This window comes from Dermacentor silvarum, chromosome 4, assembly GCF_013339745.2.
Source record: "Dermacentor silvarum isolate Dsil-2018 chromosome 4, BIME_Dsil_1.4, whole genome shotgun sequence".
NCBI lineage: Eukaryota > Metazoa > Arthropoda > Arachnida > Ixodida > Ixodidae > Dermacentor > Dermacentor silvarum.
This window is the reverse complement of record NC_051157.2, coordinates 185,382,098-185,454,186: the sequence shown is the minus strand read 5'-3', so window position 1 is coordinate 185,454,186 and position 72,089 is coordinate 185,382,098. Positions and strand designations below refer to the sequence as shown.

Below are 72,089 nucleotides of genomic sequence, written 5' to 3'. Positions count from 1 at the left end.
GTCCCAGCGTGAATCGAATTTTGTGCCCGGTTGCTTCAACCGTCCGCCGCCACTGAACCGCCAGCATGCGGTGCGGCTTGCGGCGATGAGCGGCTCGAGCGTGTACAGGCCTTTAGGGTGCCTCGATGCCAGCGCCGCCATTCAGGGTGGTGCCATCCTTTGACCACACCCGCGCCGCCGCTTTCTCGCTGCGACGCCATCTTGAGTCACAGCGAGCGATTGCGAGTGCTTGGTGCCGGTGCTTAGTTCGAGACACAGTGCGCGCGGATGCTTCGCTGACGCTTCTACTTGCTGGACAGTGTTCAGCCGCATGAATGACAAGCTTGTCAAGTGCATCGAGTCGACATGACGGGCTGTTGTGTTCCCAAGTGCACCGGATCGACGTGTAAAGGGCTTCGTTGTTTACGCTTCCCCCGGGACCCAGAGCGAAGGAAGAGATGGCAAGCCCAAGTAAAGCGGTATCACTGGAAGGCAACGGATAGCTCCTACATTTGCGAGGTAAGTGTCAAGAAAGTTTAGACCATCGCATCGTGTTTTTCATAAATAAGAAAGTATTCTCTGATCCTCGCTCACGTACCTACGTTCGCTCACGAACTAAGCACTGCACCGATGCTGAGTAGCCTATGGTTTGCGAGCGCGCGTCGCATAGGCTTTTGCCGTTTTGATCGGCGCAGTCTATGCGAGTAGTACCCTTATTTTAAGAACTGACGAAAATGCTTCGCCACGAAATAGCCTTACATTAGCTACAAATCGTCATGTAAACCACCTATTTTACTTTTTCACGGGAAGCACACATCGTGTGTCTCTTGTTTCTTTTTCCCCCCTCAGTTTCTTTTATCGCTACTGGTTATTTGGGACTAAGGAACGCAGTGCTTCTTTTGGGGAGAGCGGCTGTTGTGTACGTGGCAAGCGAAGCATTGTGATTTTCTCTATTCTCAGCAGATATCTTGCGGATCTCAGGTTGTTACGTTATATAGCTGATTTTTTAGACGAATATATTTGTAGCGTGGTGCTCGTAAGCCGATGGTCATTCGTGCTCATTCCCGATCGTAGTGGGTACTGTGACGGTCTTTAAATGCCTGTGCACGGTATGCCCAGGTGTAGTAGAGTTAAGGGGCATCATGGGACCAAAATGTTTCGGCGCTTTCTGGCATGGTGTCTGTTGTAGCCTGTGCATTTCTTCGAAACGTGTGAAGCGAGGTAATACAGCATTACTTCTGCGAAATTTTATTTTTAAGCACTGTAATGGGTTCTCTAGCTGTATTTACAAGGCAACTTTTCATGTCAATAATCACTTTTGTTGTTTTACTTGTACTTAGAAACACTTTGAAGAGGACCAGTACGAGGGAAATCGACAAGATGGGCGCCGTCCGTTAAAGTCAACAGCCTTACATCATCATGGACTATATTTCCGAAGTGAAAAACATTGCTAATCTGTATTTGACTGTCTTAGTTTCATTTACGGTTTTTGTACGCGATATGTATGCAGTGTTGTTTGTTTTTTCAATGTAGTTATCAGTGTTCTAATGGTTATTTATAAAGTGTTCTGTACTCGCCATCGATGTGTTTGGCTGATGCGACGTATTCGATGGTAGCTGATGTATTCTGGCTGGATATCTTGATTAATATTACCCGCGGTTGCGTTTTCTTGTTTGCATTCTTGTTTTCGATTTATATTGTGTGTAATAAGGTTGATGTACTCACTTGAACCCCCCCCCCCCCATGTAATGAATAAATTTTAAAAAACTCTCACTATCCCGAATTGTGTGTCGAGCCTACCTTGCGAATTTTTTTTTATCGCGTCTTTCAACATAACCTTCAGACACCACACAGTAATATAATTTTTCATGTACATATCTCTTTCATGATTGATTGGACTAGACATAATAAGTAAATGTATTTTGTGCATCGTTTGGTTTCTTGTGTGTACTACGCAAGATTGACACAGACAAGTTACGTTACATGTTTCTCTACAGCACTAACTAAACCTTATTTTCACATCGCAGTTATTTTTCCACCAGCTTAATCCTGTCAGCACACAGTTTTGTGGGGGAAAAAAGCTAAATTGCGCGTAGATATCGTCAAATAATTGCAACGAACGCGAAGAGCACGCGCAACGCAAGGGAAACTAACCGCCGTGCGCGAGTGGCTGGCTACGGTAAAGGAGGCGTGACGTGTAAACCAAAATACAACAGCGAAAAAGAAAAACTTCCACACACAGGGGGTCGCAAACCTTATATACTAAGGATCGAAGCGCAAAAAAAATAGTGCGTATTTCAAACATACACACGGCATGTTAAATGTAAATTGAATTAGGCAACTTGGGGCATGTTCCCGGCGCCATACATTTACGTCTTGGACCTTCGACGAGTTAACGGCTATTGGTTATAAAGATGTGCAGATGTGATACCGATAAAAAAAATCCTCATGAAGGCAAAGCACTTGGAAGTGCGTCGCGAGTAACACTATTTATAAACGCAAGCATAGCTGAGTCCCAGCTCGTGTGACTCAATATGGCGGCGCCTGCGGGGTTGTCTCCACCCTGTATGGCGGCGCTGGGCATCGAGGCACCCTACGCCGAGTGCGCTACGCGCGCAAGCGGCGGCGAGCGCCCGCGGGAGAAGGTGGCAGCGTGTGCTCCCAACAATGTTGCTCGTAGGCGACATTCGTCAATAAAGGGTTAACTTCGGCAGTAAAGGCTGTTTCACATGGTGCGATTTTGCACTGCAATTTTCGCTGCTGCAATTTTCGCAGATGCGAAATTCGCAAAGGCTATTTCACATGGTGCGATGTCAACAATGCGATTATGCGACGCCCAGGGTTGCTTGCTGCCAGATTTTGTCGCACACGCCGCGTAAATTCGTTTAATGTAATTAAAAAGACGTGCGCGTTATAATATAATTGACCTCTCTTTATTAGGACCAAATAATACGTGCGTTTTGTATTTTAAAAACGCTTCAAAGTTTAGTTTGTTTTGGAGTGCACAACAGCGGTTTGTGAAGTTCAATACGAGGAGAAATTACGGACGTAAACAGCTGTTCGCAGGTGGTCGTTCAGCGTTGTGTGCTGTCTCGTGTGTGTTTTATGCCTGTGTCGTTCTACCTGCGGTTAAACAAATTACAAGAGGACCTATCAACAAGCCCCTATAGCTGTTGTCATCGCATATGCAGTATTCGGGATTCGGCGGAGTCGTCATGTCAACGCGGAGACCCTCGCGCTACCCGTGATTAACGTCAGCTTCTGAAAAACGGATGTGTGTGTATTGCTCGTGATTGCGCATTAGTGGTTCCTGCTCCTAGCAATATTCTTGCACCAAACTTAGCAGCAAGCACCAACCCAAAAGCTCACGTGTGCCCCTGAACAAAGCCGCAAATGATCTGTGTGTAATTACTGAACGTGCAATGGAATTTGTGTTGTGAACGTTTATCTTAGCGCCAGCCTGGCTCGTCCGTCTCGGCGCCTGTGCTGTAATTATTCATACAAGTTCTCTCTGAATATTTCGAAAGGCGTAAAAGCCGACACCACATTTTTTTAGGAGCTGCAGTCACTTGTGTACGTAGTATCGTATCATTCTGGCAGACATGGGCGTCGTCTATTTTCTCGTCCTGTTTCTTGCGCTGTTAGTGTGCTGTGAATCTGTATCAAGAAGCTTAAGTTAACATGCTGCAGTACGTAGCGCAGCCGCGTAGCCACACGGCTAACATTAAAATACCTTGTTAGGAGTACGTTTGTTTGTTTATTGAGAAAATTGAACGCTACAACTTTCTATACAGAGTGGCAAGTGTAAAGTAAGAAGCTATCGAAACTATCCGCTAATGGCATGCGTGTGCCTGCTTCAGCACGTTATCCTTAAAGTGAGGCTGAATACCCCTGATAACCAAAAACATATGCAACTGGAGCAGGTGCTATGATTCCTTTCTTGGAAATGAAAGCCAGCATCCCAGTCTGTTAAGCTAGTCATGTACTTAACCTATATTAGACCAATGTTAGAGCATGCTAACTGGAGCCATTTCAAACTGGGTTATTTGACCAAAATAAGAAAGCGTCAAGGTACAGTCTAATCTGGTATTCCCGAACCTATTGTATTAGCAAAACTTTATGCCTCCCTGAATTGCCTGCATTAACCCAATGCTGAAAACAGGGGAAGCTGATTCCCTTGCTTGCTGCTGAAAAGCTGCTGGAATCTCAATAACAGACCACTTATGTTCTGAGAGAAAGTGAGGGGCACTGACAATATCTCTAATCTTTTGTATGAGCCTTCACCTTGAACGAAAATGGAATAAAAATATTTACCTTTGCAAGCCTCAGAATCCAAACATTCTCAAAATTTAGAGGAGCCACATTAAATTTTTGAGATACAGACAATAAAAAGTGTGCCTAAATACAACTGCACACTGAACACACTTGAGTGGTTGAGTGGCCAGCTGCGAATGCAAAAGCGTCCATAGCTGCTACCTCGAGGTAACTGCTAGGTTGCACGTGTGTTTCTCCTATAGGAGAAAGGTCCGCCCATGTCCTGGCAAGGGGAATGGAAGGTCCGCCCATAGGTCCGCCCATGTACCTGGCAAGGGGAATGGTTATACGTAGTCCTGTGCTTTTTTTTCAATAGGTGGTGGCTAGCTGATTGCATCTGTTTATGTATTTATCATTTGTGTGCATCTTATGTGCATGTGTTTGTGTCATGTGGTTGTTATACGTGCAGTGATGCAAGCATCTTTTTTTTAATATATTGCACTACAGTCATTTATTAAACTTTGTGTTGAAATGTACAAAATGTGGCCACCCAGCAGTAATGGTTAGGACAGACAGCAAGATTGGCAAAAAATATGATGCAGGTCCAATGCACTTGCTTGAATCGACATGAGGCGAAGCTTTCACGCAACGGTCAGTTGCGTGAAAACTAACTGCAGTGTTTACAGTTGTCCTTATTTCACCCGATGCAACACGTACTCATAGACAATGTTTGCTTATTCACCGCACAGGTCACATAATATAACGTATACATAGCACGGTGAACTCACTCTAACGTCGGCTCACTAAGACTTCGAACTAACCGTGAGTCTGAGTTCGTTTCAGCCTGACTGAGTAGAATTTTGGTGAATACGAGTAAGAGCAAGCTCAGTTGAGTAAACTTTTAGTGAATATTGTCATGTGGTAGTCGTGGAAAGCTGATCCAAGTATAATTTTAGTGAATATGAGTCAAAGCAAGCTCGGCAAGTAGATTTTTGGTGAATATGACTCACTGCAAGCTCACCTGAGTAGAATTTTGATGAATGTAAGTCGGAGCCAGCTTGGCTAAGTAGATATTTGGTGAATATGACTCGGTGCACGCTTGCCTGAGTAGGATCTTTGTGAATATTAGTCAGATCAAGCTCGGCCAAGTACAATTTTGGTGAATATGAGTCAGAGCAAGCTCGGATAAGTAGAATTTTGGTGAATATGACTCAGCAAGCTCGATTGAGTAATGATGGGATATGGTCATACGAGTTTATGCAGTAATACATGTAAGGGCAGACTCATTAGCAACATTGCCTCCATCTTGATGGGCTATACCTACGCCTCGTGATGAGTCTGCACACTTTATCAGCTGTGGACATGCAAGACCCACCAACACTTGAAAAAATGCTATCATTCATACGAAGGAATGCAACCGGCTGACTTCACTGCACAATTTTGATCTGCTTTTGTTTAATGAGTTATCTACTGCTTATAAAAACAAGGTGTTCGCCTGCTTTTCGCATTATTGCATGTGTTTTACAGGAAGTAGAGACAGAGAAGCAAGAAAAGGCAAGGATGTTTATGGCTAAGTAGTTTCTTTGAGTACTGCGACATGTTACAACCAGCATAAACAAAAGTAATTCGATGCACTGAAGTAAGCGAAATGTGCAATTACCTTTTAATGTGAGGGTTAATACAGATGCAGTAAGGATACGAAGTCTGCAACACACTGAAGGTTTATTGGTTTTTTTATTCAGGAGAAAAATGATGCATCAGAAAAATGAGAAAAAAACTGTTTAAATATTGCTTCGAAAATAAATTGGCAATACTGCTTATTCCGAGTCAAAGCGTGAAATATGCTATTGTAGAACATTCATTACGATATCCAGTTTGCACGTTCGCTTTGCGTCTCGCAGCGGAAGTAACAGAACCTTGAAATGAGATAATTCATTGGGGGAAATGCGCATGAAAGCCCTAACCAACCGACTGCAACTAAATGGTCGCGCGTATAGCGTGACGAAGCATTTGGTCACGCTGTACGCGCGACCACAGCATTTGTCCGTAGTTGCATATTCATTAAATTGTTCCGTCCGTAAAAGCATACGGCGATAAAACTGGCGTTTTCGTATATCGCGAGTTGTCTCCAGAACCAGAAAATTGGGACGACATCCGAAGGCCATGCCTTCCCGTGAGGGACACCTCGTAGTATTTACCAACTCGCAGCGCGTGTGAACAACGGAAAATCAAGCAAAAGTACGTACTGTCAGCACCCGAAGCCAACCTAAAAAACAGCGTCGCCAGATTAGCAACGTAGCGTGTCAACAAACTCGTAGAAATCACAGAACCGAATCTGACCTACGAGTTTTTATCTGCACTGTTCGCGTGTCGGTGCTGATGTTACGTACCGATTGCGCAATCCAAGGCTCCACTCAATTAGTTGCACTGTTCGAGGCTCGTTGATCCAATATTTATAAACAAAAAAGTATCTGTAAACGTTGCGTTGAGCGACCGCCGCCATTTTCCAAAACAGACCGCGAAATACCTCTCGGCGCAATTTCGACGGAAAAATCGCAGCGATTGCTGCGAAGTTGCGGCGCTGCGACCAACCGGTTGGTCGCAGCCGAAAATCGCAAAATCGGCCCTGCGACTGCGATTTTCGTCGCATGCGACGGAAATCGCACTTCCGGTGCGATAATCGCAGTGCAAAATCGCACCATGTGAAACGGCCTTAATCCTGAGATGTTTTGTAGCTAGCCCATTTAACAGGACCCCTGATGTACATTTACTTTTGTAGGGAGCTTCGATTAACCCCACTACTCAGAAACTGTTAATGCAATTTCCTCCTCGTTCTTGATTAGTTTGCCCCCAGACAATCATGCAATCTTTTGATTTTCCAGATTTACGAGCGCAAGTCAACAGACATCACTGGATCTACTGACGCCATCTGCGTACGCTTACACGAGATGGACTCTGATTCGCACAGCCATTATTAAACAAAAGCGACGAAGACAGTGAACCCAAAAACGTGTTTCTTTTGGTGTTCTAATATATATGGAGGAATAGATGGCCCGGAAGCTTATCGCTTTCGAATGTGTTGCCTAAATCATGCGCAGAATTACCCAAAACATGACACTGTTTGTCCAATGAATTGATTTAACCATACATTCATTCAGACATTTCCTGTTGAAAGAATATTTCAAAAAGGTATTTGTGAGATATCAATGTTCGAAGAAATGACAGCACTGTAAAGAAGAGAAACGCGTGGGTCGTCCAGTTATTTTATATGACGGTCACAATTCCCATATCCACGAATTGCAGACATCTAAACGAAGGGTGCCGGCTTTTTCACCACATGGCAAACCATGACCGCTAATTTCCCACGACGATGCGAGCAGCGAACTAGATCATCGAGGGTGACCAACCAGTAAACTAAGCATGCTAGCCGAGAAATAGCAATTTTCCGCGCACTGTGAGCAATACAGCAAAATCATGGCCGCCTGGTGAGAGAGTTGGATTTGCAGTCGACTTCGTCAGCCACGGTACAATAGAGCCCGAGTGTACATGAAACAAGAAAAAAAGCCCTAAAAGAAAGAGAAATTTGCACAGAAATGTACATGTGCTTCGTTGTTTTGTGGCGTTTAATAACTACCATAACAGTGGATTGGAGAAACTGGCTGACAATGTATAGATATGATGCAAACAAAAGGAAGGTGGAGTCTACGAAATGGAGCAGAATGTCCAGATGAATCAGTGCAAACAAACAGAAAGCGACTTGCAATCAAGCCTGGCTTGCTTAAAATGGTTCCTAAACAACGAGACACCTTTTCCCCGAACAGTGTGCTTAAAAATGCTGTCCATTTATGTTACAATTTATTTTGCAGGCAATTTGTCGTACTGGCTTTCTGAAGATTTCTCACATGCATTTTTCCGATCTCGTCGGTGCCTGGAAAGTTGTACGCTGGTCATTGATATTAATATACTTTTAGGTGTCTCTCATTTTTTTCCAAGACAACCACGTATGCGAAAGTATTATCAAAAGTTCGGAGCCAATTAAAAATGACTATCATTCCAATATAGTCCACGCAATGACAATTCACATGCAATTGTTACCTTCTTTTAAGAACACATCATAAAAGCCAACAAGCTCGCAACAGCTGACTTGGAATTTCTGACAGTTGAGCAATACGGCTAGTCCTGATGAGCATATAATAGGCGGTACTGATCAGTCTGCTCACTTTATGCTAGAGGCGCAGACATTACACTTCATGTGGGTCGGAGAAGTTTGCATACAGTAGCTTGTATCCATTAAAAAAACTGTCACTCAGGTAAATCTAATTCACTTGAGCATAAATCACCGCCACTGTAACGCTACGCGCTTGCGCATTTATATTGGTACTAAAATCCACGCAGCTCCGTTTTCCCTATGAGCTACGGTACCCCCAGAACAACATTTTAGGCCTGCCTAAGGAATTTCATGTTGAAATTACCACACGGACATCGCACATGTACGAGAGGGTGACCACAGGACACGAGCCCAAGCAACAAATCGGACGACATGTGTGATCAAGCCTTGCTTATTACTGCATGACCAAATGTATGACCTGTCTAGACGATAACGAGTAGTAGCTGTCATGCCATTCTTATTTATTGAAAGTTTGTTCCCGCATAAACTGCTCATAATGATTTTAATCCTTTGTGATTCATCTTATGCCCTGCCACTGTAAAACTCGTGCACAATGTGCGAGTTTTTGAGTGTTTTTTTTTAATTAAACAAATTCTTCCAAATTAAACGTTGAATTGTTAGTCAGCTCTCCTACCACAAATATTCTTTTTGGCCTTGTATAACTTGGCAATACCTAACAACTCGCTCTGTTTTCCCTGCTTCTACACCTAAGGAAGTTCGCTTGCAAATATTGAAGTTTCGCACGTACAGGTACGGAAATAAAGAGGTAATGTGTTGCATATTGATAACACATTACATATTAGTGAGTTACAAAAGTCTCTTACGTTAAAGTTAAGCTTGCCGCAGTAGCTCAGTCACGATGTCATTGCGCTGCTCAACACGAGGTCACGTATTGGATTCCGGTGGCGTCAGCCGCATACCAATAGCGGCCGAGTTTTAAAACGCTCGGGTGCAGTACGTACGTTGGGTGAGCGTTAAACAAAAACATGCGGTCATAATTATTCTGGAGCACCCAACTACGGCGTGCCTCATAATTATTAGATCGTGATGCTGACGCGCAAAGCTACAGGATTGAATTTAAATTTCAATTTCCGCTAAGTTGAGCATACCCGAGTGCTAGGCGCGTTCACTTGCCTTAAACGCATGGAGTGCGCAAGCGCAGGCAGGATGGGACGTTTATGCTCTGTGTAACTAAAGTGTACTAGAAGGGAGTAGTGTGTTCACGGGAGGCACGCGCCATGCATTGCCGTGGAGCGACAAGTGTGAAAAGGTGCGGTACTTGGATGCCAGCCAATGCAACAGCAGCGCCGCCGCCAACATCCGTCGATCTGTCGCTCATTCCAGCTGTTGTCAGTTGTGCTGATTGTACGGCGCTAGCGTGTGCGTGAAAGCTCGTGTTCTTTGTGATTTTCTTTGTACTTTATGTAGTTGAAATGACGGATTGTTTAAAATAAATAAATAATTGCTTGATTTCCTCTGAGGTATTCCAGTTTGAATTATAGACAGCGGTTGTCACCGCAATAGAAAGCGCTGAATGTGTTTAAATAATTCTTAATTATTGAATATTATCCAACCTTGAAATAATCCAAGTAATTAAAGCTTATGAACATTGAATAGCTAATTAATTATCTAATTAAAACAATTTTATTGTTGGCTTGCATTACTTATATACCAATATATTGTTGATCATGTGACTGTCAGAAATATAGAAGCCAGTGTCTTCAGATAGTATTAACGTTGTGTTTGAGTGATATCTGCATACGAAGGAGTACGTTTTATTTGATACTTTTTTTCATTTGTGACACGCAATTGTAAGAATTGTATGTGCATTCACAGCTGTTCGCTGTCCATTTCCAAGAAGCTCTCTAACGAATCCTGACTCAGCCAGGATGCCGTGGAAGCAGGGACGTGTTAGCATTGACGTGTCGCGATTAAAAAGCAGATTCTTAAGCGCGATGCATGCAAACCACGGTAGCGCATCGGAAGCGGTGCATGATTTAACAACCCATGCTCTGGGGGCACCATCTCGTGGCTTTCGACATCAAGTGCGTCAGCCGTAAGTCCTCCCTGAACACACCACCACATATTCTAGTTCACCATAGTGTAAGCGAAGATGGCGACGCATTGGTCTGGGGGACCTCAAAGAAAAGCCCATAATAACTGGATAACAAGAAATTCAAGATAGATTCAATTGTCTTGTGGTTTTGATATTCAAATGTAGTGGTCTGCAGCATGGTGGTAGAATAGGAGAGGTGGCCAAAAGAGTGCCGCAGGCGCGTTGCCGAACCTCTCGAGTTTCTACAGCGGTCGCCAGGGGGCGACAGGGGTTTTATGGGCTCAAAGATGTGCATCGCAAGCTTTCGCTGTCCTGTAAAAGGTCTGTTATTGTCGCAAATGTTGTGGCTTTCAAACGTTGTTTATGTTTTAATACCTTGCAGAGGCTGTCTGCCGGCCTTTCCCACAAAAATGTGGGCATCAGGTTCTATGGAGCTTAAATATTTCTAATAGGCGCGGGTAATCTCGACAAGACTGACACATAGTGCCGATCGCAAGGGACTAGCGTGTATTTTTCTAGAAACATGAAAAATGTTGCCGCGGCTAGTGTACAACGTAAAAAAATGCTTTTCACGTCATTGTGGGTAGCATTGGGTTTATGGGCGTACCGTAACAACCGGAATATAGGTCGAACTTTTTTTCAAAAAACCATTGCGATAAGTCGACCCTCGTCTTATATACCGGACATTGGCGGAAAAACTACGGAAGTCTTGCAACAGTGGGCAGATGAAGTAAACAGCCGCCTTCGCCATCGCATTCAGGCTGCTTTTTCACATTTTGTTTCAAAATGAGCGGAAGCTGACGGCAATTCACCGTCGCCTTCAAGATAAAGGCGATTAAGTACGCGGAAGCCCACGGCAACCTGGCGGGTTGCCAGTTTCCGTGGGCTTCGTATCGTGCGACCATCGACCGCCATGTTTGTCAGCACCTTATCATCACGGCACGGAGCGGCATTTAAATAAATACTGTCACCATTGTGCAACCGGCTGAGTCACATTTGTTTAAAGGTAAGGGTGTCTTTCGGTACTTTTGCCATTGAAAAATATATATATTTTTTTCATTTTTAGAATTGGTTAGTTGGGGGGTTGACCTATATTCCGGTTCGACCTATAGTCCGGTTTTTACGGTAGTTGATTTATGATCGCCTGGCTGTAACTTTTCAATTTCACTGTTGCGCGGTGACCAATTGTTTAATTATTGTTCTGGTACCTTCAGGCGCCGTTCAGGCGCCTGCACCAGATGGCGAGTGCAAACGTGCACGCGCCTACGAAATGCTGTAGACTGCAAACCGTTCTATCTAGACAGAGCGCCGCCGCCGCGCCTTCGTGTTCGCTGCCGACCTGGGCCGGCTACTCTGAGCTAACAGAAACGGCGTGAAAGACGCCCGTGTAGACGCGGCGCAGTGGACTTCACTTGGGATACACACTGCAGACAGATCGCGCACGCTGAAGCTTCTACAAGGAATGTCCCGGTGTTGCAGAAAGCGTTGACAAAATTTGCTAGAAATCAGCCGGTCTCCCAGTGATTTAATGTTTCAGTGACGTGCGTGGAAACTGACGATATCTCGACCCAACGCTTTTCATTTATAATATATATATATATATATATATATATATATATATATATATATATGTTAACACGCGTACAGTAGTTTTGTAAAGACAGTAGGTACTGTTTCTGCATAGTCGTATATGCTAATAAAGGAGTGTTTACTAATATTGTAGTGAGGAAGCAGCAACAAATGTACTCGATCGTGGCCATATAGAAAAGATATACGTTTCCACCGTGCTTAATTTGGCAATGACGCATTAGTCACCGTATAGGTCTCAAAACCAATCTGTATCCGGCAAAATAAAGAAATAAAACAATCGAATAAACAAGGAATAAACGACGCATCCGTAGTCACGCTGCATGCGTAAATCCACGCGATAAGTCCGTTTTAAGCGGCGGTATCTATTCAGTGGCATTGAAGCCCTCCCTGGTGTACGGCACTACGACGCGAAACTCTCTCTCAAAAGCCGGAGACGTAAAAATACAGTTTAAATGCTCGCGACGCCCGCCGGCTACGTACTTTCAAGTACGGCGGGGCGGCGAAGTCAGCCCAGACTACCCCTGCTGCCACGTTAGGCAAAGCGGCAGCAACTCGAGAGCCGTCGCTTCGTGCGCGGCGCATTGGCGGAGCGGTGCCGTTGGGCCACCTCTGCTATTCTACCACCGTGGTCTGCGGTTCGAGGGGAGTTTTTCGATCAGATGAAATCAGCTGGTTTCCCACTTGAGTGCATCATGGCTGAAATATAAAATTGCAACATTATTTACAATCACCAGGGCTTAATATAAATAACTCGCCTTCGAACATCATAATTCCGAGGATGTCGAAGAGGTTATCGACGATGATTTCATTGAAGCGAGCCCGACACCGCACCTTTTCAATGATGGAGATAAAGACGCTCACCAAGGGCCAACAGACCAGCAGGCCCAACCACACCTGCGGATAAACAGATTGCTTAAAACTGGCTTGGTTGACAGATTTGAGAGTTCATCTAACCTACATAACTACTGATGTTCTCACCTCTAGTTCAAAGCTCATCAAGTATCCAAAGACGCTGGTCATGTACGCATTTGGCGTGCCGGCAAAGAAGCGTGGATTGGAGAAGGCATAGGCTGGTAGTGGGGTGCCCACCGTAAGACGGTCGGCTGTCGGTATCACCGGGTGGACCGATATGTCTGACTCCTGCAAGAGGTGGCACAGGAAAGAGCAACAACCATCCTAGAGCACCGGCAAAAGACGTACTTGAAACTTAATGGGTTTATGGTGTAGAGAATCAGGAGAGCGTGAAATAAAGTTCACGTTCACGCTCTTGCCAGAAGCTCTTCAGACAGGAAAAACTGATGGTGAATATATGCCTCACGGTTCTATACTTGGCAATGATTTGTGTCTCTAAACGTACCTGAGAGCTGGAAGAGCGTCAACGCAATAATAATTCATAACAAACATCTAATAGGAAATTGATGTACTATGCTTCTTAAGCTTGAGTTCAAAATTCAACAATGAGGCGATTTCGGATTTAAGCAGGGGTACACTTCTCTTCATGCAACCAGCTAAAATAATACACCAGCTTTACTAAGTGATATTCAGCAATGCAGCGCATTTATGTCGTAAAATCAGATAATTGAGATGTCTGAAGAATACAACCAGTCCTCTTATGTACTCTTCAAGCGCCCCTAATCTACCCAGAGGTCCAAATTTAGTTCTGGTGTTGCAGTTGTGCACGAGTCTACAACGAACACGTAGCCGCGAGAATTTTTTGAAATGGTGCCGTAATAGCGGAGTACACGTGTTTGATGATCGAAACACGGCCTTCGCTCGTTTCGCTCTTTCCTTCGCTACTCTCCTCGTCAGCTGGTCTCCCCTCCTAGCCGAGTGCTTCTCAAAATATCACGTGACATACGTCCTCGCCGACGCGCTTCTCAAAACACTGCCTACTTCCGGTTAAGGCACGCCCACGCTAGCGGCACATATACCGGCGGTATCGTCGTTCGACGGCAACCGACAGTGTAGCTGGCAACACTGCAAACTCTGGGACAGCGAAAGACTACAAAAGCCCGCACACCATACAGTCACTTCGGGATCTGGCGCCGCCATGGCTGCCGGAAACTTACGGTATGTATTTCATCAGGTTAGTTATTTTTATCTCCCTGTACAAGGTAGACCATTTAAAAAATCGGCGTCAGATCCCATTGCTGTACTGTGCATAATGTTTTGCTATACATGTCTGCTCTGTGCACAAATGCTGCTGCGTGCACTCATATGCTCAAAACGCTTTTGTTATCTGGAGATGTAGAGCAAAATCCGGGCGCTCTAACACCCCAACAAGAAAAGCAGATGTTTGACGTCATCATGACTATACCGTCACTGCAGCAATCTCAGTCTGCAATTCTTGATGAATCAAGCTCTATTCGAGCAAATCACGAAGCTTTATAACAAAAAATAGCAGAGGAAATCCACTCAGTACGAACAGAGCAACATGCTCTTGAGCGGCAATTGGCAGAAGTAAACGAGAGAATAACACGCGTAGAAAATAACGCATCGCAAGATGTTGAAGGCAAGAAGTAATATGAGCAGCTGACCGCCCAAACCGAAATACCAAACCGGTTTATATATTCCAAGTATCGTGCAACTGACTCTCCTACTCGTCTGATGAAAAAACACGGTATTTCAACGCTGCAAATCCGAAGGAAAATGCTCAGGCTAAAATTCCTCTTTTTACTCAAAAACAACAAGCTATCCCTTAAACCTGACTCCTACCTCAAGCCTTCCACAGCACGGCTGTCAAGAAATAGGCACCACGAATCACTTACACCCTACTACGCGAGAACTAACATCTTCAAGTACTCTTTCTTTCCTCGAACCATAACAGACTGGAACCAGTTACCTTCATCACACATTGCAAGCCTTGATGCCATTCAACAAACTGTTTGCTGATATGTATTTCTGTGTACATCTCTATGTTATGCCCCTCCTGCCTGGGCCCTTCAATGGGCCTGCAGTATGTTATAAATAAAAAAAAATAAATAAAATAAAAAATACTTGTGGGCGTATGCAGGGCAATACAGGATAGCCAGGATGAAAAGTAGGTCTCGCAGAAATAATCTGATATTTTATGACCTTCCAGACACTGAGAATGAAACGTGGGCGCAATCAGAGCAAAAACTAATTTTTTCTGTTCTAGTAACTTAAAGCTTGATTTTGGCCCTGAGGCTATTGAACGTGCTCACAGATTAGGCCGTTATGCAGCGATGAAAAAAAGGCCCGTAATAGTGAAGTTTCTATCATTTAAGGACAAGGAACGTGCGTTGAAAACCTCTCGAAAGCTAAAGGGAATCGAGTTCGGAATAAGCGAAGACTATTCGCCCAAAATGAGGCTAGAGAGGCAAAAATTGATAAAGTACGCCAAAGAGAAGGGCGGCGACTTTAGGCTTCGTTTCAACAAATTATTCATGAATGGCCAAACCTTCTTGTACAACAGCGCCACAGATAACGTTGTGCCTATCCTTAGATAGCCACGATCGCGGAATGTCGTACCGCCTAAAAAAGAAGCTCGGAAATGTGAACTAACATCCATTGCAGTTAACTGTCGCAGTTTGAAAAACAAGAAAACAGAGTTCGTCTCGTTATTGGAAATGACTAAACCACATATAGTTTTCGGCACTGAATCATAGCTCGATAACACCATCGCAGATCATGAATTTTTTCCGTTGACCTATACAGTGTATCGAAAGGACCGCACGACTCATGGCGGTGGTGTTTTCGTACTGATTCACGACAGTCTTAGTAGTATCCACATCGATACTGATAGTGACTTGTGTGAAACTGTTTGGTGCAAGTTAATTCTGAGTAATGGCTCCACTGTGGCTGTTGGTTCGTTTTATAGGCCTCCTGGCAATGTAACACCACAACCATTGTTTACCTTAAGCAATATTTTGTCATCTCTCGACACAACTTATGTAATGCTTGCTGGCGATTTTAACCTGCCAGATGTGGTGTGGAACTCATTCAAACCAGTAGTCCACAGTGAGTCTTTGCTGCATAGAGCTATCAAGGAAATCACGAATGTTCACCAGCTATATCAGATCGTGACAGCCCCTACGAGGGTCTGCAGTACTAGAGCAAATGTGTTAGACTTATTCTTTTGCAATGATCGAAGCCTTGCATCTTCTGTTGTTACAGTGCCGGGAATTAGTGATCATGACGTTGTAGTTGTTAAAATGTGTTGTGCTGTAGCACAACGACAAACTTCAGCGCCACGCAAAGTGTTTTTTATGAAAGAGGGGACTATGCCTCCATTTCAAGGAATCTTGACGCTCAGTTTTCCGAGTTTCAAGAATTTTGTTTGTGTTCTGACGTGAACACTATGTGGAATGTACTGAAGAGAAAACTGTTATCGCTAACACAAACTTTCGTCCCATTGCGAATCCTATCTGCCAAACGCCGAGATGTGTGATAATCTGTGTGTGATAGCCTTGGCTGAACAAGGAAATTCGAACCCTCATAAATAAAAGAGATAGTCTATACCGTAAATATTGCCAGATGACAGACGCTGAAGCGTACATGCAGATGAAAAAACTTGGAAAGAAGATAGCCAAATATTTGCGCGAGGCAGAGGGTGCATATTTAAGTAACTGAAGTAATAAAGTGAAAACCAACTCTAAGCTTGTCTGGCAATACGTTAAAAGAAAGACTAAATCTCACAGCGCTATACCAGATATAATTGATGGTAATAAATACATTTCCGCTAATGCGAGCAAAGCTGATTGTTTTAACCGGTATTTTCAAACGGTGTTTTCAGTGTCGTCAGCTGTTCAAACTGCAACATACAACATAGGAGCGTTATCAGAAATGGCAGAGTTAGAGGTTTCTGAACAGGGTGTTGCATTCCTTCTAAAGAACCTTACAGCAACTTCAGCATCAGGTCCAGACCAGGTTTCGAACTTCATTCTCAAAAACTGTGCTGCTTCCATTAGCCCGTTTCTCACAGCTGTGTTCAGAAAATCTTTATCGCAAGGGGCATTACCTGATGACTGGAAACGAGCAAATGTCATTCCCATCTACAAGAATGGTGACAAAGCGAGAACTTGTAATTATCGGCCTATTTCTTTAACATGCGTGTCCTGTAAAACCCTTGAGCATATAATTTATACAAATTTAATAAACCACCTTCAGGCTAACAACTTTTTCTGTCCTACACAGCATGGTTTTAGAAAAGGATTTTCCTGTGACACGCAACTAATAGAATTTACACATGACATCGCTGCAACGTTAAATTCTGGTGGCCAAATGGACTGTATTTTCCTCGATTTCAGCAACGCTTTTGACACTGTAACACACTCGCTCCTTTTGCTAAAATTATCGTGCCTTAACATATCGGCTAACACACTTGCATGGTTACAAGCCTATCTTTCATGCCGAAAACAATGCACCGTTCTTGATGGCGCGTCATCATCACATGTATCTGTCTTATCGGGCGTGCCACAAGGCTCCGTTCTGGGGCCGCTTCTTTTTTTGATTTATATCAATGATCTTGCTGAATGTGTGACCAGTCATGTCAGGTTGTATGCAGATGACTGCTGCATATCTCGCGATATTAAATGTACAAAGGATTTGGAACAACTGCAAAAAGACCTCGACTCAGTATTAGCGTGGTGTAGCAAATGAAAAATGAAGCTTAACGTGTCAAAGTGCAGTGTCGTTAGGTTTACGAAAAAAAAAGCAGCCTCTACTTACAGATTACTGCATGGAACAGACCCCACTACGTGTTGTTACGGAATATACGTACCTAGGGGTCGTCATTAACAGCACACTGTCCTGGAATGACCATGTTCATAGGGTATCAGCAAAAGCCAGCCGCGTTTTAAACTTTCTACGACGCAATTTCAGGAAAGCACCTTCCGTTCTTAAGGAAACTCTATACGTATCAAATGTACGCCCAATATTGGAATACGCCTGCACCACCTGGGACCCAGCATCTGAAGTAAATATCGATGAACTGGAGCGTGTCCAGAAACGTGCCGCCCGGTTTGTGACGGGCAATTACAACTTCACGAGAAGCTCAAGCGAAATTGTCAACGCATTGGGATGGCCCTTACTTTCATCAAGACGTAAATATCTCAGATTATGTCTCTTCTATAACATATTACACGACAAAACAGCGATCAATAAACATAATTACATAAAGTCACCTAGCTACATTTCATCACGAAGGGACCATCCTTTGAAAGTACGCGAATATATGTGCCGAACAAACGCTTTTGAAAATGCATTTTTCGCTAGAACAATACATGAGTGAAATAGCCTTCCGGGGCGGATTGTTACGTCCCCACTCACTGTCTTTCCTGAACTTTTAAAAGAGCATGTGTTGACATAGGTTTTTTTTTTCGCTGTTTTTTTGATGTCATAGGCAATTGTCCTGCCTATGTATTCTTACCATATATCGGATGCTGTGGAAACTGTTGCGTATTGTATTGCATGATGTCATTTATGTATTTTTGTATAGCAAACCCCCCTACAACAATGCCCCTAGAGGGCGCTGTAGTACATGTATAAATAAATACATAAAAATAAATAAACCCCCCCCCCCCCCCCCCGCTGCACGATCAACGGTCCAATCGACGACCGCGAAGCTCCGCACCTCCGCCACCGGCAACGAAAACATCGGCTGCAGCTCAGCTGCAGTGCACGGCTACCGACGGGAGACGACCGGCTCGGCTGTGCCCGCATCGCAGCCGACGGCGCCTCTAATATCAGCGTATTTTTCTTTTGTGTGCAATTATTGCGAAGAGCGATAACAACGATAACAAAGTATTGTGGCTTGTGAGCGTCGGTAATTCATTTCGAAGCGCCGTCCGCTTTAGCTTTGAAGGGAACCGAAAAGGCCTAGCGACGATTTTGGCGACGTCGAGCGATCAGCGGCGGTGAGAGAGAGAGAGTAAACTTTAATGGGGAAAGGCAAAAAAACAAGGAAAATGTGGGTGGAGCCCCTAGTCCAGGGCCCCACTGGCTTGAGCGGCTCGCTGGGCTTGGTCCAGGAGAGCCAGCTGACTGTCCTGTTCCTCGTCCGCAAGCCATGCCTCCCACTGCCTTAGAAAGTGTTGTTTAGTAAATTTGTGTGTGTTCGCTTGTGGAGGTCTTCTCGCGCATATGAGTGTGATGTGTGGCAATGTAGGCTTTTCGCCACACCACGGACATTTGTCTGCGTACGCTTCGCCGACAAATGTCCGTGGTGGGGCGATGAGGCTGCCGCACAAATGAGTCCCGGTCTCATTCTCTCTACGTACGACAAGGAAATCTCGCCGTCCGCGAGCAAAACCACGGTCGAACGGCGGCCCGCGAATGGCAAACGGCGTGCGACGAATTAACGTGCCGGTAACGTGGACGTGGATTCAGCGCTTCAAGGCTACCCGCTGTTGCTGCGGTGCCGCCCCGTGTTATGCGAAGCGTGCCGCTATAGACCCTGTGCTGCGCACTCGTCTAGAAAGGCCAACACTGTCTCACTCTGTTCACGCAGCTAATCAGACCGCTAAGCACAACTGTGTTGGAACGCGGGCGATTTGGCACTTGTGTTGTGGGCTGTAATTACCGATTCCCAAGGGCGCACAAGCGAGCAACACGACAAGGAAGAGCAGGGAGCGCGCGTACCTGCTAGCAGACAAACCGGAAGTCGTAGGTTCTTGTTCGACCAATGGGCACCATCCCCGACGCTGACATCACCAGATTCACCTTGCTGACATTGTGACGACCGCTGGGGTTACCGGAAAGGCCAGGAGACTAGCCTGGGTTGGTTTAGGGGCCCTTTCAGAGGTTTATGCGCAGGCGTTCAATTCTTCGGAGACACGAAAAGTCATAAAGTCATCGCAGTTGGAGTGGTCCGCAGAATTAAAGTCTGAATTACTGGTGCACGACCACGCTTTTCTGAACATGCGACTATGCTACAGCGCCACTGTTTTAATGTACCAGACAGAAATAGCATGCTTTGGCTCATAGTTCGTTAACCTGTAATTTGGAAAAAGACAACGCGATTATTCGGAGCCTTCAAAGGCCATCTACTTATAAGGGTGTCCCAGCTATCCTGCAGCACGATTTAAAAAAAAAAAAGAGGAACGGCGTTACGCGAAGCAAACCTAGGGCGTATTGTTTCCAGTGCAGTGGAGTAGCCGACCGTAATTTTTTATTACTGAGATTTATTTAGCCAATTGTAATTAATTATATCACTCGAGAAGTACTGTCCTAATTATCAAAGTGTCCCTGAGAAAATTGTAGAGCACCATCAAAAACTCCCGATGCAGCTTTCTATTGCTCAATACTTGCTACATAAATGGGCTTTTCCGAGTGTGAAAGGAGCCCGCGAATACACGTAGAAGAGCCGCGCGACTGCTAACGTTATATTTTATAACGTTACGACGGCGCCCCTGGCCAGCGGCATTTACGCTTTGTTCGAAAACTGAATTAGGACGCCTTCGACCTAAAGGTTGCAAACATAGGCAAAATTTTCGTATTGCAACAATATTAAAAAAAGATAGTCTATCCAACACTCAATTCGAACCTCGAAGTCACTTCGAAGTCACCCCGAAGTCAATTCAATTACCTCGAAGTCATGAACGCAATGCTTTCGAGCGTCGCCACAGCGCTACGATCCGCAATTACACAGATTCTGTACAGGCTGCTGCTACTCCGTTATCATAGTGTTGTGGCTATAGTGAGGGGCAACTGTAGTGTCACTACAGTATAGCTAGGTCACTGTAACTATAAGCAGTATTGATGTTACGTCATATACGCCATATTGTAGTCTTGTCGACAGCTTTGTTGTCCACTGTGCTGCTGGAGAAAAGCAGATCTCAATAACGCGCAGCTTTTGACCGTGCCGGCTGTACGACAATATTGCGACCTCGATGGAGTCAGTGAATACTTATAGTCATTTCCTTATTAAAAACCCCCTTTCAGTTTCGCTCACACTTTTAATGTTGTGAAGAAGGCAGTAACAGGTTTGTGGCTAGATGTTACAATACAACAATAAATAAATCAGATTGATCATCCTAAGAAAATGCATGTCAAAGGATCCGCAATTGCGTGAAAACGCTGCGACATCATTAGGAGGATTGATTTTTAAGTTCGCATCCGGTGTTAACGTTTCAAGTTCAGATATTATTGTGATCTACTTTCATTCCGCGTACCACGTGCACATTTTAGCAGCGCGGCCAGACCCTGTCGCTGCTGCGTTGCTTTTACTTTAAATCTAAGTCGATAGTGCGCACATAAAGTAAAGCAGAGTATTTCTCGATTTTGAAGCAAATCGTAAAGCTTGTACTTGTTGGTGATGGTTCAAATAGAAGGCCTAAACATCCTATTTTATGCTTTCTATTAAAACACATTTTATACAGAATATAGCTCTGTCTTTTTTGTGTCCCGCCTAAATTTATCTTTCGTAATTTTTTGATGAGAGCTTTTCTCTACATGTGGCATGCTGTCTAAAGATTAATTATTTTGCCGAAGACAGACTGGCTTGCGGATATCTTACGTTAACTTCCTCCGTTTGCGAAGTCCAGTGTTGTAAACCATTTTTTTTTATTTCGAGTGGTTGATTCAAATATATGTAACTTGCCTTTAGCTCCGCTTTATCAGAGTCTGTCGAGCATGGGATGGCGATGCCGAGCGTCAAAACCGCATTAAAGATACCATCTAGCTATCACTTATATATAGAGTGCGAATTGCATCTATTTCGATGAGTGCATTGCGTGTGTTGCAACGAGCACATTGTAGGCCAGTGCGAAGACTCACATTTCGCTCGAGCATACCCAGTGGACCACCCCATTCTCCGGTGGGACGTCGACTGGACCAGATCTGCTCGTCCGTCGTATGAAGCTCCATACTGCAGTATGGTCAGTGGAGCGAAGCGATTAGCGCACCCTCGTTCTTGTCATTCGTTCGTATCGCGTCCAAAACGTATCAACGCGTTATCAAATACACCTGACAACTGATGAAGCCATGAGAAAATTTAAGGCTTTATGTTATCTGCCCCATACGCAAAGTACAAATCTGAATTGCCTCACATCCCACATTGCTTTTGAATCTCATAAGATCGCATATAACGTTATTCATAAAGCCCTAACAATTTGTGGAACAGTTGTACTCTGGTGGCTAGCAATCTTACACCGAGGTTCTCGTTTTTGTCAAATCGTCAGTCGCACACAAAGAACGTCCTTTGTTGCCGTCCTAAGGGCACGTTCACACTGGGGAATCTGGCGTCTACATCGAACGGAATTCTCCTGCCGCCGAAATTCGCGCCGGTCACACTGCTTGCCCACCGCGCCGCCGGAACGCGATACAGCGCCATCTGCGGTGTAAAGCGCTAACCTCCAAACAAGCGCCGGATATACCGGATGTGCCCGCAGCCTCGAAACTGCGCAGTTATCTCCGCTCGTGTAGAGTTCGCGTGGTTTTATTTTTGCGCAACGACAATGAACCCTAATCAAGAAGAGGCAGTACTGCTAGGCTTGTTGGCCAGCACCTTTCTGGCGATGCATGACGCGCAGAAGCATTCGCAGAAGAGACAACGCCAGCGGCGATGGTGTGTTCATGCTGCTTTGCAAAAGCGCGAAAAGCTTGGTCACGACACCAAACTACTACCCCTTCTGCGAGATCGCGACGTGGAGTACTACAGAGAGTAAATTCAGATGTATTGTTATTCGTGATAACAAATATTAAGTTTCGGACCCATTCGATCAGCATTTACGAAGTCGCGACAGACACGACTGCGACAACGCGCGCGCGTCCGACTCGGCCGCCATCTTCGAAATTCTTACTCGCGCTCCGATTGGTCCGCGGTGAGGGAATCCGGCGGCAGCTGCCGCAAAAATGTCACAGTTTCGCCCTAAGGGCGAAGCAATGAATGCGATAGCAACACAGCAATGTCATACGAAGTAAGGTGAGCGGCTTTGGTAGCAACAACACGCAGAACTGTTGTCGACGCCATCGGCGTTTTGCCCGCGTTAGCTCAAAATGCGTGCGGCGTTGGTGACTGTTGCTGGAGCCTCTGATATAAATAGGCACTTGGTGCCGCAGCTAAACGTCGCCTCCCTTCCCTCCCCCTCCCCCACGGCCTCTCGCGCGTCCGAAGAAGGCGCGTTTGCTCTACATATATGGTGATTGTAAAGGAGAAAGAGACGCCTACTTCTGCAGCCCTTAAGCGAGCACGGCGCAGAACGCGCGTTTGTTCTCCGCCGTGCGTTCACTCCCCGTGAAAGACGCGCCCCTCGCGCCCTTTCACTCGCACATACAGCGTTCGGCGCGCGGCGACGATTTCATCTCCAAATGACGTCATACGGAACCTCACGGCGACGGCGACGGCGACGGCGACGGCGACGCCGACGGCAGAAATCTGCTTTTGAGTGTCCATATAATTGCTATCGCAATAAAATTCGTCCGAGACCGATCGGCGCGGAAAGGGCTATTCCGGCGGATCTCGCCGCCGCCGAACTGGGTTCCGCGCCGCTGCAGACGCCGAATGTCTCAGTGTGAACGCGCCCTAAGTGTAGATGGGAAAATAGGCATTGCAGCCTATTTAAAGCGTTGGCAATTTATCCGTCCGCATGCTCACGCAGCATGCATGCGAAGAAGGAAGGAACCAGAACGGATTGCAGGGAATGCAAGGTTAACTCATCCTTCTATAGAACTCCACAACTTGGCCCTCGTTTAGGCAGTCCGGCAACAGCTATTCATTTTTATTGGGTCAATATAAGAGCATATGCGGGTGTATGTATTATTCCGCACACGGCCATTGCCTGCTGACTTGTGGTGGTGTCCCTGATAGTTGTTACTTCGGGACCTCTGATTACTCCGAGTACTGGATATCCGAAAAGTAACTGCGCAGTGGAACTTGTGGTCGTGGATGCCGTGGATGCCGTGGAAGCAGGGACGTGTTAGCATTGACGTGTCGCGATTAAAAAGCAGATTCTTAAGCGCGATGCATGCAAACCACGGTAGCGCATCGGAAGCGGTGCATGATTTAACAACCCATGCTCTGGGGGCACCATCTCGTGGCTTTCGACATCAAGTGCGTCAGCCGTAAGTCCTCCCTGAACACACCACCACATATTCTAGTTCACCATAGTGTAAGCGAAGATGGCGACGCATTGGTCTGGGGGACCTCAAGAAAAGCCCATAATAACTGGATAACAAGAAATTCAAGATAGATTCAATTGTCTTGTGGTTTTGATATTCAAATGTAGTGGTCTGCAGCATGGTGGTAGAATAGGAGAGGTGGCCAAAAGAGTGCCGCAGGCGCGTTGCCGAACCTCTCGAGTTCTACAGCGGTCGCCAGGGGGCGACAGGGGTTTTATGGGCTCAAAGATGTGCATCGCAAGCTTTCGCTGTCCTGTAAAAGGTCTGTTATTGTCGCAAATGTTGTGGCTTTCAAACGTTGTTTATGTTTTAATACCTTGTAGAGGCTGTCTGCCGGCCTTTCCCACAAAAATGTGGGCATCAGGTTCTATGGAGCTTAAATATTTCTAATAGGCGCGAGTAATCTCGACAAGACTGACACATAGTGCCGATCGCAAGGGACTAGCGTGTATTTTTCTAGAAACATGAAAAATGTTGCCGCGGCTAGTGTACAACGTAAAAAATGCTTTTCAAGTCATTGTGGGTAGCATTGGGTTTATGGGCGTACCGTAACAACCGGAATATAGGTCGAACTTTTTTTCAAAAAAACCATTGCGATAAGTCGACCCTCGTCTTATATACCGGACATTGGCGGAAAAACTACAGAAGTCTTGCAACAGTGGGCAGATGAAGTAAACAGCTGCCTTCGCCATCGCATTCAGGCTGCTTTTTCACATTTTGTTTCAAAATGAGCGGAAGCTGACGGCAATTCCCATCGCCTTCAAGATAAAGGCGATTAAGTACGCGGAAGCCCACGGCAACCTGGCGGGTTGCCAGTTTCCGTGGGCTTCGTATCGTGCGACCATCGACCGCCATGTTTGTCAGCACCTTATCATCACGGCACGGAGCGGCATTTAAATAAATACTGTCACCATTGTGCAACCGGCTGAGTCACATTTGTTTAAAGGTAAGGGTGTCTTTCGGTACTTTTTGCCATTGAAAAAATATATATTTTTTCATTTTTAGAATTGGTTAGTTGGGGGGTTGACCTATATCCGGTTCGACCTATAGTCCGGTTTTTACGGTAGTTGATTTATGATCGCCTGGCTGTAACTTTTCAATTTCACTGTTGCGCGGTGACCAATTGTTTAATTATTGTTCTGGTACCTTCAGGCGCCGTTCAGGCGCCTGCACCAGATGGCGAGTGCAAACGTGCACGCGCCTACGAAATGCTGTAGACTGCAAACCGTTCTATCTAGACAGAGCGCCGCCGCCGCGCCTTCGTGTTCGCTGCCGACCTGGGCCGGCTACTCTGAGCTAACAGAAACGGCGTGAAAGACGCCCGTGTAGACGCGGCGCAGTGGACTTCACTTGGGATACACACTGCAGACAGATCGCGCACGCTGAAGCTTCTACAAGGAATGTCCCGGTGTTGCAGAAAGCGTGACAAAATTTGCTAGAAATCAGCCGGTCTCCCAGTGATTTAATGTTTCAGTGACGTGCGTGGAAACTGACGATATCTCGACCCAACGCTTTTCATTTATAATATATATATATATATATATATATATATATATATATATATATATATGTTAACACGCGTACAGTAGTTTTGTAAAGACAGTAGGTACTGTTTCTGCATAGTCGTATATGCTAATAAAGGAGTGTTTACTAATATTGTAGTGAGGAAGCAGCAACAAATGTACTCGATCGTGGCCATATAGAAAAGATATACGTTTCCACCGTGCTTAATTTGGCAATGACGCATTAGTCACCGTATAGGTCTCAAAACCAATCTGTATCCGGCAAAATAAAGAAATAAAACAATCGAATAAACAAGGAATAAACGACGCATCCGTAGTCACGCTGCATGCGTAAATCCACGCGATAAGTCCGTTTTAAGCGGCGGTATCTATTCAGTGGCATTGAAGCCCTCCCTGGTGTACGGCACTACGACGCGAAACTCTCTCTCAAAAGCCGGAGACGTAAAAATACAGTTTAAATGCTCGCGACGCCCGCCGGCTACGTACTTTCAAGTACGGCGGGGCGGCGAAGTCAGCCCAGACTACCCCTGCTGCCACGTTAGGCAAAGCGGCAGCAACTCGAGAGCCGTCGCTTCGTGCGCGGCGCATTGGCGGAGCGGTGCCGTTGGGCCACCTCTGCTATTCTACCACCGTGGTCTGCGGTTCGAGGGGAGTTTTTCGATCAGATGAAATCAGCTGGTTTCCCACTTGAGTGCATCATGGCTGAAATATAACATTGCAACATTATTTACAATGACCAGGGCTTAATAAAAAATAACTCGCCTTCGACATCATAATTCCGAGGATGTCGAAGAGGTTATCGACGATGATGTCATTGAAGCGAGCCCGACACCGCACCTTTTCAATGATGGAGATAAAGACACTCACCAAGGGCCAACAGACCAGCAGGCCCCAACCACACCTGCGGATAAACAGATTGCTTAAACTGGCTTGGTTGACAGATTTGAGAGTTCATCTAACCTACATTACTACTGATGTTCTCACCTCTAGTTCAAAGCTCATCAAGTATCCAAAGACGCTGGTCATGTACGCATTTGGCGTGCCGGCAAAGAAGCGTGGATTGGAGAAGGCATAGGCTGGTAGTGGGGTGCCCACCGTAAGACGGTCGGCTGTCGGTATCACCGGGTGGACCGATATGTCTGACTCCTGCAAGAGGTGGCACAGGAAAGAGCAACAACCATCCTAGAGCACCGGCAAAAGACGTACTTGAAACTTAATGGGTTTATGGTGTAGAGAATCAGGAGAGCGTGAAATAAAGTTCACGTTCACGCTCTTGCCAGAAGCTCTTCAGACAGGAAAAACTGATGGTGAATATATGCCTCACGGTTCTATACTTGGCAATGATTTGTGTCTCTAAACGTACCTGAGAGCTGGAAGAGCGTCAACGCAATAATAATTCATAACAAACATCTAATAGGAAATTGATGTACTATGCTTCTTAAGCTTGAGTTCAAAATTCAACAATGAGGCGATTTCGGATTTAAGCAGGGGTACACTTCTCTTCATGCAACCAGCTAAAATAATACACCAGCTTTACTAAGTGATATTCAGCAATGCAGCGCATTTATGTCGTAAAATCAGATAATTGAGATGTCTGAAGAATACAACCAGTCCTCTTATGTACTCTTCAAGCGCCCCTAATCTACCCAGAGGTCCAAATTTAGTTCTGGTGTTGCAGTTGTGCACGAGTCTACAACGAACACGTAGCCGCGAGAATTTTTTGAAATGGTGCCGTAATAGCGGAGTACACGTGTTTGATGATCGAAACACGGCCTTCGCTCGTTTCGCTCTTTCCTTCGCTACTCTCCTCGTCAGCTGGTCTCCCCTCCTAGCCGAGTGCTTCTCAAAATATCACGTGACATACGTCCTCGCCGACGCGCTTCTCAAAACACTGCCTACTTCCGGTTAAGGCACGCCCACGCTAGCGGCACATATACCGGCGGTATCGTCGTTCGACGGCAACCGACAGTGTAGCTGGCAACACTGCAAACTCTGGGACAGCGAAAGACTACAAAAGCCCGCACACCATACAGTCACTTCGGGATCTGGCGCCGCCATGGCTGCCGGAAACTTACGGTATGTATTTCATCAGGTTAGTTATTTTTATCTCCCTGTACAAGGTAGACCATTTAAAAAATCGGCGTCAGATCCCATTGCTGTACTGTGCATAATGTTTTGCTATACATGTCTGCTCTGTGCACAAATGCTGCTGCGTGCACTCATATGCTCAAAACGCTTTTGTTATCTGGAGATGTAGAGCAAAATCCGGGCGCTCTAACACCCCAACAAGAAAAGCAGATGTTTGACGTCATCATGACTATACCGTCACTGCAGCAATCTCAGTCTGCAATTCTTGATGAATCAAGCTCTATTCGAGCAAATCACGAAGCTTATAACAAAAAATAGCAGAGGAAATCCACTCAGTACGAACAGAGCAACATGCTCTTGAGCGGCAATTGGCAGAAGTAAACGAGAGAATAACACGCGTAGAAAATAACGCATCGCAAGATGTTGAAGGCAAGAAGTAATATGAGCAGCTGACCGCCCAAACCGAAATACCAAACCGGTTTATATATTCCAAGTATCGTGCAACTGACTCTCCTACTCGTCTGATGAAAAAACACGGTATTTCAACGCTGCAAATCCGAAGGAAAATGCTCAGGCTAAAATTCCTCTTTTTACTCAAAAACAACAAGCTATCCCTTAAACCTGACTCCTACCTCAAGCCTTCCACAGCACGGCTGTCAAGAAATAGGCACCACGAATCACTTACACCCTACTACGCGAGAACTAACATCTTCAAGTACTCTTTCTTTCCTCGAACCATAACAGACTGGAACCAGTTACCTTCATCACACATTGCAAGCCTTGATGCCATTCAACAAACTGTTTGCTGATATGTATTTCTGTGTACATCTCTATGTTATGCCCCTCCTGCCTGGGCCCTTCAATGGGCCTGCAGTATGTTATAAATAAAAAAAAAAAATAAAATAAAAAATACTTGTGGGCGTATGCAGGGCAATACAGGATAGCCAGGATGAAAAGTAGGTCTCGCAGAAATAATCTGATATTTTATGACCTTCCAGACACTGAGAATGAAACGTGGGCGCAATCAGAGCAAAAACTAATTTTTTCTGTTCTAGTAACTTAAAGCTTGATTTTGGCCCTGAGGCTATTGAACGTGCTCACAGATTAGGCCGTTATGCAGCGATGAAAAAAAGGCCCGTAATAGTGAAGTTTCTATCATTTAAGGACAAGGAACGTGCGTTGAAAACCTCTCGAAAGCTAAAGGGAATCGAGTTCGGAATAAGCGAAGACTATTCGCCCAAAATGAGGCTAGAGAGGCAAAAATTGATAAAGTACGCCAAAGAGAAGGGCGGCGACTTTAGGCTTCGTTTCAACAAATTATTCATGAATGGCCAAACCTTCTTGTACAACAGCGCCACAGATAACGTTGTGCCTATCCTTAGATAGCCACGATCGCGGAATGTCGTACCGCCTAAAAAAGAAGCTCGGAAATGTGAACTAACATCCATTGCAGTTAACTGTCGCAGTTTGAAAAACAAGAAAACAGAGTTCGTCTCGTTATTGGAAATGACTAAACCACATATAGTTTTCGGCACTGAATCATAGCTCGATAACACCATCGCAGATCATGAATTTTTTCCGTTGACCTATACAGTGTATCGAAAGGACCGCACGACTCATGGCGGTGGTGTTTTCGTACTGATTCACGACAGTCTTAGTAGTATCCACATCGATACTGATAGTGACTTGTGTGAAACTGTTTGGTGCAAGTTAATTCTGAGTAATGGCTCCACTGTGGCTGTTGGTTCGTTTTATAGGCCTCCTGGCAATGTAACACCACAACCATTGTTTACCTTAAGCAATATTTTGTCATCTCTCGACACAACTTATGTAATGCTTGCTGGCGATTTTAACCTGCCAGATGTGGTGTGGAACTCATTCAAACCAGTAGTCCACAGTGAGTCTTTGCTGCATAGAGCTATCAAGGAAATCACGAATGTTCACCAGCTATATCAGATCGTGACAGCCCCTACGAGGGTCTGCAGTACTAGAGCAAATGTGTTAGACTTATTCTTTTGCAATGATCGAAGCCTTGCATCTTCTGTTGTTACAGTGCCGGGAATTAGTGATCATGACGTTGTAGTTGTTAAAATGTGTTGTGCTGTAGCACAACGACAAACTTCAGCGCCACGCAAAGTGTTTTTTATGAAAGAGGGGACTATGCCTCCATTTCAAGGAATCTTGACGCTCAGTTTTCCGAGTTTCAAGAATTTTGTTTGTGTTCTGACGTGAACACTATGTGGAATGTACTGAAGAGAAAACTGTTATCGCTAACACAAACTTTCGTCCCATTGCGAATCCTATCTGCCAAACGCCGAGATGTGTGATAATCTGTGTGTGATAGCCTTGGCTGAACAAGGAAATTCGAACCCTCATAAATAAAAGAGATAGTCTATACCGTAAATATTGCCAGATGACAGACGCTGAAGCGTACATGCAGATGAAAAAACTTGGAAAGAAGATAGCCAAATATTTGCGCGAGGCAGAGGGTGCATATTTAAGTAACTGAAGTAATAAAGTGAAAACCAACTCTAAGCTTGTCTGGCAATACGTTAAAAGAAAGACTAAATCTCACAGCGCTATACCAGATATAATTGATGGTAATAAATACATTTCCGCTAATGCGAGCAAAGCTGATTGTTTTAACCGGTATTTTCAAACGGTGTTTTCAGTGTCGTCAGCTGTTCAAACTGCAACATACAACATAGGAGCGTTATCAGAAATGGCAGAGTTAGAGGTTTCTGAACAGGGTGTTGCATTCCTTCTAAAGAACCTTACAGCAACTTCAGCATCAGGTCCAGACCAGGTTTCGAACTTCATTCTCAAAAACTGTGCTGCTTCCATTAGCCCGTTTCTCACAGCTGTGTTCAGAAAATCTTTATCGCAAGGGGCATTACCTGATGACTGGAAACGAGCAAATGTCATTCCCATCTACAAGAATGGTGACAAAGCGAGAACTTGTAATTATCGGCCTATTTCTTTAACATGCGTGTCCTGTAAAACCCTTGAGCATATAATTTATACAAATTTAATAAACCACCTTCAGGCTAACAACTTTTTCTGTCCTACACAGCATGGTTTTAGAAAAGGATTTTCCTGTGACACGCAACTAATAGAATTTACACATGACATCGCTGCAACGTTAAATTCTGGTGGCCAAATGGACTGTATTTTCCTCGATTTCAGCAACGCTTTTGACACTGTAACACACTCGCTCCTTTTGCTAAAATTATCGTGCCTTAACATATCGGCTAACACACTTGCATGGTTACAAGCCTATCTTTCATGCCGAAAACAATGCACCGTTCTTGATGGCGCGTCATCATCACATGTATCTGTCTTATCGGGCGTGCCACAAGGCTCCGTTCTGGGGCCGCTTCTTTTTTTGATTTATATCAATGATCTTGCTGAATGTGTGACCAGTCATGTCAGGTTGTATGCAGATGACTGCTGCATATCTCGCGATATTAAATGTACAAAGGATTTGGAACAACTGCAAAAAGACCTCGACTCAGTATTAGCGTGGTGTAGCAAATGAAAAATGAAGCTTAACGTGTCAAAGTGCAGTGTCGTTAGGTTTACGAAAAAAAAAGCAGCCTCTACTTACAGATTACTGCATGGAACAGACCCCACTACGTGTTGTTACGGAATATACGTACCTAGGGGTCGTCATTAACAGCACACTGTCCTGGAATGACCATGTTCATAGGGTATCAGCAAAAGCCAGCCGCGTTTTAAACTTTCTACGACGCAATTTCAGGAAAGCACCTTCCGTTCTTAAGGAAACTCTATACGTATCAAATGTACGCCCAATATTGGAATACGCCTGCACCACCTGGGACCCAGCATCTGAAGTAAATATCGATGAACTGGAGCGTGTCCAGAAACGTGCCGCCCGGTTTGTGACGGGCAATTACAACTTCACGAGAAGCTCAAGCGAAATTGTCAACGCATTGGGATGGCCCTTACTTTCATCAAGACGTAAATATCTCAGATTATGTCTCTTCTATAACATATTACACGACAAAACAGCGATCAATAAACATAATTACATAAAGTCACCTAGCTACATTTCATCACGAAGGGACCATCCTTTGAAAGTACGCGAATATATGTGCCGAACAAACGCTTTTGAAAATGCATTTTTCGCTAGAACAATACATGAGTGAAATAGCCTTCCGGGGCGGATTGTTACGTCCCCACTCACTGTCTTTCCTGAACTTTTAAAAGAGCATGTGTTGACATAGGTTTTTTTTTTTCGCTGTTTTTTTGATGTCATAGGCAATTGTCCTGCCTATGTATTCTTACCATATATCGGATGCTGTGGAAACTGTTGCGTATTGTATTGCATGATGTCATTTATGTATTTTTGTATAGCAAACCCCCCTACAACAATGCCCCTAGAGGGCGCTGTAGTACATGTATAAATAAATACATAAAAATAAATAAAAACCGGCCTCCTGTGCCGTAGAACGTCTGCCGCGCGAGGTGTCCAAAGTAGACGGCAGTTCGACCGGCTACCCCCCCCCCCCCCCCCCCCCGCTGCACGATCAACGGTCCAATCGACGACCGCGAAGCTCCGCACCTCCGCCACCGGCAACGAAAACATCGGCTGCAGCTCAGCTGCAGTGCACGGCTACCGACGGGAGACGACCGGCTCGGCTGTGCCCGCATCGCAGCCGACGGCGCCTCTAATATCAGCGTATTTTTCTTTTGTGTGCAATTATTGCGAAGAGCGATAACAACGATAACAAAGTATTGTGGCTTGTGAGCGTCGGTAATTCATTTCGAAGCGCCGTCCGCTTTAGCTTTGAAGGGAACCGAAAAGGCCTAGCGACGATTTTGGCGACGTCGAGCGATCAGCGGCGGTGAGAGAGAGAGAGTAAACTTTAATGGGGAAAGGCAAAAAAACAAGGAAAATGTGGGTGGAGCCCCTAGTCCAGGGCCCCACTGGCTTGAGCGGCTCGCTGGGCTTGGTCCAGGAGAGCCAGCTGACTGTCCTGTTCCTCGTCCGCAAGCCATGCCTCCCACTGCCTTAGAAAGTGTTGTTTAGTAAATTTGTGTGTGTTCGCTTGTGGAGGTCTTCTCGCGCATATGAGTGTGATGTGTGGCAATGTAGGCTTTTCGCCACACCACGGACATTTGTCTGCGTACGCTTCGCCGACAAATGTCCGTGGTGGGGCGATGAGGCTGCCGCACAAATGAGTCCCGGTCTCATTCTCTCTACGTACGACAAGGAAATCTCGCCGTCCGCGAGCAAAACCACGGTCGAACGGCGGCCCGCGAATGGCAAACGGCGTGCGACGAATTAACGTGCCGGTAACGTGGACGTGGATTCAGCGCTTCAAGGCTACCCGCTGTTGCTGCGGTGCCGCCCCGTGTTATGCGAAGCGTGCCGCTATAGACCCTGTGCTGCGCACTCGTCTAGAAAGGCCAACACTGTCTCACTCTGTTCACGCAGCTAATCAGACCGCTAAGCACAACTGTGTTGGAACGCGGGCGATTTGGCACTTGTGTTGTGGGCTGTAATTACCGATTCCCAAGGGCGCACAAGCGAGCAACACGACAAGGAAGAGCAGGGAGCGCGCGTACCTGCTAGCAGACAAACCGGAAGTCGTAGGTTCTTGTTCGACCAATGGGCACCATCCCCGACGCTGACATCACCAGATTCACCTTGCTGACATTGTGACGACCGCTGGGGTTACCGGAAAGGCCAGGAGACTAGCCTGGGTTGGTTTAGGGGCCCTTTCAGAGGTTTATGCGCAGGCGTTCAATTCTTCGGAGACACGAAAAGTCATAAAGTCATCGCAGTTGGAGTGGTCCGCAGAATTAAAGTCTGAATTACTGGTGCACGACCACGCTTTTCTGAACATGCGACTATGCTACAGCGCCACTGTTTTAATGTACCAGACAGAAATAGCATGCTTTGGCTCATAGTTCGTTAACCTGTAATTTGGAAAAAGACAACGCGATTATTCGGAGCCTTCAAAGGCCATCTACTTATAAGGGTGTCCCAGCTATCCTGCAGCACGATTTAAAAAAAAAAAGAGGAACGGCGTTACGCGAAGCAAACCTAGGGCGTATTGTTTCCAGTGCAGTGGAGTAGCCGACCGTAATTTTTTATTACTGAGATTTATTTAGCCAATTGTAATTAATTATATCACTCGAGAAGTACTGTCCTAATTATCAAAGTGTCCATGAGAAAATTGTAGAGCACCATCAAAAACTCCCGATGCAGCTTTCTATTGCTCAATACTTGCTACATAAATGGGCTTTTCCGAGTGTGAAAGGAGCCCGCGAATACACGTAGAAGAGCCGCGCGACTGCTAACGTTATATTTTATAACGTTACGACGGCGCCCCTGGCCAGCGGCATTTACGCTTTGTTCGAAAACTGAATTAGGACGCCTTCGACCTAAAGGTTGCAAACATAGGCAAAATTTTCGTATTGCAACAATATTAAAAAAAGATAGTCTATCCAACACTCAATTCGAACCTCGAAGTCACTTCGAAGTCACCCCGAAGTCAATTCAATTACCTCGAAGTCATGAACGCAATGCTTTCGAGCGTCGCCACAGCGCTACGATCCGCAATTACACAGATTCTGTACAGGCTGCTGCTACTCCGTTATCATAGTGTTGTGGCTATAGTGAGGGGCAACTGTAGTGTCACTACAGTATAGCTAGGTCACTGTAACTATAAGCAGTATTGATGTTACGTCATATACGCCATATTGTAGTCTTGTCGACAGCTTTGTTGTCCACTGTGCTGCTGGAGAAAAGCAGATCTCAATAACGCGCAGCTTTTGACCGTGCCGGCTGTACGACAATATTGCGACCTCGATGGAGTCAGTGAATACTTATAGTCATTTCCTTATTAAAAACCCCCTTTCAGTTTCGCTCACACTTTTAATGTTGTGAAGAAGGCAGTAACAGGTTTGTGGCTAGATGTTACAATACAACAATAAATAAATCAGATTGATCATCCTAAGAAAATGCATGTCAAAGGATCCGCAATTGCGTGAAAACGCTGCGACATCATTAGGAGGATTGATTTTTAAGTTCGCATCCGGTGTTAACGTTTCAAGTTCAGATATTATTGTGATCTACTTTCATTCCGCGTACCACGTGCACATTTTAGCAGCGCGGCCAGACCCTGTCACTGCTGCGTTGCTTTTACTTTAAATCTAAGTCGATAGTGCGCACATAAAGTAAAGCAGAGTATTTCTCGATTTTGAAGCAAATCGTAAAGCTTGTACTTGTTGGTGATGGTTCAAATAGAAGGCCTAAACATCCTATTTTATGCTTTCTATTAAAACACATTTTATACAGAATATAGCTCTGTCTTTTTTGTGTCCCGCCTAAATTTATCTTTCGTAATTTTTTGATGAGAGCTTTTCTCTACATGTGGCATGCTGTCTAAAGATTAATTATTTTGCCGAAGACAGACTGGCTTGCGGATATCTTACGTTAACTTCCTCCGTTTGCGAAGTCCAGTGTTGTAAACCATTTTTTTTTTATTTCGAGTGGTTGATTCAAATATATGTAACTTGCCTTTAGCTCCGCTTTATCAGAGTCTGTCGAGCATGGGATGGCGATGCCGAGCGTCAAAACCGCATTAAAGATACCATCTAGCTATCACTTATATATAGAGTGCGAATTGCATCTATTTCGATGAGTGCATTGCGTGTGTTGCAACGAGCACATTGTAGGCCAGTGCGAAGACTCACATTTCGCTCGAGCATACCCAGTGGACCACCCCATTCTCCGGTGGGACGTCGACTGGACCAGATCTGCTCGTCCGTCGTATGAAGCTCCATACTGCAGTATGGTCAGTGGAGCGAAGCGATTAGCGCACCCTCGTTCTTGTCATTCGTTCGTATCGCGTCCAAAACGTATCAACGCGTTATCAAATACACCTGACAACTGATGAAGCCATGAGAAAATTTAAGGCTTTATGTTATCTGCCCCATACGCAAAGTACAAATCTGAATTGCCTCACATCCCACATTGCTTTTGAATCTCATAAGATCGCATATAACGTTATTCATAAAGCCCTAACAATTTGTGGAACAGTTGTACTCTGGTGGCTAGCAATCTTACACCGAGGTTCTCGTTTTTTGTCAAATCGTCAGTCGCACACAAAGAACGTCCTTTGTTGCCGTCCTAAGGGCACGTTCACACTGGGGAATCTGGCGTCTACATCGAACGGAATTCTCCTGCCGCCGAAATTCGCGCCGGTCACACTGCTTGCCCACCGCGCCGCCGGAACGCGATACAGCGCCATCTGCGGTGTAAAGCGCTAACCTCCAAACAAGCGCCGGATATACCGGATGTGCCCGCAGCCTCGAAACTGCGCAGTTATCTCCGCTCGTGTAGAGTTCGCGTGGTTTTATTTTTGCGCAACGACAATGAACCCTAATCAAGAAGAGGCAGTACTGCTAGGCTTGTTGGCCAGCACCTTTCTGGCGATGCATGACGCGCAGAAGCATTCGCAGAAGAGACAACGCCAGCGGCGATGGTGTGTTCATGCTGCTTTGCAAAAGCGCGAAAAGCTTGGTCACGACACCAAACTACTACCCCTTCTGCGAGATCGCGACGTGGAGTACTACAGAGAGTAAATTCAGATGTATTGTTATTCGTGATAACAAATATTAAGTTTCGGACCCATTCGATCAGCATTTACGAAGTCGCGACAGACACGACTGCGACAACGCGCGCGCGTCCGACTCGGCCGCCATCTTCGAAATTCTTACTCGCGCTCCGATTGGTCCGCGGTGAGGGAATCCGGCGGCAGCTGCCGCAAAAATGTCACAGTTTCGCCCTAAGGGCGAAGCAATGAATGCGATAGCAACACAGCAATGTCATACGAAGTAAGGTGAGCGGCTTTGGTAGCAACAACACGCAGAACTGTTGTCGACGCCATCGGCGTTTTGCCCGCGTTAGCTCAAAATGCGTGCGGCGTTGGTGACTGTTGCTGGAGCCTCTGATATAAATAGGCACTTGGTGCCGCAGCTAAACGTCGCCTCCCTTCCCTCCCCCTCCCCCACGGCCTCTCGCGCGTCCGAAGAAGGCGCGTTTGCTCTACATATATGGTGATTGTAAAGGAGAAAAGAGACGCCTACTTCTGCAGCCCTTAAGCGAGCACGGCGCAGAACGCGCGTTTGTTCTCCGCCGTGCGTTCACTCCCCGTGAAAGACGCGCCCCTCGCGCCCTTTCACTCGCACATACAGCGTTCGGCGCGCGGCGACGATTTCATCTCCAAATGACGTCATACGGAACCTCACGGCGACGGCGACGGCGACGGCGACGGCGACGCCGACGGCAGAAATCTGCTTTTGAGTGTCCATATAATTGCTATCGCAATAAAATTCGTCCGAGACCGATCGGCGCGGAAAGGGCTATTCCGGCGGATCTCGCCGCCGCCGAACTGGGTTCCGCGCCGCTGCAGACGCCGAATGTCTCAGTGTGAACGCGCCCTAAGTGTAGATGGGAAAATAGGCATTGCAGCCTATTTAAAGCGTTGGCAATTTATCCGTCCGCATGCTCACGCAGCATGCATGCGAAGAAGGAAGGAACCAGAACGGATTGCAGGGAATGCAAGGTTAACTCATCCTTCTATAGAACTCCACAACTTGGCCCTCGTTTAGGCAGTCCGGCAACAGCTATTCATTTTTATTGGGTCAATATAAGAGCATATGCGGGTGTATGTATTATTCCGCACACGGCCATTGCCTGCTGACTTGTGGTGGTGTCCCTGATAGTTGTTACTTCGGGACCTCTGATTACTCCGAGTACTGGATATCCGAAAAGTAACTGCGCAGTGGAACTTGTGGTCGTGGATGCCGTGGATGCCGTGGAAGCAGGGACGTGTTAGCATTGACGTGTCGCGATTAAAAAGCAGATTCTTAAGCGCGATGCATGCAAACCACGGTAGCGCATCGGAAGCGGTGCATGATTTAACAACCCATGCTCTGGGGGCACCATCTCGTGGCTTTCGACATCAAGTGCGTCAGCCGTAAGTCCTCCCTGAACACACCACCACATATTCTAGTTCACCATAGTGTAAGCGAAGATGGCGACGCATTGGTCTGGGGGACCTCAAAGAAAAGCCCATAATAACTGGATAACAAGAAATTCAAGATAGATTCAATTGTCTTGTGGTTTTGATATTCAAATGTAGTGGTCTGCAGCATGGTGGTAGAATAGGAGAGGTGGCCAAAAGAGTGCCGCAGGCGCGTTGCCGAACCTCTCGAGTTTCTACAGCGGTCGCCAGGGGGCGACAGGGGTTTTATGGGCTCAAAGATGTGCATCGCAAGCTTTCGCTGTCCTGTAAAAGGTCTGTTATTGTCGCAAATGTTGTGGCTTTCAAACGTTGTTTATGTTTTAATACCTTGTAGAGGCTGTCTGCCGGCCTTTCCCACAAAAATGTGGGCATCAGGTTCTATGGAGCTTAAATATTTCTAATAGGCGCGAGTAATCTCGACAAGACTGACACATAGTGCCGATCGCAAGGGACTAGCGTGTATTTTTCTAGAAACATGAAAAATGTTGCCGCGGCTAGTGTACAACGTAAAAAAATGCTTTTCAAGTCATTGTGGGTAGCATTGGGTTTATGGGCGTACCGTAACAACCGGAATATAGGTCGAACTTTTTTTTCAAAAAACCATTGCGATAAGTCGACCCTCGTCTTATATACCGGACATTGGCGGAAAAACTACAGAAGTCTTGCAACAGTGGGCAGATGAAGTAAACAGCTGCCTTCGCCATCGCATTCAGGCTGCTTTTTCACATTTTGTTTCAAAATGAGCGGAAGCTGACGGCAATTCACCATCGCCTTCAAGATAAAGGCGATTAAGTACGCGGAAGCCCACGGCAACCTGGCGGGTTGCCAGTTTCCGTGGGCTTCGTATCGTGCGACCATCGACCGCCATGTTTGTCAGCACCTTATCATCACGGCACGGAGCGGCATTTAAATAAATACTGTCACCATTGTGCAACCGGCTGAGTCACATTTGTTTAAAGGTAAGGGTGTCTTTCGGTACTTTTGCCATTGAAAAATATATATATTTTTTTCATTTTTAGAATTGGTTAGTTGGGGGGTTGACCTATATTCCGGTTCGACCTATAGTCCGGTTTTTACGGTAGTTGATTTATGATCGCCTGGCTGTAACTTTTCAATTTCACTGTTGCGCGGTGACCAATTGTTTAATTATTGTTCTGGTACCTTCAGGCGCCGTTCAGGCGCCTGCACCAGATGGCGAGTGCAAACGTGCACGCGCCTACGAAATGCTGTAGACTGCAAACCGTTCTATCTAGACAGAGCGCCGCCGCCGCGCCTTCGTGTTCGCTGCCGACCTGGGCCGGCTACTCTGAGCTAACAGAAACGGCGTGAAAGACGCCCGTGTAGACGCGGCGCAGTGGACTTCACTTGGGATACACACTGCAGACAGATCGCGCACGCTGAAGCTTCTACAAGGAATGTCCCGGTGTTGCAGAAAGCGTTGACAAAATTTGCTAGAAATCAGCCGGTCTCCCAGTGATTTAATGTTTCAGTGACGTGCGTGGAAACTGACGATATCTCGACCCAACGCTTTTCATTTATAATATATATATATATATATATATATATATATATATATATATGTTAACACGCGTACAGTAGTTTTGTAAAGACAGTAGGTACTGTTTCTGCATAGTCGTATATGCTAATAAAGGAGTGTTTACTAATATTGTAGTGAGGAAGCAGCAACAAATGTACTCGATCGTGGCCATATAGAAAAGATATACGTTTCCACCGTGCTTAATTTGGCAATGACGCATTAGTCACCGTATAGGTCTCAAAACCAATCTGTATCCGGCAAAATAAAGAAATAAAACAATCGAATAAACAAGGAATAAACGACGCATCCGTAGTCACGCTGCATGCGTAAATCCACGCGATAAGTCCGTTTTAAGCGGCGGTATCTATTCAGTGGCATTGAAGCCCTCCCTGGTGTACGGCACTACGACGCGAAACTCTCTCTCAAAAGCCGGAGACGTAAAAATACAGTTTAAATGCTCGCGACGCCCGCCGGCTACGTACTTTCAAGTACGGCGGGGCGGCGAAGTCAGCCCAGACTACCCCTGCTGCCACGTTAGGCAAAGCGGCAGCAACTCGAGAGCCGTCGCTTCGTGCGCGGCGCATTGGCGGAGCGGTGCCGTTGGGCCACCTCTGCTATTCTACCACCGTGGTCTGCGGTTCGAGGGGAGTTTTTCGATCAGATGAAATCAGCTGGTTTCCCACTTGAGTGCATCATGGCTGAAATATAACATTGCAACATTATTTACAATGACCAGGGCTTAATAAAAAATAACTCGCCTTCGAACATCATAATTCCGAGGATGTCGAAGAGGTTATCGACGATGATGTCATTGAAGCGAGCCCGACACCGCACCTTTTCAATGATGGAGATAAAGACACTCACCAAGGGCCAACAGACCAGCAGGCCCAACCACACCTGCGGATAAACAGATTGCTTAAAACTGGCTTGGTTGACAGATTTGAGAGTTCATCTAACCTACATTACTACTGATGTTCTCACCTCTAGTTCAAAGCTCATCAAGTATCCAAAGACGCTGGTCATGTACGCATTTGGCGTGCCGGCAAAGAAGCGTGGATTGGAGAAGGCATAGGCTGGTAGTGGGGTGCCCACCGTAAGACGGTCGGCTGTCGGTATCACCGGGTGGACCGATATGTCTGACTCCTGCAAGAGGTGGCACAGGAAAGAGCAACAACCATCCTAGAGCACCGGCAAAAGACGTACTTGAAACTTAATGGGTTTATGGTGTAGAGAATCAGGAGAGCGTGAAATAAAGTTCACGTTCACGCTCTTGCCAGAAGCTCTTCAGACAGGAAAAACTGATGGTGAATATATGCCTCACGGTTCTATACTTGGCAATGATTTGTGTCTCTAAACGTACCTGAGAGCTGGAAGAGCGTCAACGCAATAATAATTCATAACAAACATCTAATAGGAAATTGATGTACTATGCTTCTTAAGCTTGAGTTCAAAATTCAACAATGAGGCGATTTCGGATTTAAGCAGGGGTACACTTCTCTTCATGCAACCAGCTAAAATAATACACCAGCTTTACTAAGTGATATTCAGCAATGCAGCGCATTTATGTCGTAAAATCAGATAATTGAGATGTCTGAAGAATACAACCAGTCCTCTTATGTACTCTTCAAGCGCCCCTAATCTACCCAGAGGTCCAAATTTAGTTCTGGTGTTGCAGTTGTGCACGAGTCTACAACGAACACGTAGCCGCGAGAATTTTTTGAAATGGTGCCGTAATAGCGGAGTACACGTGTTTGATGATCGAAACACGGCCTTCGCTCGTTTCGCTCTTTCCTTCGCTACTCTCCTCGTCAGCTGGTCTCCCCTCCTAGCCGAGTGCTTCTCAAAATATCACGTGACATACGTCCTCGCCGACGCGCTTCTCAAAACACTGCCTACTTCCGGTTAAGGCACGCCCACGCTAGCGGCACATATACCGGCGGTATCGTCGTTCGACGGCAACCGACAGTGTAGCTGGCAACACTGCAAACTCTGGGACAGCGAAAGACTACAAAAGCCCGCACACCATACAGTCACTTCGGGATCTGGCGCCGCCATGGCTGCCGGAAACTTACGGTATGTATTTCATCAGGTTAGTTATTTTTATCTCCCTGTACAAGGTAGACCATTTAAAAAATCGGCGTCAGATCCCATTGCTGTACTGTGCATAATGTTTTGCTATACATGTCTGCTCTGTGCACAAATGCTGCTGCGTGCACTCATATGCTCAAAACGCTTTTGTTATCTGGAGATGTAGAGCAAAATCCGGGCGCTCTAACACCCCAACAAGAAAAGCAGATGTTTGACGTCATCATGACTATACCGTCACTGCAGCAATCTCAGTCTGCAATTCTTGATGAATCAAGCTCTATTCGAGCAAATCACGAAGCTTTATAACAAAAAATAGCAGAGGAAATCCACTCAGTACGAACAGAGCAACATGCTCTTGAGCGGCAATTGGCAGAAGTAAACGAGAGAATAACACGCGTAGAAAATAACGCATCGCAAGATGTTGAAGGCAAGAAGTAATATGAGCAGCTGACCGCCCAAACCGAAATACCAAACCGGTTTATATATTCCAAGTATCGTGCAACTGACTCTCCTACTCGTCTGATGAAAAAACACGGTATTTCAACGCTGCAAATCCGAAGGAAAATGCTCAGGCTAAAATTCCTCTTTTTACTCAAAAACAACAAGCTATCCCTTAAACCTGACTCCTACCTCAAGCCTTCCACAGCACGGCTGTCAAGAAATAGGCACCACGAATCACTTACACCCTACTACGCGAGAACTAACATCTTCAAGTACTCTTTCTTTCCTCGAACCATAACAGACTGGAACCAGTTACCTTCATCACACATTGCAAGCCTTGATGCCATTCAACAAACTGTTTGCTGATATGTATTTCTGTGTACATCTCTATGTTATGCCCCTCCTGCCTGGGCCCTTCAATGGGCCTGCAGTATGTTATAAATAAAAAAAAAAATAAAATAAAAAATACTTGTGGGCGTATGCAGGGCAATACAGGATAGCCAGGATGAAAAGTAGGTCTCGCAGAAATAATCTGATATTTTATGACCTTCCAGACACTGAGAATGAAACGTGGGCGCAATCAGAGCAAAAACTAATTTTTTCTGTTCTAGTAACTTAAAGCTTGATTTTGGCCCTGAGGCTATTGAACGTGCTCACAGATTAGGCCGTTATGCAGCGATGAAAAAAAGGCCCGTAATAGTGAAGTTTCTATCATTTAAGGACAAGGAACGTGCGTTGAAAACCTCTCGAAAGCTAAAGGGAATCGAGTTCGGAATAAGCGAAGACTATTCGCCCAAAATGAGGCTAGAGAGGCAAAAATTGATAAAGTACGCCAAAGAGAAGGGCGGCGACTTTAGGCTTCGTTTCAACAAATTATTCATGAATGGCCAAACCTTCTTGTACAACAGCGCCACAGATAACGTTGTGCCTATCCTTAGATAGCCACGATCGCGGAATGTCGTACCGCCTAAAAAAGAAGCTCGGAAATGTGAACTAACATCCATTGCAGTTAACTGTCGCAGTTTGAAAAACAAGAAAACAGAGTTCGTCTCGTTATTGGAAATGACTAAACCACATATAGTTTTCGGCACTGAATCATAGCTCGATAACACCATCGCAGATCATGAATTTTTTCCGTTGACCTATACAGTGTATCGAAAGGACCGCACGACTCATGGCGGTGGTGTTTTCGTACTGATTCACGACAGTCTTAGTAGTATCCACATCGATACTGATAGTGACTTGTGTGAAACTGTTTGGTGCAAGTTAATTCTGAGTAATGGCTCCACTGTGGCTGTTGGTTCGTTTTATAGGCCTCCTGGCAATGTAACACCACAACCATTGTTTACCTTAAGCAATATTTTGTCATCTCTCGACACAACTTATGTAATGCTTGCTGGCGATTTTAACCTGCCAGATGTGGTGTGGAACTCATTCAAACCAGTAGTCCACAGTGAGTCTTTGCTGCATAGAGCTATCAAGGAAATCACGAATGTTCACCAGCTATATCAGATCGTGACAGCCCCTACGAGGGTCTGCAGTACTAGAGCAAATGTGTTAGACTTATTCTTTTGCAATGATCGAAGCCTTGCATCTTCTGTTGTTACAGTGCCGGGAATTAGTGATCATGACGTTGTAGTTGTTAAAATGTGTTGTGCTGTAGCACAACAACAAACTTCAGCGCCACGCAAAGTGTTTTTTATGAAAGAGGGGACTATGCCTCCATTTCAAGGAATCTTGACGCTCAGTTTTCCGAGTTTCAAGAATTTTGTTTGTGTTCTGACGTGAACACTATGTGGAATGTACTGAAGAGAAAACTGTTATCGCTAACACAAACTTTCGTCCCATTGCGAATCCTATCTGCCAAACGCCGAGATGTGTGATAATCTGTGTGTGATAGCCTTGGCTGAACAAGGAAATTCGAACCCTCATAAATAAAAGAGATAGTCTATACCGTAAATATTGCCAGATGACAGACGCTGAAGCGTACATGCAGATGAAAAAACTTGGAAAGAAGATAGCCAAATATTTGCGCGAGGCAGAGGGTGCATATTTAAGTAACTGAAGTAATAAAGTGAAAACCAACTCTAAGCTTGTCTGGCAATACGTTAAAAGAAAGACTAAATCTCACAGCGCTATACCAGATATAATTGATGGTAATAAATACATTTCCGCTAATGCGAGCAAAGCTGATTGTTTTAACCGGTATTTTCAAACGGTGTTTTCAGTGTCGTCAGCTGTTCAAACTGCAACATACAACATAGGAGCGTTATCAGAAATGGCAGAGTTAGAGGTTTCTGAACAGGGTGTTGCATTCCTTCTAAAGAACCTTACAGCAACTTCAGCATCAGGTCCAGACCAGGTTTCGAACTTCATTCTCAAAAACTGTGCTGCTTCCATTAGCCCGTTTCTCACAGCTGTGTTCAGAAAATCTTTATCGCAAGGGGCATTACCTGATGACTGGAAACGAGCAAATGTCATTCCCATCTACAAGAATGGTGACAAAGCGAGAACTTGTAATTATCGGCCTATTTCTTTAACATGCGTGTCCTGTAAAACCCTTGAGCATATAATTTATACAAATTTAATAAACCACCTTCAGGCTAACAACTTTTTCTGTCCTACACAGCATGGTTTTAGAAAAGGATTTTCCTGTGACACGCAACTAATAGAATTTACACATGACATCGCTGCAACGTTAAATTCTGGTGGCCAAATGGACTGTATTTTCCTCGATTTCAGCAACGCTTTTGACACTGTAACACACTCGCTCCTTTTGCTAAAATTATCGTGCCTTAACATATCGGCTAACACACTTGCATGGTTACAAGCCTATCTTTCATGCCGAAAACAATGCACCGTTCTTGATGGCGCGTCATCATCACATGTATCTGTCTTATCGGGCGTGCCACAAGGCTCCGTTCTGGGGCCGCTTCTTTTTTTGATTTATATCAATGATCTTGCTGAATGTGTGACCAGTCATGTCAGGTTGTATGCAGATGACTGCTGCATATCTCGCGATATTAAATGTACAAAGGATTTGGAACAACTGCAAAAAGACCTCGACTCAGTATTAGCGTGGTGTAGCAAATGAAAAATGAAGCTTAACGTGTCAAAGTGCAGTGTCGTTAGGTTTACGAAAAAAAAAGCAGCCTCTACTTACAGATTACTGCATGGAACAGACCCCACTACGTGTTGTTACGGAATATACGTACCTAGGGGTCGTCATTAACAGCACACTGTCCTGGAATGACCATGTTCATAGGGTATCAGCAAAAGCCAGCCGCGTTTTAAACTTTCTACGACGTAATTTCAGGAAAGCACCTTCCGTTCTTAAGGAAACTCTATACGTATCAAATGTACGCCCAATATTGGAATACGCCTGCACCACCTGGGACCCAGCATCTGAAGTAAATATCGATGAACTGGAGCGTGTCCAGAAACGTGCCGCCCGGTTTGTGACGGGCAATTACAACTTCACGAGAAGCTCAAGCGAAATTGTCAACGCATTGGGATGGCCCTTACTTTCATCAAGACGTAAATATCTCAGATTATGTCTCTTCTATAACATATTACACGACAAAACAGCGATCAATAAACATAATTACATAAAGTCACCTAGCTACATTTCATCACGAAGGGACCATCCTTTGAAAGTACGCGAATATATGTGCCGAACAAACGCTTTTGAAAATGCATTTTTCGCTAGAACAATACATGAGTGAAATAGCCTTCCGGGGCGGATTGTTACGTCCCCACTCACTGTCTTTCCTGAACTTTTAAAAGAGCATGTGTTGACATAGGTTTTTTTTTTTTTTCGCTGTTTTTTTGATGTCATAGGCAATTGTCCTGCCTATGTATTCTTACCATATATCGGATGCTGTGGAAACTGTTGCGTATTGTATTGCATGATGTCATTTATGTATTTTTGTATAGCAAACCCCCCTACAACAATGCCCCTAGAGGGCGCTGTAGTACATGTATAAATAAATACATAAAAATAAATAAAAACCGGCCTCCTGTGCCGTAGAACGTCTGCCGCGCGAGGTGTCCAAAGTAGACGGCAGTTCGACCGGCTCCCCCCCCCCCCCCCCGCTGCACGATCAACGGTCCAATCGACGACCGCGAAGCTCCGCACCTCCGCCACCGGCAACGAAAACATCGGCTGCAGCTCAGCTGCAGTGCACGGCTACCGACGGGAGACGACCGGCTCGGCTGTGCCCGCATCGCAGCCGACGGCGCCTCTAATATCAGCGTATTTTTCTTTTGTGTGCAATTATTGCGAAGAGCGATAACAACGATAACAAAGTATTGTGGCTTGTGAGCGTCGGTAATTCATTTCGAAGCGCCGTCCGCTTTAGCTTTGAAGGGAACCGAAAAGGCCTAGCGACGATTTTGGCGACGTCGAGCGATCAGCGGCGGTGAGAGAGAGAGAGTAAACTTTAATGGGGAAAGGCAAAAAAACAAGGAAAATGTGGGTGGAGCCCCTAGTCCAGGGCCCCACTGGCTTGAGCGGCTCGCTGGGCTTGGTCCAGGAGAGCCAGCTGACTGTCCTGTTCCTCGTCCGCAAGCCATGCCTCCCACTGCCTTAGAAAGTGTTGTTTAGTAAATTTGTGTGTGTTCGCTTGTGGAGGTCTTCTCGCGCATATGAGTGTGATGTGTGGCAATGTAGGCTTTTCGCCACACCACGGACATTTGTCTGCGTACGCTTCGCCGACAAATGTCCGTGGTGGGGCGATGAGGCTGCCGCACAAATGAGTCCCGGTCTCATTCTCTCTACGTACGACAAGGAAATCTCGCCGTCCGCGAGCAAAACCACGGTCGAACGGCGGCCCGCGAATGGCAAACGGCGTGCGACGAATTAACGTGCCGGTAACGTGGACGTGGATTCAGCGCTTCAAGGCTACCCGCTGTTGCTGCGGTGCCGCCCCGTGTTATGCGAAGCGTGCCGCTATAGACCCTGTGCTGCGCACTCGTCTAGAAAGGCCAACACTGTCTCACTCTGTTCACGCAGCTAATCAGACCGCTAAGCACAACTGTGTTGGAACGCGGGCGATTTGGCACTTGTGTTGTGGGCTGTAATTACCGATTCCCAAGGGCGCACAAGCGAGCAACACGACAAGGAAGAGCAGGGAGCGCGCGTACCTGCTAGCAGACAAACCGGAAGTCGTAGGTTCTTGTTCGACCAATGGGCACCATCCCCGACGCTGACATCACCAGATTCACCTTGCTGACATTGTGACGACCGCTGGGGTTACCGGAAAGGCCAGGAGACTAGCCTGGGTTGGTTTAGGGGCCCTTTCAGAGGTTTATGCGCAGGCGTTCAATTCTTCGGAGACACGAAAAGTCATAAAGTCATCGCAGTTGGAGTGGTCCGCAGAATTAAAGTCTGAATTACTGGTGCACGACCACGCTTTTCTGAACATGCGACTATGCTACAGCGCCACTGTTTTAATGTACCAGACAGAAATAGCATGCTTTGGCTCATAGTTCGTTAACCTGTAATTTGGAAAAAGACAACGCGATTATTCGGAGCCTTCAAAGGCCATCTACTTATAAGGGTGTCCCAGCTATCCTGCAGCACGATTTAAAAAAAAAAGAGGAACGGCGTTACGCGAAGCAAACCTAGGGCGTATTGTTTCCAGTGCAGTGGAGTAGCCGACCGTAATTTTTTATTACTGAGATTTATTTAGCCAATTGTAATTAATTATATCACTCGAGAAGTACTGTCCTAATTATCAAAGTGTCCATGAGAAAATTGTAGAGCACCATCAAAAACTCCCGATGCAGCTTTCTATTGCTCAATACTTGCTACATAAATGGGCTTTTCCGAGTGTGAAAGGAGCCCGCGAATACACGTAGAAGAGCCGCGCGACTGCTAACGTTATATTTTATAACGTTACGACGGCGCCCCTGGCCAGCGGCATTTACGCTTTGTTCGAAAACTGAATTAGGACGCCTTCGACCTAAAGGTTGCAAACATAGGCAAAATTTTCGTATTGCAACAATATTAAAAAAAGATAGTCTATCCAACACTCAATTCGAACCTCGAAGTCACTTCGAAGTCACCCCGAAGTCAATTCAATTACCTCGAAGTCATGAACGCAATGCTTTCGAGCGTCGCCACAGCGCTACGATCCGCAATTACACAGATTCTGTACAGGCTGCTGCTACTCCGTTATCATAGTGTTGTGGCTATAGTGAGGGGCAACTGTAGTGTCACTACAGTATAGCTAGGTCACTGTAACTATAAGCAGTATTGATGTTACGTCATATACGCCATATTGTAGTCTTGTCGACAGCTTTGTTGTCCACTGTGCTGCTGGAGAAAAGCAGATCTCAATAACGCGCAGCTTTTGACCGTGCCGGCTGTACGACAATATTGCGACCTCGATGGAGTCAGTGAATACTTATAGTCATTTCCTTATTAAAAACCCCCTTTCAGTTTCGCTCACACTTTTAATGTTGTGAAGAAGGCAGTAACAGGTTTGTGGCTAGATGTTACAATACAACAATAAATAAATCAGATTGATCATCCTAAGAAAATGCATGTCAAAGGATCCGCAATTGCGTGAAAACGCTGCGACATCATTAGGAGGATTGATTTTTAAGTTCGCATCCGGTGTTAACGTTTCAAGTTCAGATATTATTGTGATCTACTTTCATTCCGCGTACCACGTGCACATTTTAGCAGCGCGGCCAGACCCTGTCGCTGCTGCGTTGCTTTTACTTTAAATCTAAGTCGATAGTGCGCACATAAAGTAAAGCAGAGTATTTCTCGATTTTGAAGCAAATCGTAAAGCTTGTACTTGTTGGTGATGGTTCAAATAGAAGGCCTAAACATCCTATTTTATGCTTTCTATTAAAACACATTTTATACAGAATATAGCTCTGTCTTTTTTGTGTCCCGCCTAAATTTATCTTTCGTAATTTTTTGATGAGAGCTTTTCTCTACATGTGGCATGCTGTCTAAAGATTAATTATTTTGCCGAAGACAGACTGGCTTGCGGATATCTTACGTTAACTTCCTCCGTTTGCGAAGTCCAGTGTTGTAAACCATTTTTTTTTATTTCGAGTGGTTGATTCAAATATATGTAACTTGCCTTTAGCTCCGCTTTATCAGAGTCTGTCGAGCATGGGATGGCGATGCCGAGCGTCAAAACCGCATTAAAGATACCATCTAGCTATCACTTATATATAGAGTGCGAATTGCATCTATTTCGATGAGTGCATTGCGTGTGTTGCAACGAGCACATTGTAGGCCAGTGCGAAGACTCACATTTCGCTCGAGCATACCCAGTGGACCACCCCATTCTCCGGTGGGACGTCGACTGGACCAGATCTGCTCGTCCGTCGTATGAAGCTCCATACTGCAGTATGGTCAGTGGAGCGAAGCGATTAGCGCACCCTCGTTCTTGTCATTCGTTCGTATCGCGTCCAAAACGTATCAACGCGTTATCAAATACACCTGACAACTGATGAAGCCATGAGAAAATTTAAGGCTTTATGTTATCTGCCCCATACGCAAAGTACAAATCTGAATTGCCTCACATCCCACATTGCTTTTGAATCTCATAAGATCGCATATAACGTTATTCATAAAGCCCTAACAATTTGTGGAACAGTTGTACTCTGGTGGCTAGCAATCTTACACCGAGGTTCTCGTTTTTTGTCAAATCGTCAGTCGCACACAAAGAACGTCCTTTGTTGCCGTCCTAAGGGCACGTTCACACTGGGGAATCTGGCGTCTACATCGAACGGAATTCTCCTGCCGCCGAAATTCGCGCCGGTCACACTGCTTGCCCACCGCGCCGCCGGAATAGGGTGCCTCGATGCCAGCGCCGCCGTTCAGGGTGGTGCCAACCTTTGACCGCCCCCGCGCCGCCGCTTTCTCGCTGCGACGCCATATTGTGTCACAGCGAGCCGTTGCGATTGCTTGGTGCCGGTGCTGAGTTCGAGGCACAGTGCGCGCGGATGCTTCGCGGACGCTTCTACTTGCTAGACAAGTGTTCAGCCGCATGACTGACAAGCTATCAAGTGCATCGTGTCGACATGACGGGCTGTTGTGTTCCCAAGTGCGCCGGATCGATGCGTAAAGGACTGCGTTGTTTTCGCTTCCCCCGGGACCCAGAGCGACGGAAGAGATGGGAAGCCCAAGTAAAGCGCGATCGCTGGAAGGCAACGGATAACTCCTGCATTTGCGAGGTAAGTGTCAAGAATGTTTAGACTACCGCACCGTGTTTTTCATTTAAATAAGAAAGTATTCTCTGATCCTCGCTCACGTACCTACGTTCGCTCACGAACTAAGTAAGCACTGCACCGATGCTGTCTGAGTAGCGTATGGTTTGCGAGCGCGCGTCGCATAGGCTTTTTTCGTTTTGATGGGTGCAGTGTGTACCCTTATTTTAAGGACTGACGAAGATGCTTAGCCGCGAAATAGTCTTACATTAGCTACGAATCGTCAGGTAAGCCACCTATTTTCCTTTTTCACGGGAAGCACACATCGTGTGTGTCTCTTGTTTCTTTTTTTTTCTTTTTTCGGTACTGGTTATTTGGGACTAAAGAACGCAGTGCTTCGTCTGGGGAGAGCGGCTGTTTTGCACGTGGTAAGCGAAACATTGTGATTTTCTGATTTCGCAGGAGATATCTTGCGGACCTCAGGGTGTTACGTTACATAGCTGATTTTTTAGACTTGTACATATTTGTAGCGTGGTGATCGTAAGCCGATGGTCATTCGTGCTCATTCCCGATCGTAGTGGGTACTGTGACGGTCTTTAAATGCCTGTGCACGGTATGCCCAGGTGTAGTAGAGTTAAGGGGCATCATGGGACCAAAATGTTTCGGCGCTTTCTGGCATGGTGTCTGTTGTAGCCTGTGCATTTCTTGTGTGTGAAGCGAGGTAATACAGCATTGCTTCTGCTAAAATTTATTTTTAAGCACTGTAATGGGTTCTCTGTATTTACAAGGCAACTTTTCATATCAATAATCACTTTTGTTGTTTTACCTGTACTTAGAAACACTTTGAAGAGGACCAGTACGAGGGAAATCGACAGGATGGGCGCCGTCTGTTAAAGTCAACAGCATTACATCATCATGGACTATATTTTCGAAGTGAAACACATTGCTAATCTGTATTTGACTGTCTTAGTTTCATTTACGGTTTTTGTACGTGATATGTATGCAGTGTTGTTTATTTTTGCAATGTAGTTATCAGTGTTCTAATGGATATTTATGAAATGTTCTGTACTCGCCATCGATGTGTTTGGCTGATGCGACGTATTCGATGGTAGCTGATGTATGTATTCTGGCTGGATATCTTGATTAATATTACCCGCGGTTGCGTTTTCTTGTTTGCATTCTTGTTTTCGATTTATATTGTGTGTAATAAGGTTGATGTACTCACTTGAACCCCCCCCCCCCCCATGCAATGAATAAATAAAGAAAAACTCTCTCTATCCCGAATTGTGTGTCGAGCCTACCTTGCGAATTAATTTTTTTATCTCGTCTTTCAACATAACCTTCAGGCGCCACACAGTACATATAATTTTTCATGTACATATCTCTTTCATGATTGATTGTACTAGACATTATAAGTAAATGTATTTTGTGCATCGTTTGATTTCTTGTGTGTACTACGCAAGATTGACACAGACAAGTTACGTTACATTTTTCTCTACAGCACTAACTAAACCTTATTTTCACATCGCAGTTATTTTTACACCAGCTTAATCCTGTCAGCACACAGTTTTGTGGGCAAAAAAGCAAAAATTGCGCGTAGATATCGTCAAATAATTGCAACGAACACGAAGAGCACGCGCAACGCAAGGGAAACTAACCGCCGTGCGCGAGTGGCTGGCTACGGTAAAGGAGGCGTGACGTGTAAACCAAAATACAACAGCGAAGAAGAAAAACTTCCACACACAGGGGGTCGCAAACCTTATATACCAAGCATCGAAGCGCAAAAAAAATAGTGCGTATTTTAAACATACACACGACATATTAAATGTGATTGAATTAGGCAACTTGGGGCATGTTCCCGGCGCCATACATTTTCGTCTTCGACCTTCGACGAGTTAACGGTTATTGGTTATAAAGATATGCAGATGGGACACCGATAAAAAAATCCTCATCAAGGCAAAGCACTTGGAAGCGCGCCGCGAGTAACACTTTATGAACGCAAGCGTAGCTGAGTCTCAGCTCGTGTGACACAATATGGCGGCGCCAGCGGGGTTGTCTCCACCCTGGACGGCGGCGCTGGGCATCGAGGCACCCTACGCCGGAACGCGATACAGCGCCATCTGCGGTGTAAAGCGCTAACCTCCAAACAAGCGCCGGATATACCGGATGTGCCCGCAGCCTCGAAACTGCGCAGTTATCTCCGCTCGTGTAGAGTTCGCGTGGTTTTATTTTTGCGCAACGACAATGAACCCTAATCAAGAAGAGGCAGTACTGCTAGGCTTGTTGGCCAGCACCTTTCTGGCGATGCATGACGCGCAGAAGCATTCGCAGAAGAGACAACGCCAGCGGCGATGGTGTGTTCATGCTGCTTTGCAAAAGCGCGAAAAGCTTGGTCACGACACCAAACTACTACCCCTTCTGCGAGATCGCGACGTGGAGTACTACAGAGAGTAAATTCAGATGTATTGTTATTCGTGATAACAAATATTAAGTTTCGGACCCATTAGATCAGCATTTACGAAGTCGCGACAGACACGACTGCGACAACGCGCGCGCGTCCGACTCGGCCGCCATCTTCGAAATTCTTACTCGCGCTCCGATTGGTCCGCGGTGAGGGAATCCGGCGGCAGCTGCCGCAAAAATGTCACAGTTTCGCCCTAAGGGCGAAGCAATGAATGCGATAGCAACACAGCAATGTCATACGAAGTAAGGTGAGCGGCTTTGGTAGCAACAACACGCAGAACTGTTGTCGACGCCATCGGCGTTTTGCCCGCGTTAGCTCAAAATGCGTGCGGCGTTGGTGACTGTTGCTGGAGCCTCTGATATAAATAGGCACTTGGTGCCGCAGCTAAACGTCGCCTCCCTTCCCTCCCCCTCCCCCACGGCCTCTCGCGCGTCCGAAGAAGGCGCGTTTGCTCTACATATATGGTGATTGTAAAGGAGAAAAGAGACGCCTACTTCTGCAGCCCTTAAGCGAGCACGGCGCAGAACGCGCGTTTGTTCTCCGCCGTGCGTTCACTCCCCGTGAAAGACGCGCCCCTCGCGCCCTTTCACTCGCACATACAGCGTTCGGCGCGCGGCGACGATTTCATCTCCAAATGACGTCATACGGAACCTCACGGCGACGGCGACGGCGACGGCGACGCCGACGGCAGAAATCTGCTTTTGAGTGTCCATATAATTGCTATCGCAATAAAATTCGTCCGAGACCGATCGGCGCGGAAAGGGCTATTCCGGCGGATCTCGCCGCCGCCGAACTGGGTTCCGCGCCGCTGCAGACGCCGAATGTCTCAGTGTGAACGCGCCCTAAGTGTAGATGGGAAAATAGGCATTGCAGCCTATTTAAAGCGTTGGCAATTTATCCGTCCGCATGCTCACGCAGCATGCATGCGAAGAAGGAAGGAACCAGAACGGATTGCAGGGAATGCAAGGTTAACTCATCCTTCTATAGAACTCCACAACTTGGCCCTCGTTTAGGCAGTCCGGCAACAGCTATTCATTTTTATTGGGTCAATATAAGAGCATATGCGGGTGTATGTATTATTCCGCACACGGCCATTGCCTGCTGACTTGTGGTGGTGTCCCTGATAGTTGTTACTTCGGGACCTCTGATTACTCCGAGTACTGGATATCCGAAAAGTAACTGCGCAGTGGAACTTGTGGTCTCAAAACTTGAAGTTTCATCGCAGTGCAGTCATCTCTACAGAAAGTACTAAAGGTGTCCACCACCGGCTTGAAGAGATGTCTGTACACGACGCTGGATACACTCGGCGGAGGGTTGCTGGAGTTATCTGTGCAGTGGCGGGGTAATATTCTTCTGTAGCTCGCGCCGAATGTGAGGATTGTTCTCCAACACCCGTCCTTTGAATGCACCGCACAAACGCTATCAGACTAACTACAGATCTTGTGCTGTCCTATCGCACATGAAACTGCGACGTCATTCACGAATATTGATATTTTTATTTATTTTCACATTGCACAGTCACATATGATTTCACAAATCCAGTATTTGTATGTTACAGATTCATAAAATTGGACTTGGATATTTATGGCAACTTACTTGAACCGAAGGAACTCCTGCAGCGTCTGAACGATGTACCAAGCCAAGCCATCGAAGACGACTTTGCCATTTACCACTGACACACCCAGTAGCGGCTTCATCTTTAAAAAATGTAATTGGAGCAATATAGCCTCTTAATAAGGCACTTAATTGGCCACAACATTAACAAGTCTGTATAGTGGAGAAGCAACACTACTGTGGAATGGCACCTAAATTGACATGGTCCAACATTTTATTAAAATGCTTTCACCACACCAAATTATGCCAAAGATACGTAGCCATACACATAATCCCTAGGTATCACAACGATATCTTTCTCTATTTCATAGTAAGAAACAATCGACAAATGTTTTTTATGATTATTAGCTAGAGACTGACACAGATATTTGTTGATAAATATGAATATTTTCATTTTACTTTATACATCAGCTAACATCAATTTTGACATGCACATATAAAATGAAAGGAACATCTGACTGTTTGTGACTGCACTTGTGACTATCAGCAAGTCTTCTGTCAATGAGTGATTTCGTTTTATGTAATGCACTAGAAAGAATGACCGGTCAGCCATATGGGCGCACTGTGTAAGTGACTAACATCCACTCGGCAAGTCACTGCTGCTTACTTGCCGATTGAAGTGCAGCAGCGAAGCTGCCCAGTGCATGTGCATATTTTCAAATATTTACAAGGCAATAGCGGCAATTATCTTCCATTTTGACGCTTTTTTTGTGGATGATACCTTAAGAGACTCGTAAAATATTCGGAATCAGCGTTCCCTACGCTGCCGAGTTGAGCACTAAACTTTAGAAAAAAATATTTGAAAGAAATCGAGCTGTAAGTGCGCCACCGCTATTGCCTACAAAACTAGAATCCGGATTACAAAACTTGACACTATCGTGACCGCGCCTGTTCCCGTCGACAGATTCTTCTGGATAGTACACGTTCGAATTTTGGCGCCCTCCAAACGCTTTTGGACAGCTAGCGCCATTGTACGGGTTAAAGAGAGACTAGTTTATCAGTTTCGCTGTTGTGTTTCTCTTTTCCACCGCGCGGGGATTTTTAAAGCGCCTGCATAGTCGGGGTGACGAGCGCTCGTCGTTTCCGAGACAGCATCTACGTCGTGGTCCGCCGCTCCACGGAAAGGGCGAGTTTCGACTGATTCCGACGCATCAGGGCTCGAATTTGCGGATGATCGTAGCAGCATAGACTCGGAAGACGCCTTCGATTCGTCGGACTTTAGTACGGACGACGAAAGTGCGGCAAACCGCTCCGGAACATCGACAGGTATTCGCCGGTGAGTATCGCTTTCTTCTCGGACCATGCTATCGCTGCCTCGCATCGACATAAGGATATCCGGCGTGTTCTAAAGGTCACAGTTCTTATCTGCAGGGTGTCAACGTCGTTCGGACGGGACCATTTGCCGGCGGCCGCACAGAGAGTGGAGTTTTGTCCACGAAGACGGCCGCGGGAGTGGACCTTGGAATCGCGTTCCGGAGTGCCGCGCGGTGGTTCGTAAGAGCCGTCGGTTTCTTCCTGTTGTTCTTCACCGCCGAAATCATCAGGGCGATATGCAACAGCACAAATAAATACGCATGGAGGCATATTTTCGAGACGCCTGTGTACAACGAGAGAGATATGATGAGTCACATCATGTGGACACCCCCGTCGCGCCTGTTGTTCCCTCTCGGAGTGCATCTCAAGGTCAACAGCATAAAGCACAAAAAAATGGAAAGATATACAAACTGTAAACTCTGCTACGAAGAAAGAAAAGTTGAGCAGAAAACGAATGTTTTCCGCGAAACATGTGCAGCTAACCTCTGTTTCACCTCATCGAGAAACTGCTTCACACGGTGGCACGATAGGAACTAGGTCTAATGTTTTCCTGTGTGTCTGAAGAACTTTTGTAGATACAGAGCTTATATTTACAGGCTTATTTCATATGGCCCCTTTGTTGAAAATGTATATCTCGATATTTGAAATATTTCTTTGTGCAAAGCAGCATTGATGTTTTTATCGATCTTTCTCGTTTTTGTTGTGATCTTTTTTGTTTTGATAGATATTTTCGTACTATTTGTAGTAAATATGTTGTTTGAAATTAATACTGTTGGAAAGATAATTTATTCTACAATTTGATACCTTGCAATTCAATATGAATCATTTCCTGTGGCAGGAAAACAACTATATCTACTAGAATACCCGAAACCTGCCGATTTCCCCGCGGTCAGGAAAGATTATTGGACGTGCTAGAATTACGCAACAATCTAGAGCTTTTATTTATATATCGTGACAGCGAATGTTCACAGGCTGCATCTGCGTTAAGGTAAACGCGGCGTTAAGTCTGTCTGTGCGCAGCAACTACGTCAGGCTTCTGACTCATGGCATTGTTGATGACGTGTTCCTTTTGTATACATTGGACAATACTTGAAAATATAGATTAGTTTTGTTACTGGTGGAACACTCGGCGTAGCTGGTGGATGCATTGGGATAATTTATGTTACAGCTATGGATGCGGCAGCTATGCGACAGCAGCGTCACAAGTAAGGAGTCTTGTTGAAGGACATCCGAGAATTCTATTGACGAAGTCATGTTTCGTGCCAAGCCTCCCACCCCCACCCCCCCCTTTCCATACTACCTAAAACACACCACATCCTAGACAGGTTCCTCACTTTCAATTGTTTTCCGATCCGTAGAGTTCGTCTGCGGGGTGAACAGACATATTAACAAAAAGTGCATGGCTCTTTTTGGCTGTAGCACCCCTGGAAGACGTTTATTTAGCTTGGCAAAGTAACATGAAACATTAAGGAGACACCCACTCTCTCTTGCAGAAAAAATTAAAAGTTGCGTGTTTTATGCCTAATGTTCCACACCATACAAAATTCGTGCTCCTTTTCCTGGTTAGGCTGCAGTTGCCCTACGGAGCGTTTTAATGCTGTAACGTAAGGCTGACATAAACGGTTTCAAAGATCAGACAAAGCAATTCGCGAAAGGTTCAAATAAAAATGCGTGCACGTTTTGCCAACCTGGATCATCTATCACAAAGACGCACGGGTGTTGTGGAGGGCTAGTAAATTGCAGCAGCTACATTCAACTTCTGCTTTGCTACCAAGGATCTATTGAGGTATGTGAATAATGACTTCAACTCTGCATAATAAAAGGTACTTACCGATAGACCAACGAACCTCAAAGTAGTATTCTGAAGTTCATACATCTCGAAAAAAATTTTTTCGCTCGTGATGTGTTGTGTGACTAGCTAATCAGTTAGTTATTAGACAAGGGCTACTAGCTGCAAATGGAAATGACTATGAAATAAATATACAGAAAATTATTTCTATTTATTATCCCCTCAAATTTAGGCTTCCTTCAGCAAGCCACGACAACCGATTCCTGCCTGAACGAACAAGGTAAAGTCACCTTATATGCGCAACAACCCCATATACCCACGACAGCTTAGAAGCGCTTTGTAGTCATTTAGCACACGTGTACTTGGTATAGCTACCGACGTAGGCACGTATAAGTTGTTTTTATCTGCATTAAAGAATCCTTCCATGCACTGCCCAACCGTGACATCGAGATAAAGAAATCCATAAGGCGCAAATGTGTTTCGCGTTCTGGATATTCTGATACGTTTCAAGGCCATTGAGATATTTCTATGGCCAGATACTTCGACCGGCCTTTCCGAAGGGTTCTGATGTCGTTCAGCTTCACTCGCAATCTAAAAGTACATACGATATAAAAGTTAAGAGCACGTGACGATCAGAAATTGTGCGCCGGGCGTTGGAACGACATTAGGGTCGTACACTAAGGTTATGTACCCGGGACGACACGGAAGAAGAGCACACAAGACTGTGAAGTAAAGAGTTTACAATAGATCACTTAGGTGAAGATTCAACGGGACTTCTTTTCCCTCCTATCTAACCCTCTCGACACGCCTCATTGCCTTCTTCGCCCTATTTCTCTCTGGCTGAGCAACAATGAAATTTTATCTTCTCCCAATCGGCGCGTTATAGCGCGAAATAATGAGGCGCCGTTCGATCTCCTTTGCGCGTTTAGTTCTTTTATTATACCATCCCGTGCCGATCGTTGGGCTTATTTTCCCACTGAAGAACTTGAACTTTATAGCACAGGGTTCATTTTTTCAAATTAAAAAATAAAAGCTAGGAAGTCTAGCGCTCGAAGTATGCGTCAACTTTTTCTTTTGACTCACCGTTTAAATTGACTAGTTGGTTGCGGAGGCGCAAGTCACGCTTCACGTGATGCCAAGGTCATCTCGATAGCCAAGAGTACCTATACAAACATTGTTCGAGGTCGCCGAATGTTTCTGGTCATAGTGATGACCAGGGGCATGGCCAGAAATTGTTTTCGGGGGGGTTCACCGGCCCGACCGGGGAGGGGGGGGGGGGGGGGCAAGCGTCTGCTTTCCTCTACGTGACGTGATCGATAATAAATATCGGTAGTTTCAGCAGACTCTATACATGTATATCAAAGACATGGGACCCCCCCTCCCCCTCGTGTGTTGTTGTGAAGAAATTAAGTAAAAAGTAAAGCAAGCTCAGTAAAATACAGTAAGCACGACAGGTACAGTGGGCGTTTGGAGCAACGGTCTCTCATCGCGCCACTGAATGAACCAGTCTTCGAAAACGCATCATTGAGACGACCCCCCCCCCCCCCCCCGATCGGAGAAGCCATCATTAATTGTTAATCTTCGTTAAGCGTAGATGGCGTCGTCCTCGTAGGGGCGAAGTGCGTTTCACAAGTCAAGGCCGGCTATACACGTGAAAATGCATGCGTGACCAGGCTATACCTACTCCCATAGCAATAGCTTGTTCGCTGCGTCTTTGCGCTAGAAAAAAGTACGCGCAAAAACGGGGAAGGCTTTTTTTTTCGAAGCTTTCGTCGCCCTGCTCCCTCATACGAGAGGGTTGCATTTCCTGCGGCAAGTGCATGGGCCGCTGTGTCTTCCGCTGTGTGCGAGTGTGCAGCCGTCATTTACCTTTACGTCAACAGATTCAGAATTGTACAGAATATTTCACAGCACAGCATAGATATGGCATGTGTACGCATTTTAAGTAGTGCGTGCAACTCATTTCTGCTTCACTTACGCCGGTGCAAACAGGAAGCGGCCTTGTACCTCACAGAATCTCGACTGATTGGTGTACTAGTGATGGAGGAATGAACTCCGGTCTTGTTCAGTGCATAGTGCACATAATCAATTTCTCAGGACGCGTGAACTCCGACGAGAACTGTCAGCGCCTGCAACAAGAGTTTACTTACGCTGTACTGCGCACAGCAGTAATGCATGCTTGTCGGCTGTCTGTTTCGTGCATTCTGTTGCGAGTCGGTGGAATTTCACTGCTGGCATCAACCCCTTCGTGTGTACATTGCTGGTTTGGGATTCAACAACACAACAGTAACAACCAGCCTTCCGTAGGGGCGCAATCGCATACAAGAGACGTTTCGCGCGCAGACTGGCTGCGTTCACACTTGGGAAGCGGCAAGCGGTCGGAAAGGCCAAAGCGGCCGGAAAATCCTTTTCCGCGCATGTCCAAGTTGTTCACATTTGTTTTGCTACCGCCGCTGTCGCTTTCGTCCACATCCATCTAGTCTGCGTACGTTTGTCGGCGTGGTGGCGCTCATTATCGCATTATTTCGAGCGGTTTGTTCATTCATTGACCCACCCGTCATCAAAAGTGATCATTTTGCGCAACTTCGCGTGTCATTTGCGACCTTCGGTAAATTCCTCGTTGGCGTTCCGTGATTCTCCTCACACGGGCGCGGTAGCGCTGAGTACACAGGTTGGTGCCTAGGCGTGATTATATTAATTTAATAGCTTTTATTTACAAGTTGTAATAACATTTCATCATTTCGTATTATTGTCGGCGCCTCCAGGACACCAAAGCGGCAACGGAAACACCAAAGCTAAAACCCGGGCTGGCCCTTGTATTGGGGCTCGCCAAAGCCTGCGCGTCCTACGTGAGACCTACGCTCCCAATCTATCGTCGGGACGAGAAAAGCACCCCGCGACTTCTGCAACATACCGTGCACGTGCACGAATTATGGAGCGCCAATGAGGAATCTGCCCAACTATTGTCTGCCATGGAAGTGGAAGAAGAAATGGCTTTTATACTTCTACCTACTTGTTTTCTAGAAGTGGACAATGAATAAACGGAAGACGCGGACACCTTGGAAACGGTGGTGGTGGGTTCGCCTGGCTTTGCAAACGGTGGTGGTGGGTTCGCCTGGCGGTGGTGGTGGGTTCGCCTGGCTTCCGGGTGAGAAGTTGGGTCACGCCAAGGCTTCGTTGCCGCACCTCCGGTCGCGCGACATTGAATACTATCGCGAGTATTGCTGACAGTACGTTTTAATACCACTCTTGTTGTAGAGCAAGGGGTGGTTCTTGATCGCGTCGATCAGCATTGCAGCCTACACTTTTGGTGACATGTTCAATTTTACGACCGGTTGTTTACATGCTAGTGTAGCTTCCGGTCGAGCAGAACGACTTTCCGCCGCGTTTCCGCTTATCCATAGCGAAAAAATCGGTCCGCGACCGATTTGACTCGCCGCTTGTTTTTCGGCCTGTTTTGCCGCCTAGGCGGGTGGATTTTTGCAAGATTTTGCTGCTTCCGACAGCTCCGAGACCAAGTGTGAACGTAGCCTAAGATCCTGCGCGAGCGCGGCCTAACCGGCACCTGAAGGGAAGCGACAGAAATGTATACCGGAAATTTCGACCACCTGGGGTCTTTAACGTGCACCTAAATTTAAGTAAACGGGCCTCGAGCATTTTCGCCTTCATCTAAAATACAGCTGCCGCATTTGTTGCTTCAGAATGCGGCCGCCACATTCTCGCCCAAAACCTCAGAGAGTGTCAAAGCCTTGACAAACACCGTGACAGTTTTTTTTTTCATATGCAGAAATGATTCGCTGTAAATTACCAACCCAAACGGAAGCGCCCAGGAATGAAATTGTGATAGTAGCACCGGTTCCTTGAATTATGTCAGCGCGCAGCGACAAGAACAAAGGGTGGGTAAGTGGAGCGGGGGGGGGGGGGGGGTTGAACCCCCCCCCCCCTGGCTATGCCCCTGGTGATGACCCTTGTACTAACTGCTTTGTCTCTCTGCTTTTGTCTTTAATCCTTCCCACAACAACATACAGGTGAACGCTTCTACAAAAAACGCAGCTACAGCGAAATGACCTGTATTACGAAGGATTGATTATGTCCCGTCCAAATTCCTATCTTGAATATTTGTTGTGAACACCTCTACAACAAATTTGCCTCTACAACGAAAGAGTTCAAGCGTTGGCGACGGCTGATGCGTTCCTTTACAACGAACACCACATAGTGGTGCCACCATTACCATCGGCAGATGTCACCAAGGTGCGCAGAGGTGTGCACTTGAGAGGGCAACGACGCACTTGAAGGTGGCGATGTCAGAAATATAGTCCTGCCGCACTACTCCAGGAATTGTTCAACTCGTGCGCTGCTTGCTGTAACGCACTTGCGGATGCGTCGGCTGACGAATACGTCGCAGTTGATGACAAAGTCATGTAACAGTAACTGACGACCAGCGGCGTCTTCAAAACTATCATCAAGAAGGAAGGACGAGAGTATCAACGAAGGAAACAGCGATTCAGTTCCTGTAAAACGAGACTTCTGACGAAAGAGAGGAGATAGTGGCAATTCGACGATGTCTAGCTTTACTTTGCGTAACTGCTGCGTTTCGCCATAGGGCATGCTGTGAGCCTGGGTGCAAGAAGGTTGGCTGCAATCTCACATTCTGTCCGACAAAGTGTGCGCAAGCAAATGAGACACTTGTTTCCCTAAGTCTCTGTCGAATTCAGGTTAAATAAAGGCTTTCTTTTGCTGAACTCACTTAGCCTTTTCTTGCTGTGAACGGTAGAGTGCGGGACCTTTACAACAAAGTGACCTGTATAACAAAGGATTTTTAAACGTCCCAAGCACTTCATTATATAGGCATTTCACTGGATACGTCAAGCGCATAATGGTGTGAAAAATGACATACGTCGAACGACGCTTTCATGGCATGAAAGCTGGCCAGGACGCGCGCCTGCGCGTAAGTGCTGATCTCTGGGGCCAGATAAAGAAAATGACACCGCTGACCAATAACGGGATTTTATCTAAGAGATGCAGAAGTATTAATAGCGATGCGAAACACAAGGAAAAGGTCTAGTAAACAGAAAAAAAATTAATGGCGACAGCGTATCTAAATCATCTTCCTATCCGAGGCACGCTGGAGAAAGATATTCTACTTCCTTCTTGAATAAGATCATTCACTACTAATAGCCTTCTCCGTTTCTTGGCATGCTCACAGCGAAAAAAAAATCATGCACGTCATCAAAGTAGCAGCTATAGACGCCAGGAGCTTGATGAGTGGCGCTGCTGAGCTCGAGATGGTGGATTGAATCTCGGCCGCGGTGGCTGCTATTTGATGGAGGCAAAATGCAAAAACGCTCGTCTACTTAGATTTACGTGCATGTTAATGATACCCGGGTGGGAAAACTGATCCTGAGTCTCCAACAATGGTGCGCCTCTTAATCTGATGGTGCTATTGCAAGTAATATCCAAGAATGTTCTTGTTTTAAGGCACGGAACTACAGAAAAAGCTATTGCTGCATCGCATGGCGCACTGATCGTATTTGCATACAAAGCCATGTGACCTCAGTTTCCTTCATTTCTTATCGTTGTAGCGCCAGCTGGCCAACTTTCGCTGTCAGACGCCGGTAATAAGTTCAACGCGAACTATTCCGATTGCACTCTTTTGTTGGCACTATAAAAAATGTAGCTAAGAAGAGCGCACGAAAGAGAAAGCTTTGTGAAGAGGGGCCCCAGTATTGCCAGGAACTCCAACAGCTAAGCTCTGCAAACGTTCCTTTTTTTTTTTGTTCGTTATCATTTTTAGCGAGCAGCGCATAGACCGGTAGCCTGTTGGCGAAGTCGGCTGTTCCGTTACGCCTGGCTTCGGCGAAATGAGAACGACATCGCAAGGACATCGTAGGAAGCTTGATATGGGCATCTCGCGAGCGCTGTCTATTATAGTTCTATCTCCGGCATCGGGTTTTCGGCCCAGTTCCAAGCAAAAAATAATACAAGCACAAATATTTCTAAACGCGCGGTTGGTCGGTGCGAAGTGTTGCTTCTGTGGCTGGTCTTCGAGTTAATAGCTTAACGACTCCGCATATTGAGATCGTCGGCACGAAAGCCTGTCGCAAAGCCTGTGGCATTGCCGTGACTCTTGGTTATCATTCGCACTGGCGTCGTTGCCGGTCTAGTACGGCAGCCGTCTTTCGGCGACTTTTCTACCAATGTCAGAGACTTCGGCATCGGCGTCGCCATCATTTTGTGACTGAGATATGGCCATCTCCGAATTTCTTGGCAGAGAACTTAGTGTCACTGTCGGGATTTAGGTTCTATGGTGACCGAGCGCCTCAAGCGACAGGGACAGTATACGACAGAGGCGGCTTAGACTTCCCGTTTTTATTGACACTTTAAGCAGAATATTTTCTACACAAAACATGATCGATTGATCGATCGCTTCCAATATGACATGCGAGAGCAACCTCAAAATTAGTGCCTTTCTGTTTGCCATTTTAACGCGAAAGCGTTCAGGGGACATTTGTGTCAGCGGGTGTCAGAATCAGAATCGGGTGTCAGCGTCCAGCGTTGGTATCGGCGCTGGCATTCCGTGAGCGAAAATTGCCTTATATATTTAGGTATATGTCTATGCCACGCCTTGCTATATTACATGTGGTATATGCGGGTTATATTGCCACACCATTCTACCACTAAAGTTGCTCATTCCTTGTCTTACATTCTTGACCGAGCTATTCCTCGGAATTTTGAGAATGAGAGCCCAGAAAACAGATGTCACCAAAGAAAACATCTATAGTGCATGCCTTTTAAGTTAAATCTTCTAAGACTGAAATATTAAAAGTGTGAAACAATAACCGAAACATGAAAATGATGTAATTTTTCGGCGCGGCTGTTCACTACTTCCGGGATCGGCCCACGCAAGAGGCCGCGTGTATACCAGAAAGATCGCTTTCGTGCATAGCGTTCGCCGCCAGCGTTTCCCAGTAAACATTACGGTTACTTAAGCTGCAGTTACCGATAAGCGTAAGAAGTACTCAGGAATCTTTGAATGCTCCCGCATTCCATTCTTAAAGGCGAAGCTTAAGCGTCCTCCAATTTCTTGTAGGCTTTCTTGATTTTTAATGGGTAATACAGGTCTGCAATTTATAGTATTTTGACGTGGCTGATAATTGCAATATCTTCAGGTAAGGTATGCTATTGGAGTTATAGTGTCGACATTTCATGGGAACCATTATTGCATGCGCTCACATATTGTTAGCTGTAGTTTCCAGAGCCTCAAAATATTGCACCAGGGCTCTCTGAAGGGCTTGGAACGCTGTGCATGCTTAAGAGGACAAACCGAACGTACCCGATTCCCGAGGAAAATATAGCAAAGACCTTGTGTCAGCAAGAGATGCTTCTTTACGTTACTATTATCATGGCATTTGTTTTCATGCGGGCTCCTGCTGCAGCAATGCTTGCGTCATGGCAATTATGGCAAACAATCAAGATCGCAGCTGCACACATCTATGTCGATGGTCATTCATGCTTTTGGTTCCGCTGAGATAAACCCAGGCTTCGTCTATATACAAAGTCATTACACTCAGGAGCCGTGCGATACCTTGCCGGTGTTCGGCCCCATCGTTGTTGTTCGTTGTGTCTCGTGACGCCGAGATTTACTTTTCCGATGTCGATGACGTATACCATAATCATGACATATACCATCATCGTCATCATCATGATTTTTATTTTCACCACTGGATACACAAGGTGAAAAGGGGGAGAGCCGGAAAAAAAGCCGAAATTTCTTTGGCTTGACAAAGCTCGGGTCTCCCAAACAGGCATGGTAGCGGCTGGTGTATCAATACAATCACTCATAAAGTGTTGATATAAGAATTTTTTAAACACAAGTACATGTAGATACTTTCATGTTATTCCGTGCAAAGTAGTTATAATGCAGTTGTGTAAAATAACTCTCAGTATAAAATTACAATCTGTGATCTTGCCTATCGTTATTTGACACAAATATAATCGCATATCACATATGAATGCAAAAGCAATATATATATATATATATATATATATACATACATACATACATGCATACATACACACACACACACACACACACACATATATATATATATATATATATATATATATATATATATAACGAATTTCAGAGAAATGTAAATAAACACAAGTTACCATCAGAAAACGCTTTTTTTCGAAATCATTTTAAATACTGGCAAGTATATGTGTGCATCTATGTCAAAAACAAAAGAAAAAAAGAAAATTTGCATATGGGCAGCTGCTTTCATCACATCCACGAAGTTTAGGAGCGCGAAGGCGACCTTTGCAGCATCGAGTTCACAACGCACACCCTGCCGCGCGGCCCGGGCACAATTGCTGCAGCGGAAACCTGGATTCTAGGGATCATAGTTACTTGTGTGAACGTATAAACACAACGAGAGGATATCATAAGTTCTGAGGAACTGTTAGAGCAGTTAATAATACACATCTATAAGAACAAATCCAATATTTTAGTTTGGTTTAGGGATAACACATCAACATTTTGTTGGTTGAAATAGTTAAGCAAGAAGGTAGTGTATGGATTAAGGCGTTGACAGGCATAATTAGTACGCGAGAAAGGGATGTGTCATGGCGCCTGGCGACGATATGAATATGTGCTTCTGTTTTCTTGTAAAGTTGCCAGGGTTAGGAATGAATCGAGTTTTCCCAGCATATGATTTCTATAGCTTAGTAGTGTTTTGAATTTATATATGTCACCAGCTCTGATTATTCTGTTTTCTTGGAAAAGCTCTTGCGTGTGTTCGAAAAAATAAACTTCGCTATCGCCCGAATCGCTTTCTTTTGAAGTATTTCCATCAAGTAATAGACAGCGCCAGAATATACACGGGACCAAACGACGAGTAACGAGACAGACACAGGGCGCACTAACAACTGAAGGTTTATTCACAAAAAGCGCAGAATATGTATACTGGCTGAACATGAATAAACACAAAAAAGGAAACTGTCACTTGCATCACATGGCCAAGCCTACTGCGCGCGAAATTGGGATCTAGTAAGGAATCTGGTATCCTTATCCGAGAGTATGACGGAGGGCATGCTAACACAGGACCCATCCAGCTTTTTTATTTCCAGGGCTTCAACAATCTCCCTTGTTAGTCTGTCTGCTGATTTGAACATGATGCTGGTATTTTCCATTAAAGCAGCGCAGCCGAAGTCCCTGCAATGAATGCCTAGATGTCCTGATATTGTCTTTGTTGTGTTGTACTTATGTTCTTTCAATCTCTCATTTAGGCACCTTCCCGTTTGGCCTATGTAAGATGCACCGCAATTCAAAGGAATTGAATAGACCACGTTTTTCGCGCAGTGCACAGGCTTATCTCGATGATTCGTTGTACATACAGATGCCTTGCTTCCTTCATTAACCGCTCTGCACGTTTTTGCGAGCTTTTCCGGTGCGGTAAAAACAACTTTTACACCTTTCCTTTCCGCTACTTTCTTCAGGTTACAAGGCACGAAGAATGTGTCCGCCATTCCCTACATACATTCTATTTCGCATAACCTCAAGAAAGTAGCGGAAAGGGCAGGAGTAAAAGTTGTTTTTACCGCACCGGAAAAGCTCGCAAAAATGTGCAGAGCGGTTAATGAAGGAAGCAAGGCATCTGTATGTACAACGAATCATCGAGATAAGCCTGTGCACTGCGCGAAAAACGTGGTCTATTCAATTCCTTTGAATTGCGGTGCATCTTACATAGGCCAAACGGGAAGGTGCCTAAATGAGAGATTGAAAGAACATAAGTACAACACAACAAAGACAATATCAGGACATCTAGGCATTCATTGTAGGGACTGCGGCTGCGCTGCTTTAATGGAAAATACCAGCATCATGTTCAAATCAGCAGACAGACTAACAAGAGAGATTGTTGAAGCCCTGGAAATAAAAAAGCTGGATGAGTCCTGTGTTAGCATGCCCTCCGTCATACTCTCGGATAAGGATATCAGATTCCTTACTAGATCCCCATTTCGCGCGCAGTAGGCTTGGCCATATGATGCAAGTGACAGTTTCCTTTTTTGTGTTTATTCATGTTCAGCCAGTATACATATTCTGCGCTTTTTGTGAATAAACCTTCAGTTGTTAGTGCGCCCTGTGTCTGTCTCGTTACTCGTCGTTTGGTCCCGTGTATATTCTGGCGCTGTCTATTACTTGATGATGAAGAACCAACTAGCCCAAAAACACGTCCTTACAAGTATTTCCAGCATTTGAATATTTTGCGTGGTAGTGTTACCCCATATCAGTGAAGAGTGAGCGAGGTGTGAATGGAAAAGAGCATGATAAATGAGACGCGTAACTTTAAAAGGTAATTCACTACGATTTTGATTTAACACACCAACAACTTCACGTACCTTTGAGCAAACATACATGACTAACGTGTTCATTCCAGGACATCTGCGCTGTGAATATTACGCCTAGGGTTTTTATGGATGACGTAATGTTAATTTTATACGCACCCAAAACAATATTATCTGGCAATGTAGTAGAACTTCTCGGAGCGTGAAAAATAACGCATTTTGTTTTGGTTTCATTGAGGATGAGGGTGTTTGTCCTAGACCATGCTCGAAGCCCATAACAAACAGAGCTTGCTAGTGTTATGTCTTTTAAATATTTACCTGTAAAGAAAACAGAGCAGTCATTTGCATACGCGAAAAATTTACACATATCACTTACTCGTACAATATATAATTAATGTAATACAGGAAAAGTGTCGGGCCAAGGACGCTACCTTGAGGCACACCCGCTGTCGAAAGTATTATTATTATTTCAACGAACTGATCTCGGCTTTAAGATCGGAGAAGTTCAAGTGTTACTCCTCGAAAGCCGTATTTTCCCAGCTTGATCAGCAGCAATTTACGGTTGGCTCTACCGAACACTTTGATGAAGTCTAAGTATAACCCTAAAGTCAGAAGTTTTTTTTTTCGTTGTTTTCTTGAATAAGGTCCTTCCGTATACTTAAAGCTGTTTCCCGTAGACCGCTTTTTCTTAAACCCGTGTTGACTGTCCGTTAGCAAGCTATGTTTTTGGGGAAAATTATCAATACGAAATTAACAATTTTTAGACGCCCTTTGATAGCACAGGAAATATAGAAACTGGTCGATAATTGCCAATATTATTTTTGTCACATCCTTCGTGAATAAATATTACTCTCGCTACCTGCATATTGCGCGGCAAAACTCCAGTTGACAAGGAAATATTAAAAATGTCCATTACTGCAGGTGCAAGTAAGTCTATGACGTACGCCTAATTTCTAAATAATCTGAGTCTCCCCTGTGGCTATTTTTTAAGGATGAAAATGTTGTAATCACCTCAGGGGTGCTAGTAGGCTTTAGGATTAAAATTCTCTTACTGAAGATGCATGCATTGTATCTTTAATGTCGTGATTTATGCATCCTACTTTGACAAAGAAATTGTTAAAATGGTTTGTCACTTCTGCGCATACAATCATTGTTAAACATACGACTGTAGCAGTCATTTTTTGCCTTTTGTTTTTCTCTCTTCAATTTATTCCTAAACTGTTGATATTCTTTCCACTTTGACACGTCCTTGGACTCGATAAAAGGCTGATAAAGCTTATTTTTTTGGTTGACTTGCCTTACGAGTTATTTCGAAATCCATGGCGTGCGCGACTTTCTGTGACTCCGATAGTTTTCAAACGGAAATGATTTGAAGTACAGCGTTTTGAGTTTGCTTATAAACATATTATATGACTCATTGGTATCTTCAATTGCAAAAATATCGCTCCAGTCTATTTGGCGCACGGCTCCTCTATAATTGTCTAGCGTTTGCACTGATATTTTGTGGTACATTGTCTTTAAAGTGCACGCATTTGTAACGGTGTTTTTACGTCCTAGAAAAAGCACAGTCCAAGAAATCTACGGACTGCCTTCTTCTCGACGGGCGGAAGGAAAGTCAGCGATGGCCGCAGTTTGCTGTGGATCAGGGCACACTCCAGACCTATTGATGACGTGGCCCAAAAATAAGAGCTCCTCGTATGCGAAGCGGCACTTTTCTGGCTTTAACGTGAGTCCGGAGGCCTTGATTGCTTGAAGAACGGTTTCAAGGCCCGGAGGTGTTCCTCGAAGCTTCAGGCAAACACAACGACGTCGTCCAAATAGGCGAGGCAAGTCTGCCACTTCAAGCCTGCCAGTACTGTATCCATGACACGTTGGAAAATCGCAGGTGCCGAGCAAAGACCAAACGACATGACCTTGTAACTCGAACAGTCCGTCTGGTGTTATAAATAGCAGTCTTCTCCCGGTCCCTCTCGTCGACTTCGATTTGCCAGTAGCCGGTTTTGAGGTCCATCGACGAAAAATACTTTGCGTTGTAGAGTCGATCCAAGGTGTCGTCAATCCGTGGGAGAGGGTATACGTCCTTCTTCGTGATTTTGTTGAGGCGACGATAATCGACACAGAAACGTACGGTTTGGTTTAGAAAGTACCATGCCTAGGATGACATCCCTGGAGCAGTGCTGCAGGATTACGAAGCTCGACGGGTAAGTGCGGTTGTTTACCGTGACTCGCGCTGTGGAGATTCCAGCCGGCGTTATTAGGTGGCCTCCCGCTGTCCGGATATCGGGTCCTTGCCAGGCCGTCTTCGCCTTCTTTAACTTGGCGGCGAACGCGCCACTGAAGACGGAATAGTCGGCGCCAGTGTCGATGAGAGCGGTGACGTTATGACCATCGATGAGCACGTCTAGTTCGGTGGACCGGCGTCTGGCGTTGCGGTTAACTCGTGGCGTCGGATCACGGCTGCGTCGGCTTGCTGTGCTGCTGCTACGTCGCGTCGGAAGGTGTTCTTTCAGCGGCGAAGTGCTGTCAAGGCTGTTGCTAGGCGGCGTGCTTATATCTCGTCGTGATGATTCGCGAATCGTCGTCGTCGTCGGCTTCGGAGGATCTTCGGCATTGCGTCGTACAGCAACCGCACCTCCATCGGTTGCTGCCATTAGTTTCCCGGGTAAGGGCTGGGAGATCGGCCCCGGGTGGGACCGGTATACTGACGGCGATGCGGCGAGATGTAGCGGCCTGGTGACGGCGAGCGTGAGGGTCGTCGTGCTTGCCACTGGGCTCCGGCGAGGTAGTCGGCGATGTCGCGCGGTCGTTCACCTCGCACTGCACGCGGCGCGTTGACGGCGAACCCTCGTAGGCCCATCTCTCGGTATGGGTATCGGCGGTATGGGCATCGTTGTGCTTCGAGCGTAGCTTGCTTTTGTGGGCACAGGTTCGCCCAATAAAGAATAAGTTTCGTCATACACAGTTTTACGACTGTTTACTTCAGCGTCACTACTACGTGACATCTGGTGGAAGTGCTTTTATGTCCTTGTACCGGACTCCCCCGTCCAGCAGTGAGCCAAGCCCAAACCGTCCAGAAGACGTCGACGCCTACCCCCCACCTCCACCAGATGTCACGTAGTAGTGACGCTGAAGTAAACAGTCGTAAAACTGTGTATGACGAAACTTATTCTTTATTGGGCGAACCTGTGCCCACAAAAGCAAGCTACGCTCGAAGCAGAACGAAAGCGGCGAACACAGTCGGTGATCGTCGAAATCTGATCAGCAATGAAAGGCGCCGGCTTTTTTACATGTCATCGAATGTTCCAGATTAATCCCTGGTACCCGCAGTGTCTTCCAGAAAGTTCTAGAAAGTTTGCGTCAGTCATATAATCAGACAGCATAAGCGTCAGTGAAAACAGGCAACGGAAAGAAGCATCGATAACGTTCCAGAAGCTTCCCATGCAGGCGCGTCCTGCGCCGAGCGATAACGTTTAACATTTGTTAGCCGGTGGAAAGCGGCCACCGGTGAAAGATAAACATGTATAAGTGTCAATATACATATGATCGCTGATATCACAGCTTATGACTCCCAATGTCGTGCTACTGATAGTCGAGTTTATTATGAAAGTGTCTAGTAAAGATGATGTATTGACGGTTACACGCGTTGGTGATCTGATGATGCTGCAGAAGTCATTGGACTCTAGAATAGATACAAACAGCACAATAGGTGCTGAATTAGTCATCATGTCCATGTTGAAGTCCCCGCCCAGTGTATGCAGATAGCCGTTTTCATTTACGTTTGACAGAAGGTTATCTAAAATCTCAAAGAAAGACGAGTGGCGTGCATTAAAGGGTCGATACAAAACTTCAAATACTGTAATTTCTTTCTTTATGCATAAAACTTCAAAATTTTCTGTAGCTATACTATATTCTTTAAGAATATGTTAGAGAAGTTATAATTGCAACGCCAACACCTCTGCTTCCGTTGCGGTTCACGAAGAAATGCTCGCATCCTTGAAGTACTTAATGTTCTGAGTCATCATTGTACCAAGTTTCGGTAAACTTGAATCAATACGTCGAATTTTACGTTACGTGATTCGATTAGCACAGTGACTTCATCCGTTTTGTTCAACAGTTACCTTGCCTTTAGATGCATAAATGTTAGCAGCTTTGTTTCGCTGCTAATTTTGTGTCTCGTAATGATTTCCTCAGAAATCACACATCCTCAAAGCACCATCTCTACTTTATTTATTTCTTTTATTTATTTATACATACTGCAGCCAAACTTTAGCTATAGAAGGAGTAGAAAACGAACAATGAATTATACATATACATTACAACTGTCAAATAGCTGTGAGAAATTCATCTAAAGGGCACTCGCGTACATTTCCGGGCACAGCATTGCAGCACTGAATCGTATGAGGGAAAAAACTGTACAAAAACTAGTATGAACGAGAACTGTACGGGACAATATTTAGAGCATGATATTGTCGAGTATTCGAGGGGGCTGAAAATGAAATGTAGTCTTGAGAAGAACA

At 45.5% G+C, this 72,089-nt stretch overlaps 2 protein-coding genes across 2 annotated transcripts; both read right to left on the bottom strand.

The window, feature by feature from the left end:
* Window positions 1–26,312: 26,312 nt before the first annotated feature.
* LOC125945077 (uncharacterized) lies at window positions 26,313–35,758 on the bottom strand. The gene is made up of 4 exons (XM_049666645.1): window positions 35,468–35,758; window positions 26,636–26,797; window positions 26,519–26,552; window positions 26,313–26,353 (listed from the first exon to the last, which is right to left on the bottom strand). The coding sequence occupies exons 1-4, from the start codon at window positions 35,555–35,557 to the stop codon at window positions 26,313–26,315; spliced, it is 327 nt and encodes a 108-aa protein (XP_049522602.1). The 5' UTR covers window positions 35,558–35,758.
* Window positions 35,759–39,997: 4,239 nt separating this feature from the next.
* Window positions 39,998–49,439, bottom strand: LOC125945076 (uncharacterized). Its single transcript, XM_049666644.1, has 4 exons — window positions 49,149–49,439; window positions 40,322–40,483; window positions 40,099–40,237; window positions 39,998–40,038 (listed from the first exon to the last, which is right to left on the bottom strand). Exons 1-4 carry the CDS (start codon window positions 49,236–49,238, stop codon window positions 39,998–40,000), a joined length of 432 nt encoding a protein of 143 aa, XP_049522601.1. The 5' UTR covers window positions 49,239–49,439.
* Between the last annotated feature and the right edge of the window lie 22,650 nt (window positions 49,440–72,089).

Excerpts from the sequence above, each read along its gene's own strand:
- LOC125945077 (XM_049666645.1), bottom strand. The coding sequence starts at position 35,557 with ATGGAGCTTCATACGACGGACGAGCAGATCTGGTCCAGTCGACGTCCC. Across the intron at positions 26,553-26,635 it reads TGATGAGCTTTGAACTAGAG|GTGTGGTTGGGGCCTGCTGG; the intron begins GTGAGAACATCA and ends GTTTATCCGCAG. Across the intron at positions 26,354-26,518 it reads TGCTGGTCTGTTGGCCCTTG|CCATGATGCACTCAAGTGGG; the intron begins GTGAGTGTCTTT and ends GTTATATTTCAG.
- LOC125945076 (XM_049666644.1), bottom strand. The coding sequence starts at position 49,238 with ATGGAGCTTCATACGACGGACGAGCAGATCTGGTCCAGTCGACGTCCC. Across the intron at positions 40,238-40,321 it reads TGATGAGCTTTGAACTAGAG|GTGTGGTTGGGCCTGCTGGT; the intron begins GTGAGAACATCA and ends GTTTATCCGCAG. Across the intron at positions 40,039-40,098 it reads CGGAATTATGATGTTCGAAG|CCATGATGCACTCAAGTGGG; the intron begins GCGAGTTATTTT and ends GTTATATTTCAG.